At 42.6% G+C, this 72,089-nt stretch overlaps 3 protein-coding genes, 1 pseudogene and 2 gene segments (V, D, J or C); 5 read left to right on the plus strand and 1 right to left on the minus strand.

Moving 5' to 3' along the window:
- Positions 1–13,242: 13,242 nt before the first annotated feature.
- Positions 13,243–13,770, plus strand: LOC129838723 (Ig kappa chain V region K29-213-like). The segment is given in 2 exon segments: positions 13,243–13,327; positions 13,436–13,770. Coding segments are annotated over 2 exon segments (408 nt in total).
- Positions 13,771–15,783: 2,013 nt separating this feature from the next.
- LOC129838374 (Ig kappa-b4 chain C region-like) lies at positions 15,784–16,227 on the minus strand (the record flags this gene model as incomplete). The annotated part of the segment is given in 1 exon segment: positions 15,784–16,227. A coding segment is annotated over 1 exon segment (324 nt), but the record flags the coding sequence as incomplete, so codon positions are not given.
- Positions 16,228–19,058: 2,831 nt separating this feature from the next.
- LOC129838332 (zinc finger protein 485-like) lies at positions 19,059–28,593 on the plus strand. The gene is made up of 8 exons (XM_055905261.1): positions 19,059–19,164; positions 21,122–21,324; positions 22,136–22,237; positions 22,355–22,450; positions 22,988–23,098; positions 23,307–23,427; positions 23,619–23,888; positions 27,304–28,593. Exons 1-8 carry the CDS (start codon positions 19,152–19,154, stop codon positions 28,194–28,196), a joined length of 1,809 nt encoding a protein of 602 aa, XP_055761236.1. The 5' UTR covers positions 19,059–19,151; the 3' UTR covers positions 28,197–28,593.
- A 7,084-nt stretch (positions 28,594–35,677) lies between these two features.
- LOC129838333 (zinc finger protein ZFP2-like) lies at positions 35,678–41,029 on the plus strand. Its single transcript, XM_055905263.1, has 9 exons — positions 35,678–35,771; positions 35,972–36,041; positions 36,146–36,348; positions 36,443–36,547; positions 36,653–36,751; positions 36,934–37,044; positions 37,789–37,909; positions 38,023–38,298; positions 39,022–41,029. The coding sequence occupies exons 3-9, from the start codon at positions 36,199–36,201 to the stop codon at positions 39,954–39,956; spliced, it is 1,797 nt and encodes a 598-aa protein (XP_055761238.1). The 5' UTR covers positions 35,678–35,771; positions 35,972–36,041; positions 36,146–36,198; the 3' UTR covers positions 39,957–41,029.
- A 1,333-nt stretch (positions 41,030–42,362) lies between these two features.
- LOC129838375 (globoside alpha-1,3-N-acetylgalactosaminyltransferase 1-like) lies at positions 42,363–53,395 on the plus strand (annotated as a pseudogene).
- A 10,453-nt stretch (positions 53,396–63,848) lies between these two features.
- The window catches only part of LOC129838937 (zinc finger protein ZFMSA12A-like), a 10,235-nt gene continuing 1,994 nt past the window's right edge, over positions 63,849–72,089 (plus strand). The window contains exons 1-9 of one of the 2 annotated variants that reach the window (XM_055906208.1): positions 63,849–63,991; positions 64,644–64,846; positions 65,251–65,310; positions 65,422–65,517; positions 70,783–70,893; positions 71,001–71,124; positions 71,434–71,683; positions 71,804–71,853; positions 71,977–72,089. The exon at positions 71,977–72,089 is cut by the window's right edge and continues 1,994 nt beyond it. In XM_055906208.1, coding sequence (XP_055762183.1) covers positions 63,934–63,991; positions 64,644–64,846; positions 65,251–65,310; positions 65,422–65,517; positions 70,783–70,893; positions 71,001–71,124; positions 71,434–71,683; positions 71,804–71,853; positions 71,977–72,089 — 1,065 coding nt within the window. In that variant the 5' untranslated portion in view covers positions 63,849–63,933. The remainder of the gene's footprint in view (positions 63,992–64,643; positions 64,847–65,250; positions 65,311–65,421; positions 65,518–70,782; positions 70,894–71,000; positions 71,125–71,433; positions 71,684–71,803; positions 71,854–71,976) is intronic. The other variant, XM_055906209.1, reaches the window with a different exon arrangement.

The following is a 72,089-nucleotide window of genomic DNA, read 5'->3' on the forward strand; positions in this document are numbered from 1 at the left end:
GTGGGCCAAGGGCAGGTAGGAGACCTGCGCCCACTTCCCAGGCTTACCGTGGAGAGCGGGAGTACGGGCAGGCGCCGTGTTACGCAGTAGAGCGCACGGTGTCTCCTGTACGAGTGCATAGCCCAGTGCGGGTTATTCCACCTCCCCGCACTGGGAGGGCTAGATTGGGTATTGAGCCAGGTGTCATGAGGCCGGCTCAACGCGTCTGGTCTCCAGTGCGTCTCCTCGGGCCGGCATACATGGCACCTGCCTTACGCATGGTTTCCCCGGTTCGCCTACATAGGCCGGTGCGGGTTATTCCACCTCCCCGCACTGGTCGGGCAACCGGGAGCATTCAACCAGGTAAGGTTGGGCAGGCTCAATGCTCAAGAGTGCCAGTACGTCTCCACGGTCCGGTATTTCCGGCACCACCTCCCCGCCCCAGCCTAGTACCTACAGTGTATACACTACGCACTAGGCTACCAGTGCGTATCCTGAGCCCTGTTCCTCCTCCACGCACTCTCCCTGTAGTGCGTGTATCTAGCCCGGTGCCTCCAGTTCCGGGCCCACGCACTAAGCTACCAGTGCGTCTCCAGAGCCCTGTACAAACTGTATCTTCTCCCCCTACTAATCCTGATGTGCTTGTCCTCAGCCCGGCGTCACCAGTGCCGGTACCACGCATCAGTTATAGAGTGGGCTTTGAGAATACAGTGTGCCCTGTCCCTGCTCCCCGCACTAGTAGGAAGGTGCTTATCCTTAGCCCGGTGCCTCCAGTTCCGGCACCACGCACCAGGTCTACAGTGCACCGTATCCGGCCAGAGCCATCCGTCTCCCCAGCGCCATCTGAGCCATCCGTCTCCCCAGCGCCATCTGAGCCATCCGTCTCCCCAGCGCCATCTGAGCCATCCGTCTCCCCAGCGCCATCTGAGCCATCCGTCTCCCCAGCGCCATCTGAGCCATCCGTCTGCCAGGAGCCTGCAAAGCCGCCCGTCTGCCATGAGCCTGCAAAGCCGCCCGTCTGCCATGAGCCTACAGAGCCGTCAGCCAGACAGGAGCCGCTAGAGCCGTCAGCCAGACAGGAGCCGCTAGAGCCGTCAGCCAGACAGGATCTGCCAGAGCCGCCAACCAGACAGGATCTGCCAGAGCCGCCAACCAGACAGGATCTGCCAGAGCCGCCAACCAGACAGGATCTGCCAGAGCCGCCAACCAGACAGGATCTGCCAGAGCCGCCAACCAGACAGGATCTGCCAGAGCCGCCAGCGAGCCATGAGCAGCCAGAGCCGTCAGAGAGCCATGAGCAGCCAGAGCAGTCAGAGAGCCATGAGCAGCCAGAGCCGTCAGAGAGCCATGAGCAGCCAGAGCCGTCAGAGAGCCATGAGCAGCCAGAGCCGTCAGAGCGCCATGAGCAGCCAGAGCCGTCAGAGCGCCATGAGCGTCGAGAGCCGTCAGCCTGCCATGAGCGTCGAGAGCCGTCAGCCTGCCATGAGCGTCGAGAGCCGTCAGCCTGCCATGAGCGTCGAGAGCCGTCAGCCTGCCATGAGCGTCGAGAGCCGTCAGCCTGCCATGAGCGTCGAGAGCCGTCAGCCTGCCATGAGCGTCGAGAGCCGTCAGCCAGCCATGAGCGTCGAGATTCGTCAGTCAGCCATGAGCTGCCCTTCAGCCTGAAACGGCTAGATACCCAGAACTGCCCATCAGTCCAGAGCTGTCTCTCTGTCCGGAGCTGCCTTTCAGTCCGGAGTTGCCCCTCTATCCTGATCTCCCTCTCTATCTTGATCTACCTCTATATTCTTATCTATCCCTCTGTCTTGATTTATCTCTCTGTCCCGGTGATGTCCTTATTAGTGATGTTATTAAGGGGATTTTGTGGGAGTAAAAAGAGGGTGGACATTCTTGGAGGGAGGAGGCTAGGATGGATTATGGTGGGGTGGGGACCTCGCCCGGAGCCTGAGCCACCACCGTGGTTAGATGCCCACCCAGACCCTCCCCTAGACTTTGTGCTGGTGCGTCCGGAGTTCGCACCTTGTGGGGGGGGTAATGTCACGTTCCTGACCTATTTATGTTAGTTGTTATGTGTGTTAGTTGGTCAGGACGTGAGGTTGGGTGGGCATTCTATGTTTTCTGTTTCTGTGTTGGTTTTGGGTTACCTGGTATGGCTCTTAATTAGAGGCAGGTGTTTGGCGTTCCTCTAATTAAGAGTCATATTTAGGTAGGCGTTGTCTCAGTGTTCGTTGTGGGTGATTGTCTCCTGTGTCAGTATGTATGTTCGTGCCACACGGGACTGTAGCGTTTGTTTGTTTCGTTTCGTTTCGATGTCGTCTGTTTCCTGTACGTGAGTTTATGTTTAGTTATGCAAGTTTATGTTCAGGTTTCGTCAACGTCGTTTTCTTGTTTTGTAGTTTTGAAAGTGTTTTGTTTCGTTTCGTGTTGCCATCGTATTTATAATAAAGATGGCTTATTTCCCAAATGCTGCGTTTTGGTCTGAAGATCCTTCTCTCCTCACCTCGTCCGAGGATGAGGAGAGCGACAGCCTTAACACTACTGCAGGTGCTGAGGGGGAAGAGACAGTGGCATGGAACACTGGTCACTAGATGAAGTAAACTGTGCCATGTGACAATATAGTTAGAACGCAATCATTCAGATCATATAACATTCATCATCATCATGGTTGTGATCATAGAATGACGTATTATAACTATTTAATATAATAGGAATTTAGTAGGATCTGTGGTTGTGACTGGTTATATTTGTTATGACCTGGAAGTTCGTTAAAAAAAAATCAAGATTTAAAAACAATACCAGTCATAGCTCCACAATTACAATCCAGAAGAAGTACAAAAAGGGGGATATTAAATAAACATTTCTTAATTTTAGCCTTGTATAACAAGTTCCCATATTCACCTCACAACCAAATATTGATGTGACCTTCTAACTTTATATACACTATTTTTAATGAGCAGGTTAGTGACTGTTAGATCTGTGAATGAGACCTGATGCAGGACTCAAACATCAGACACATGTACACTACTGGTGGGAGGAGCTATATACAGTATCTACATAAAGTATAATAACCATTTTATCTGTCATTAATTGCATGATGGCATATATGTTATGTCTTCCTATCTGAATCCACCATGAAGATTCAAAATCAGTCCACTCACATCTGACCAGTACAGAGAATTTCAGGCAGTGAAACTGTTCAACTGCTAGACTGGTAGCTGTGGGAGTGAAACTGAAATTTACATAGACAGGGCTGGGTGGTTCTGCTTGTCCCAGAATAGAGCAGTACTGTCACCAGATGTTCTCTGTCCCCAGCAGGTTAGCGGTAGAGAAGACTCTATCTTGAATCTCTGATACTTGTAATATATGTGGACAACTTTTAAAACAAATGTAGCTTAAGGAAGGTGTGATCATCACATTGTTGAGAGTCCAAGATATCGATATCAAGTTTTTTAACAATGTCTAGTACAGACAAGGATGACAGAAAGGGTAGTGGTTGTTCTGGGACAGGTTCAAGGAGACATGCCACTCCACTGAACCTGTCCTGTAGACGGTTCCTCAGCCACTGAAGATCCTCCTCTGTGGGCTCTTAGGACAGAGGGTTGTAGTCTTCGGCCGGGTACAGGTCCTCCACTGAAAGCACCTGGTTGGGCACGGCTAGCTTCCTCCACTCACATTCCACATCCGTACGGCCGATATTGTGAACTGACAAAATAGGCTTCATGGCTACACCTTTGAGCTCCACGGAAGCATTTGCATGTGGTAGAGAGAATCCCCAAGTACAGGGGTTCTTCAACTTATCCGCCTCGTACTCAAATTAGAAAGTCTGTTTTCCTGGGACCCAAGCTTACGAAAAGATGCAACTATATGTAAATATCGGTACATTTCATTGCCCTTATACCTAAAACATATGCAATATAGAAAAAAACAAAAAACAATGAAATACTCATAATATCTTTTCATGTTTATCTTTCCCCATTAATAACTGTCTAGGTTGGAACTGTTGCTGTTAAAATACAATAACTTCATTCATTCTGAACTGGAATAAACTGACTGATCACATCACAGGTTTATAACAGAACCACAGGAGAATGCTGAGGAGGAAGGTTCAAAAAAATGTCTGGAACGGAGCAAATGGAATGGCATCAAACACCTGGAAACCATGTGAATGATGTATTTGATACAATTCCGCTCAGGCCATTACCATGAGCCTGTCCTCCCCAATTTAGGTGCCACCAACCTCCTGTTAACAGAACACACAGACTCAGTTTGATAGTGCAACCCTGAGTAACAGTACAGATAAAAAATGATCAGGCCTACTGTACATCTTACTGTAGAAAAAAGTATAGGTTGGAACTGTTGCTGTTAAAATACAATAAATAATTTAAATTCTGAACTGGAATAAACTGATTGATCACATCACAGATGTAGACCAGCACACACACTCCTAATGGAGAGTTTAACAAGCAGGTCTATTCTGGGCTCAGTTTTCAACAGTGCAACCCTGAGGTCATGTTCAGCATTGAGTCTGTTTCTGTACTTGCTTTTTAAGTATGCCAGAGTTGAGAACCCTGACTCGCAAAGGTATGTGGTGCCAAAATGGATCAGAACATCTACTGCTTTCTCAGCCAGGCAGGAAACCCCTTCTTGCTGTAGATGAACAACCCAGAACTGTGTGAGTGTGTTTGCCTCAAAAAGCATATTTGCTGCCATTGCGTGCTTGTAGTGTCACTAAGGCCTCCATCTCTGGCAGACTTAGTCCTAGGTCTGATGAGGACACTGCTTGAAAGGGATACCTCACCCATTGAAGTTTGAGATCTGTGGGTTAGGAAAGTACCGGTCAAAGTTCTGCTGCAGGCTGGCCATGTGCTCAGCCATGTCCTTCTTCACAGCTTCACATAGGGGGGAATCTATCACCTGTATGTGAGCTGACAGAACAGTGAACATGCCATATGCGCCAGCCTTCAGCTGTGACTGCCACAATCCCAGGCATGCAGTGAATCCTCTGATGCCATCTTCAAGCTCCAAAATGGTTGATTCCTTGCCCTGGAGGCTTGTGTTTAGCTCATTGAACCTTCTGAAAATGTCAACCAGGTTAACCAGCCTAGCCCACCACAGTTTGTCACAGGAGAGCAAGGTCGCTGTTCTCTTTCTCCAGATAGGCCAGAACCTCCTCTCAGTTCCCACAGCCTCTCCAGGACCCTCCCTTTGGACACAATGTAAGAGCAGGTGCTCATGGTCTGCTTCCATCTCCTTGCAAAGCTCTCTGAACAGCCTTGTTTGAAGAGGTCTCTTGATCAGATTCACCACCTTCACGACTGAGTCGAAAACAGACCCTAGGTTAGGTTGTAATGCTTTGCTTGCCAAGGACTCCCTGTGCAGAATACAATGTGTCAGTTTCACATTGGGCACCACTCTGCAGACATGAGCTATTAATCCGGAGTTGCAACCAGTCATGCATCTTGCACCATCAGTCCAAATCCCAACACAATTTGCCCAGTCAATTTGTAAGTCTTTCAAATGAGTGTCTACCACCCTAAAAATGTAATCTTCCCTTGTTTATAGAAAATAAATTCCACCTGGATATCATCAAATACGCATCCTGCATATACCATCAACTGCGGAATTTCAGCCACATCTACTGACTCATCTAATTGAAGAGACAATTTCTTGTGCCGTTTCCTCTTTTCTATCACAGATGCTTGTATGTCAACTGACATCTTACTCTTTTGCCCACTGTGTCATTGGAAAGTGGGACTGAGTCCACTTTTTTTGCTGCCACCTCACTCAGAGATACACAAACATCCCTCAGGCAGGGTTTGATGAGCTCCTCTGCTATACTGTGGGGCTTCTTTGCCATGGCTATATTTAGGTTCACCTGGTATGAAGCTTTGAGGATAGCTCTGCTCCCTTTGAATGCCTGTTAGAGGGGCAGAGAAAGACTTCAAAAACCACCAACAAACTATCGTTTACATTTTTTTTATGTAAATATGAACTACTCTTGATTTATCTTATCAGCTGTGTGATGTGTTAAATCATTTTATTTAGAATTAAAAAGATGACTTGTATTTTAACAGCAACAGTTCCAACCTAGACTTGTTTTCAACAAAAATTTCTACAGTAAGATGTACAGTAGGCCTGATAATGTTTCATCTTCATCTGTACTGTTACTTAGGGTTGCACTATCAGTATCTTGCTAGCTTGCTTTGGGTATTGTTAGCTATTAGCTGAGTACGAGGACATCGTTTGAAAGAGAAACTCACATCTACTTCTATGAGAGATGGTGCTCCCTTATTTCTGCTTATCACCACCTGTTATAAAATGACAACAATGCCTTGCTAGCTGACTTACTTTTCCGCTGTCAAAGCACTGTTTCCTGAAGCATTCTGCCCTGTTCTGAAAGAACTCCCTGGGTTTACCACCATGACGTGGATGTTTGGTCAAGATGTATCGTTTTGATTTGTTCATTTTGGGAGACTCATTACAAAGCAGATTTATGAACCATTTATGAACCATTTATAAAGTGTTTAAATAACTAGAGTTACTAGTCATATGGTGTCAGTTATACATGTCATACAGATATTGTTTAGGAATGGATCTGATCAGAATAGCCTACTTGTCACGATCGTCGTAATAACCTTCAGACCAAAGTGCAGCGTGATATGGGTTCCACATGTTTATTGAATGAAACGCACAAAAACAATAAAGAACGAACGAAACTTGAAGTAAATGAAGTGCTCACAGGCAACTACACATAAACAAGATCCCACAAAACACAGTGGGGAAATTGCTGCCTAAATATGATCCCAATCAAAGACAACGAAAAACAGCTGCCTCCGATTGGGAACCATACCAGGCCAACATAGAAATAAACAACCTAGACTACCCACCCTGGTCACACCCCGACCTAACCAAAATAGAGAATAAAAAGGCTCTCTATGGTCAGGGCGTGACACTACTCATATTTATTGTATTTGCAGCGTATGAACATAAATGACTTTTAATCACGTCAACCATGTTAGATCATGAGGCTGGTTACAAACATAAATTACTTGGTACATTCAACAGCTCACTAAAAAGTTTAAACTTAAGCTGGGCCTTTTCTTAAGGAATAAGTCTTGTTTTTGATTTCAAAACTAGAAAAGACCTTGTTGCAGCCACTTTCTAGCCTGTCACGGTCGTGTGGAGGATTGACGGACCAAAACGCAGCAGTAGGAAAATAAGCCATCTCTTTTATTGATGACGACGGCAAAACGAAAACAAAACACTTACAAAACTAAAAACAAACAAACGACCGTGAAGCTAATAACGTAGTGCACATACAGGCTACAAACGTATAACATAGACAATTACCCACATCACATGAAAGCCTATGGCTACCCTAAATATGGCTCCCAATCAGAGACAACAGAAATCAGCTGTCTCTAATTGGGAACTCATTCAGGCAACCATAGACTCTCCTAGACAACTAAACCAACATAGACAACGCTAAACACATGCACTCAACACAATCCCATACACTACACCCAACACCCCCTTTACCATATAATCACCCAAAACCAACAAAACACAAACATTCCCCATGTCACACCCTGACCTAACTAAAATAATAAAGAAAAACAAAGAATACTAAGGCCAGGGCGTGACATAACCCCCCCCCCTTAAGGTGCGAACTCCGGGCGCACCATTACACAGTCTAGGGGAGGGTCTGGGTGGGCTTCCTTCCACGGTGGCGGCTCCGGCACTGGTCGTGGTCCCCACCCCACCACAGTCACTAACCGCCTCCTTAGCTTCCTCCAAATGACCCCCCTCCACATTAACCCCACTGAATTAAGGGGCAGTTCCGGACTAAGGGGCAGCTCCGGACTAAGGGGCAGCTCCGGACTAAGGGGCAGTACCAGGGTAAGGGGCAGTACCAGGGTAAGGGGCAGTACCAGGGTAAGGGAGATCACCAGGATAAGGGGCAGCACCAGGATAAGGGGCAGCTCCGGACTGAGGAGCGGCAGCTCCGGACTGAAGGACTGCAGCTCCGGACTGAGGGATGGCCCATGGCTGGCTGACAGATCTGGCTGCTCATGGCTGGCTGACGGATCTGGCTGCTCATGGCTGGCTGACGGATCTGGCTGCTCATGGCTGGCTGACGGATCTGGCTGCTCATGGCTGGCTGACGGATCTGGCTGCTCATGGCTGGCTGACGGATCTGGCTGCTCATGGCTGGCTGACGGATCTGGCTGCTCATGGCTAACTGACGGATCTGGCTGCTCATGGCTAACTGACGGATCTGGCTGCTCATGGCTGGCTGACGGATCTGGCTGCTCATGGCTGGCTGACGGATCTGGCTGCTCATGGCTGGCTGACGGATCTGGCTGCTCATGGCTGGCTGACGGATCTGGCTGCTCATGGCTGGCTGACGGATCTGGCTGCTCATGGCTGGCTGACGGATCTGGCTGCTCATGGCTGGCTGACGGATCTGGCTGCTCATGGCTGGCTGACGGATCTGGCTGCTCATGGCTGGCTGACGGATCTGGCTGCTCATGGCTGGCTGACGGATCTGGCTGCTCATGGATGGCTGACGGATCTGGCTGCTCATGGATGGCTGACGGATCTGGCTGCTCATGGATGGCTGACGGATCTGGCTGCTCATGGCTGGCTGATGGCTCTGGCTGCTCATGGCTGGCTGGCGGCTCTGGCAGATCCTGTCTGGTTGGCGGCTCTGGCAGATCCTGTCTGGTTGGCGGCTCTGGCAGATCCTGTCTGGTTGGCGGCTCTGGCAGATCCTGTCTGGTTGGCGGCTCTGGCAGATCCTGTCTGGTTGGCGGCTCTGGCAGATCCTGTCTGGTTGGCGGCTCTGGCAGATCCTGTCTGGTTGGCGGCTCTGGCAGATCCTGTCTGACGAATGGCTCTAGCGGCTCCTGACTGACGAACGGCTCGGGACAGACGGGCGGCTCTAATGGCTCGGGGCAGACGGATGGCTCAGATGGCGCTGGGTAGACGGATGGCTCAGATGGCGCTGGGTAGACGGATGGCTCAGATGGCGCTGGGTAGACGGATGGCTCAGATGGCGCTGGGTAGACGGATGGCTCAGATGGCGCTGGGTAGACGGATGGCTCAGATGGCGCTGGGTAGACGGATGGCTCAGATGGCGCTTGGCAGACGGGCAGTTCAGGCATCGCTGTGCAGACGACAGACTCTTGCCAGCTGAGGCGCACTGTAGGCCTGGTGCGTGGTGCCGGAACTGGTGGTACCGGGCTGGGGACACGCATCTCAGGGCTAGTGCGGGGAGCAGGAACAGGGCATACTGGACCCTGGGAGCGCACATTAGGCCTAGTGCGTGGTGCCGGAACTGGTGGTACCGGACTGGGGACACGCATCTCAGGGCTAGTGCGGCGAGCAGCAACAGGACGCACAGGACTCTGGGGACACACAGGAGGCTTGGTGCGTGGTTTATGCACTGGTGGTAAAGGGCTGGAGACACGCACCATAGGGCTAGTGCGTGGAGGAGGCACTGGTGGTACTGGGTAGGGGCGGGGAGGTGGCGCCGGAAATACCGGACCGTGCATGCGTACTGGCTCCCTTGAGCGCCGAGCCTGCCCAACCTTACCTGGTTGTATGCTCCCCGTCGCCTGACCAGTGCGGGGAGGTGGAATAACCCGCACCGGCCTATGTAGGCGAACCGGGGACACCATGCGTAAGGCTGGTGCCATGTACGCCGGCCCGAGGAGACGCACTGGTGACCAGATGCGTTGGGCCGGCTTCATGACATACGGCTCAACGCTCAGTCTAGCCCGGCCGATACGTGGAGCTGAAATGTACAGAGCCGGGCTATGCACGCGTACAGGAGACACCGTGCGCTCTACTGCGTAACACGGTGTCTGCCCATACTCTCGCTCTCCACGGTAAGTACAGGGAGTAGGCGCAGGTTTCCTACCTGACTTCGCCACACTCCCTTTAAGGCCCCCCCCAATAATTTTTTGGGTTGTACTCACGGGCTTCCAGCCTTGTCTCCGTGCTGCCTCCTCATATCGCCTCCTCTCGGCTTTAGCTGCCTCCAGCTCTTCACGAGGAAGGCGATATTCTCCCGGTTGTGCCCACGGCCCCTTACCATCCAGTATCTCCTCCCACGTCCAAGAATCCTGTGTAGGTGGGTCCTGTTGCCGCTTTACATGCCGCTTGGTCCTGTATTGGTGGGTAATTCTGTCACGGTCGTGTGGAGGATTGACGGACCAAAACGCAGCAGTAGGAAAATAAGCCATCTCTTTTATTGATGACGACGGCAAAACGAAAACAAAACACTTACAAAACTAACAAAACAAACAAACGACCGTGAAGCTAATAACGTAGTGCACATACAGGCTACAAACGTATAACATAGACAATTACCCACATCACATGAAAGCCTATGGCTACCCTAAATATGGCTCCCAATCAGAGACAACAGAAATCAGCTGTCTCTAATTGGGAACTCATTCAGGCAACCATAGACTCTCCTAGACAACTAAACCAACATAGACAACGCTAAACACATGCACTCAACACAATCCCATACACTACACCCAACACCCCCTTTACCATATAATCACCCAAAACCAACAAAACACAAACATTCCCCATGTCACACCCTGACCTAACTAAAATAATAAAGAAAAACAAAGAATACTAAGGCCAGGGCGTGACATAGCCTTTGTTGGACTATGGTGATATTTTGGAATGTTCCAAGATCTTACCTGCACACACTAGACACTCTACAATACTGTTAGAGTAGTAACCAACACAAACCCTTGTCATGACGTTGGCCTGGGGGTAGGTTTATGACAGTCATAAATACCTCTCCCCCCCTTTTTCTTCTCTCTACCCTGTGTATATGTGTATATGTAATTCTGTGTGATTAGTCAGGTATTTAGTAAATAAATAATTTAACCCAATTTTGTATTGCTGATTCAACTTGTTAGCCAGGGTTCATGAAGATAACCAAGAAATTACAACTTTCAGATGAGACTGAAATAAGGTGATGATTAATATTGACTGCTATTTATGTAAAATATTACTAGGTCTTTAAGAGTTTATTCGGAAGATAACAGCTCTATAAATATTATTTTGTGGTGCCCCGACTTACTAGTTAATTACATTTACATGATTAGCTCAATCAGGCAATATTAATTACGGAGAAAGGATTTTATAGAATAGCATGTCATATCACTTAATCCTGCATAGCCAAAGACACGACACCCTCTAACACATCACTGTACCTTAAATCAGTTAGCAGGATGGCTATCCTATAAGGACCGACGCTGGAGATGAGAAGCCGGTACGGGGATTCAACATTTAATGAGGAACAGACAGGTAACAAGACAGGAACAGCGTCAGCACACGGGTAACAACGACATACGAACATTAATGCAACAGCGGGAAACAGAGATGGGGAACTGACAAATATAGGGGAGGTAATAAACAGGTGATTGAGTCCAGGTGAGTCCAATAATACACCGATGCACGTGACGGGGAAAGGCAGGTGTGTGTACTGATGGTGGCAGGAGTGCGTAATGCCAGGGAGCCTGGCGCCGCAGTCGTGACACATCCTTAACTGTGAGGTCAAAGACTCACTGGTACATTTTTCTATGAGAACATATGAGGGCCACTGCCATTATATTTAAGCACTTTATTCACCCAACAGAGTCATGGACATTACTGTCTGAGATCACAGAACTGTATTTTATATAATGTTCCCAACACAAGAACTGAGTTTGGTAAGAGTGCTTTTATACAATGTCCCCAACATAAGAACTGAGTTTGGTAAGAGTGCTTTAAGATTTTCTGCCCCATCATCATTTAAAATCCTAGATTGGAGGACTACTGACCAATGACTGCATATGTTTTTAAATCTGCTCTTTTAAACTCTCATGCATTTTGCACTGTTTTAACTTCCATTCTTTGTTATGTTTTATGTGGTGTTGTGTCTGCTCTCTTGACCAGGGCTCACTTGAAAAATATATAAACATCAATGTGATTTCTCTGGTTAAATAAAGGATAAATAAATACAATGAAATCTTAATATGTAGAGGAGATACTGGGTTTAATGTACTGAAATCGTAGTCTACAGAGTCCCAGTGTGTCTGATCAGAGACACAGGAGAGGAGGGAGGGAGCTGAACTCAGTCAGGAACAGAGTAGCAGTCATACACAGTGGAGCCCTTCTTCTCTCAGTGGCAGTCCAATAGTCCAGTAGTACCCCCCTGCATACCAGCAGCATACCCCCCTACATGCCACTGCTAGCTTGCTTCTGAAGCTAAGCAGGGTTGGTCCTGGTCAGTCCCTGGATGGGTGACCAGATGCTGCTGTAAGTGGTGTTGGAGGGCCAGTAGGAGGCAATCTTTCCTCTGGTCTTCCTCTGCCCCAGGGCAGTGATTGGGGATACTGTCCTGTATAGGGTGCTGTCTTTCTGATGGGATGTTAAATGGGTGTCCTGACTCTCTGAGGTCATTAAAGATCCCATGGCACTTATTGTAAGAGTAGGGGTGTTAACCCCAGTGTCATGGCTAAATTTCCAATCTGGCCCTCAAACCATCACGGTCACCTAATAATCCCCAGTTTGCAATTGGCTCATTCGTCCTTCTCCTCTCCCCTGTAACTATTCCCCAGGTCATTGCTGTAAATGTGAATGTGTTCTCAGTCAATTTACCTGGTAAAATAACAGATAAATAAAAAAACATTATTCAATCCACTCAGCTCATTGCACTAACACTACTCTGCCTGCAGGGGATGATACATTACCAATAACCACTGGGAGGTGGAAAATGAATGGTATTCCTCTTTTCCATAGATATGTTACCATGCCATATGACCATGAAACGAATCAACAGACAAAGTTATATATGTTCTATGATAACATGATGTACTGTGGGAATGTATGTTTTATTCTCTCCATTATTCATTATGGGTTTGTGTTGCCAAACAGTAATAGTGATCATATGTGATAGCCCTTAAACCAATAATATCTATTCTATTCATACACTTTTATTCACTTAACTTATTAACATATTAATATGGACTTCTATGATTATTTAGTGGCAATTGTTGGTGCAAGATCAGATTGTAATGGAATCTCAGTTGTAATCTGATGGATCCTTAGTGGTCTAAGTTTACTGAATAATGGTGGATGGGGAGAAGACCAGAAGATTATTTGCATAGTGATGATGCTCTGCATCGACAGCACGTGCTTCAGTGGTCTGGGAGTGTTTATATCCCTGTGAGTTGAACACTTCATGACTGAGAGCTGTCCTTCATGACAACAGAACCCACAACAACCATGACTTTTATCACCATCTTCATCTGGACACTTGCTTTCTGCTTCAAGGGTAAAGAAAATTAAGTTCCATGTTTGAATAATGAAAAGTCAATGAGTGAACTTAAAGGTTGTTAAGAATGTGTTATTAATACTTGGTGATATTTGTTCTCTGTTGCAGGATCTAGAGGACAGATCACTGTGACTCAGACACCTACAGTGAAAACAGTTCTCCCCGGACAGCCAGTCTCTATGAACTGTAAAGCCAGCAGTGATGTGTATCCTGACTGTAGTAGTTCAGGTAAACCATGTTTAGCCTGGTATCAACAGAAACCTGGAGAAACTCCTAAAGCATTGGTCTACTATGGAAGCACCCTCATCTCTGGGACTCCATCTAGATTCAGTGGCAGTGGATCTGGGAGTGACTTCACTCTGACCATCAGTGGAGTCCAGGCTGAAGATGCAGGAGATTACTACTGTCAGAGTGTACACACTGGTAATGTGTTCACACAGTGATACAGAGCCTTACAAAAACCTCCCCTAGTCAGACTGCACAGTGACTGTACTGCTACAGCTGGGACCTACTGCAGGTGCTGAGGGGGAAGAGACAGTGACTTGGAACACTGATCAGTAGATGAGGTCAACTGTGGCATGACAATATGGTTAGAAAGCAATCATTCTATCACGGCACAAGGCGAGACCCAGATGCAGACACAGGAGGCAGATGGTTGGAGTATTACAATGTTTATTAATCCAAAAAGGGGTAAGCAAGCGAATGGTCGTGTACAGGCAAAAGGTCAAAACCAGTTCAGAGTCCAATAGGTACTGAAGAGCAGACAGATTTAAGGTCAGGGAAGGCAGGATGATCAGGCAGGTGAGAAAGTAGTCCAGAGTCAGGCAGTGGTCAAAACCAGGAAGACTGGCAAAAGAGAATAGAAAAGGAATACGGGGGAAAAACACACTGGTTGACTTGACTAAACATACAAGACAAACTGGCACAGAGAGACAGGAAACACAGGGATAAATACACTGGGGGAAATAAGCAACACCTGGAGGGGGTGGAGACAATCACAGGGACAGGTGAAACAGATCAGGGCGTGACACATTCAGATCACATGACCCTCATTATCATCATCATGGTTATGACTTATAGTATTTGTCATCATGACCTATAAAAGTGATTTGATGTTTTGAAACACAATACCTGTCCATTTGCAAAGCAAGATCTCCAGAAGTAAAACAAAAGTTGTTATGGCCTCAACATTACTTCAAAGTTACATTCACTTCAGGCCCCAAAACAAGTCCTCATATGGACCTCACAACCAAATGTCTGATTGAAATGGATGTGATCTTCTAGCATTATATAAACTATTTTAATGAGCAGGTTACTGACTGTTAGATCTGTGAATGAGACATGATGCAGGGCTCAACCATCAGACACTTGTACACTACTGGTGGGAGGAGCTATATACAGTATCTACATAAAGTATAATAACCATTTTATCTGTCATTAATTGCATGGTGCCATATCTGTTATGTCTTCCTCCCTGAATCCACCATAAAGGTTAAAACCAGTCCACTCACTCATCTGTCCCAGTCCAGGGTATTGGCAGTGGTCAACTGTTAGACTGGTAGCTGTGGGAGTAAAACTGAGATTTACATAGACAGGGCTGGGTGGTTCTGCTTATCCCAGAATAGAGCAGCACTGTCACTAGATGTTCACCCTGTCCCCAGGGAGTTGGAGGTAGAGAAGACTCTATCTTAAAGATGTGATACTTGTAATATTATTTTGACAACTTTTTAGATAAATACAGGAGTGGTCACATTGGTGAGTCCAAGATATTGATCAAAAGTCTAATTTTTGAAATAGACAAGAAAAAGATTTGTTCCAAAAGGAAACCTTTATTTTCATCTATTCATCAAAGCATCAAAGCAAACATTCCTACAGTATCTAATAGTAATTAAACAGAACACATCACATCTAACACTGATACTGTCACATCCTGATCTGTTTCACCTGTCTTTGTGATTGTCTCCACCCCCCTCCAGGTGTCGCCCTTCTTCCCCATTATCCCCTGTGTATTTATACCTGTGTTCTCTGTTGGTCTGTTGCCAGTTTATCTTGTTTGTTTGAGTCAAATAGCGTTTTGTGTCTCAGCTCATGCTTTTTCTAGTCTCTCTTTTCTTGCCCTCCCGGTTTTGACCCTTGCCTTACCTGTCCTGACTCTGAGCCCGCCTGCCTGACCACTCTACCTGAGCCTGTCTGCTGACCAGTAGCTCTGCCCCCCCCTCCCCCCCTCTGGATTACCCAGACCCTGAGTCTGCCTGCTGTCCGGTACCGTTGCCCGACCTCTGGTTTTCTGACCCCTGCCCGCCTTGACCTGTCTACTGTCTGCCCCTGTTGGAACATTAAACTATTGTTTATTCAAAGTGGTCTGCATCTGGGTCTTCCCTTCATACCTGATAGATACAACCTCAGTCTACAGAGAGGATTGACACATGAACTCAAGCAAAGCCCCCTGTTAGTCTACATGTCAGTGACCAATAAGACAGAGAACATCTGAACTCAGAACAGAGTCCAAGCAAAGGAATCAGCAGGGGTGTTAAAGCAGAGGAACTCTCTCCACAGGGGTGTGTGACTGTGGAGTCCTACCCAGAACAGTCAGCCCTCCTCAGGGTCTTGGTGCCTGGGCTCTGGGATTTCTGCTGGGCTTCACAGGTCACCTCTCCTGCCTTGGTCCACTCCTGGGCAGTGAGAGTCAGGGTGCTGCTCCAGCTGTACAGGCCGTCCTTCTCCAGGACCCTAGAACTGGCCTCCTGCGTCTTGCTGGTCCCGTCCACTTTCCAGTTCATGGTCCAGTCTGAAAGGAAGCCCTTGTTGGCCAGACAAGTCAGTGTGGCTGTTGTTGTACTGGACAGCTCCTCACTAGAGGGGGGCAGGACGGTGAGGGTGGGGGCACTGTTACCTGGAACAAACAGAACACATCAACTAAGTAACTACATCAAATACAGCTACACTAAGAGATTATCTTCAGCAAAGTACACATCAAAATAAAGTCAACTGAAAATGCCCTCTAAATATGAATGTAGAAGTCAGATAGTTTAAAAGATGTAGAGAAAACACTAAAGTAACATGATACAGTAGATGTACGAACCAAACAAGTAGAAAGTGGTTAAATAACTAGAGTTACTAGTCATACGATGTCAGTTACAGTGGGGCAAAAAAGTATTTAGTCAGCCACCAATTGTGCAAGTTCTCCCACTTAAAAAGATGAGAGAGGCCTGTAATTTTCATCATAGGTACACTTCAACTATGACAGACAAAATGAGAAAAAAAAATCCAGAAAATCACATTGTAGGATTTTTAATAAATTTATTTGCAAATTATGGTGGAAAATAAGTATTTGGTCACCTACAAACAAGCAAGATTTCTGGCTTTCACAGACCTGTAACTTCTTCTTTAAGAGGCTCCTCTGTCCTCCACTCGTTACCTGTATTAATGGCACCTGTTTGAACTTGTTATCAGTATAAAAGACACCTGTCCACAACCTCAAACAGTCACACTCCAAACGCCACTATGGCCAAGACCAAAGAGCTGTCAAAGGACACCAGAAACAAAATTGTAGACCTGCACCAGGCTGGGAAAACTGAATCTGCAATAGGTAAGCAGCTTGGTTTGAAGAAATCAACTGTGGGAGCAATTATTAGGAAATGGAAGACATACAAGGCCACTGATAATCTCCCTCGATCTGGGGCTCCACGCAAGATCTCACCCCGTGGGGTCAAAATGATCACAAGAACAGTTAGCAAAAATCCCAGAACCACACGGGGGGACCTAGTGAATGACCTGCAGAGAGCTGGGACCAAAGTAACAAAGCCTACCATCAGTAACACACTACGCCGCCAGGGACTCAAATCCTGCAGTGCCAGACGTGTCCCCCTGCTTAAGCCAGTACATGTCCAGGCCCGTCTGAAGTTTGCTAGAGAGCATTTGGATGATCCAGAAGAAGATTGGGAGAATGTCATATGGTCAGATGAAACCAAAATATAACTTTTTGGTAAAAACTCAACTCGTTGTGTTTGGAGGACAAAGAATGCTGAGTTGCATCCAAAGAACACCATACCTACTGTGAAGCATGGGGGTGGAAACATCATGCTTTGGGGCTGTTTTTCTGCAAAGGGACCAGGACGACTGATCCGTGTAAAGGAAAGAATGAATGGGGCCATGTATCGTGAGATTTTGAGTGAAAACCTCCTTCCATCAGCAAGGGCATTGAAGATGAAACGTGGCTGGGTCTTTCAGCATGACAATGATCCCAAACACATCGCCCGGGCAACGAAGGAGTGGCTTCGTAAGAAGCATTTCAAGGTCCTGGAGTGGCCTAGCCAGTCTCCAGATCTCAACCCCATAGAAAATCTTTGGAGGGAGTTGAAAGTCCGTGTTGCCCAGCAACAGCCCCAAAACATCACTGCTCTAGAGGAGATCTGCATGGAGCAATGGGCCAAAATACCAGCAACAGTGTGTGAAAACCTTGTGAAGACTTACAGAAAACGTTTGACCTCTGTCATTGCCAACAAAGGGTATATAACAAAGTATTGAGAAACTTTTGTTATTGACCAAATACTTATTTTCCACCATAATTTGCAAATAAATTCATTAAAAATCCTACAATATGATTTTCTGGATTTTTTTCTTCTCATTTTGTCTGTCATAGTTGAAGTGTACCTATGATGAAAATTACAGGCCTCTCTCATCTTTTTAAGTGGGAGAACTTGCACAATTGGTGGCTGACTAAATACTTTTTTGCCTCACTGTATACATGTTATACAGATATTGTTTAGGAATGGATCTGATCAGAATAGCCTACTCATATTCATAGTATTTGCAAAATATGACCATAGATGAGTTTTAATCACATGTAGATCATAAGGTCTGTTACAAACATTACTGAGACCTGTCTCTGTCCAGACTTAGATCTTAACAACATTCTCCGTCAGGGGGCGCTAACGTTCCGTTTTTGTCAGAGGAGCGAACAGAAACGGAACTGAGAATTCGGCTACCTATTGACCAAATGTTGTATCTTTAGATGAAAAGACGAATTTGGTCATCTTCTCCTCCTCAAGCTTTTTTCACATTCACCTGAAACACTTTAATTGAAGGGAAAGTGCAAGTGGCCTTGGTATTCTTGAGTAGTCATGTTTGCGATTAGAGCTCTTGGTACGATTACACGTTACTTCCGTCTATAGCTGTTCTTGATCTAGCCACAGATAGAACAATGAGACAGATATTTCACCAGGTGGATAAATGTGAAGCATCCGCTTGGCATTTCCACTCACTACCAAATATGGTAGTTAGAAGAAGCCTAGTGACCGTCAGTGGGAGAAGATGGATTTTAGCCGAAATTCTGCACATTTTCTCATCGATGAAAACATTTGATCTCAATACAGTTTTCTGTTCCCAAAAATATAATCTGTTTCGAACAGAGTGGACGAAGGTTTGTAGACTTTACCCCATTTCTAAAACGTGCGTTGTTTAGAAGGAGTGACAATACCGAAATGAGTTATTACACAAGCACTTCACAGAGAAGGCGTTCCCTAACGGATATATGCAAATGTTACTAGAACGCGCCAATAGGATCTTGCTAGCTCGTGATTGGCTCTGCCTCATCTCCTTGCTTGTTCTGCCCACTATGACTAATTTGTTCCCATTGGAAACGACAGACTGTGGTCTGTCTTAGTTATTTCAAAAATCTTTGATCTTACCTACAACACGGGAGACTTTTATTTTGAAGACTCATGATTTGTGGTCACAATAAACATTTTAACAAGCCTCCAAGCTAGCTACCTAACGTTAACATACCGTCGTAGCAGCAGTAGCAGCTTGTTTTGCTGGCGATATGGATTCAAAAGGTTTGTCTCTGGCGTTTATAAGTAATGTTTTCCTAAAATGCTTCAGCCAAAATGTATTTATGTTCAACATTAGAGGAGGAAAATGTGGGCAGTATGTAAAACAATATTTGGTTAAATTCACATAGCTAGTGACTAGCAGCTAGGCGTGCACTATCTGGGTAAAACCCATAGTGGAGTCAACACCTGTATGAAAGTGTTGCGACATAAAAGGTCTGCGATTCCTTCAGAACATTTCCATCGAAATGGACCCATGAGCACCAACATGTTAAGTTAATAGGAACATATCAATTTGAGTGTCATGAAAGCTAAGAGTCTATATTTTGGGGAAATTAAGTCATGATAGATAAATTTTTCAACCATTTTCTATCTTCAAAATGAGTCATAAGTAAAGGCTTTGATTTCTGGATAAACTGATGGGGTCTTAGAAAAGGTGTCTTGGAAAATATCTAGCCTACCAGGAAAGTATTAGAAATACATCAAAACACAATCATGTTGACTTAAAGACCGCTGTCAGCTAATATCAACACTTATGTTTAGTTTTGAATAAATTATTTACCTTTTGTAGGTTTAAGAAATATTGCCTTGTAATTCTGTTACCAAAATCCCACATATATTTAAGATATTTTCTCATTTCTCTCCCTCGTGAAGATAATAATGAAAGTTCACTGAAGTAACAAGTAATGATACCAATTTACTGATATAAAATATTTAATTAATTATTAAGTGATTAAAACTTGTAATTCTATCACCAAATTGGTAATGAAATTACCCAAAAATCAGTAACAGAATTACTGCAACTCAATTGGCTACAATGGGAAATCATAATAGTCACAAAGCACAGTTGGTCACCTGCTACTGACCTCCCACTTGCGTACTGTTATGTTCAGATATCTGTTTTTTGGTTGTTTGTTTTGTCTTAGAACAGTCATGACTCTGGACAACACCTCTCCTTTTCTCACTCTCCAGTTAATGTGACCTCTCCCAGCTCTTACTGACACCTACCCATGAGCCCCCTCTTTTTCAATTTATTGTAACAAGCATCCTCAACCACTGAGCACCGACCAACACTGGACGTCCATGGACGTTGAAAAGTAGTTGATATTTGGTCAGTCCACCCTGGCCTTGACGTTAAAAGGCGGACTGGATTGGAACAAATGGATAGCACAGTACAGTGTAGAGCACAGTACAATACTGAGTACAGTAAGTAGAGTACAGTACTGCGAGTAAAGCAGTACAGTGAGTAGAGCACAGTACAATACTGAGTAGAGTACAGTACTGTGAGTAAAGCAGTACAGTGTGTAGAGCACAGTACAATACTGGGTACAGTAAGTAGAGTACAGTACAATACAGTACTGTGAGTAAAGCAGTACAGTGAGTAGAGCACAGTACAATACTGAGTATAATATTGTACAGTAAAGAAAAGTAGAGTACAGTATATTGTACTGTACTGAAATATACTCTACTATACTGCACTGTACTGAACTCTATTCTACTGTGCTGTATTGTACTGCGCTGTGATGTCTAAACTTGTAAAAGGAGAATGACATTAATATCCATAATTACACATTTCTGTGTAGTACAGTAATTCTGTTACCACGGAATCGCCCTTCATCCATTTTCAGTCATTTTAAAATAATTGTCTGTATGCCCATTTATTCTTGAACAATATAACTTATACATGCCCCATGAGCTTAGTTTAACTTACCTACAGATTGTTACACCAGATAATGTAATTTAACCAAAGATTTTTGGTATCTATTACTGGGAGTTACAGGATAGGTACTGTTATGGTGTAGCACAGAGAATTTCCGACCAACCTTAGCTTGGCTATACGGTCTTCGTCCTGGATTCGCGGAAACAAGAGTCTCATAAAATGTCTGTCTAGTTGCAGGGGTCCGTATTAATTTGATGGTTGTAAGTTATGTTAACAAATTCCTCACTTTCGTTTTCATGACAGGTCTCAATCTCCCTCTATCCTCCTTGTGTCTCCTGGTTCCACCAATACGCTTGATGTCAGCATCCATGTGGCAAGTGGCTGAGCAGCGTAATGTGATGCAGTATGGGAAGCTGGAGGAGTTTGTGACTTTGGTGACAGAGATGGTTCCAGAGCTGCTAAGCTCCAGGCAGAGGACCCAACTCATTCTAGGACTGAGAGCAAGGGTGAGAGAGGTGGAAATGTTGAGGGTAGGGAGGATGTAAAAGTGACCAATGTGGGGTGAGATTCAGAACTTAGTTCCTCATAAGCCCCTGGATCTTGAAGATCAGGGATTTAGACAGAAGATTGTTCTCTCACATTTTCATGATCAACTTCTGTTGTCATTGACTTCTTAGTTTGTGTCCCATTTGTTTTAAATGGTCAGCTACCTGCTTCTTGATATGCCACACATGTCAGGTAGATGGATTATATTGGCAAATGAGAAATGCTCTAACAGGATGTAAACAAATTTGTGCACCAAATTTGAGAGAAATAAGCTTTATGTGCATATGGAACATTTCTGGGTTATTTTATCTCAGCTCAGGGAATATGGGACCAACACTTTACATGTTGTGTTTTATATTTTTGTTCAGTGTACATTCATCACTGTTACAGTTGTTAATATGTATATTATTACTTTTTTAATTATAATTGTTATCGTTTTTATTTCACTCCCCACACCCGCTCAATGGTAATTTAGTCTGCCTGCTGCTCCCCTATGGTCATTCCCCCTTTCCCCTCTAGTCTTTACTCTGCCTCCACCCCAATGGACATGTATAAATTCATCTCTGCTACGGTTGTTATTATGTATATAGTTCTATTTCTATTGTTTTTTTATGACCATTTTCATTATTTAATGTCATTTAGTCCTGCATGTTGGAGCTCGAAGCCTAAGATTTTCACTGAACCCTGCAATCACACCAGCTACCCTGTACATTAAACACTGAATGTGTAATGTTTCCATTCCTGCATATTCAAGTGTGCCTGCTATTTCAGCTGGTTCTTGAGTTGTGCTGTGGTAAAGAGGACATGGTGGACCATCAAACCATCCAACGCCACTTGGATAGAATCCAGTCATGCACAGTAAAGCACAAAGCGGTAAGTTGTGTGCAATACACCACAGAGAATGTGGATTGTTAAATCTCTATCACAACATTTATCTTTTTGTAATTTTAGTTCTTAACTTACTTTTTGGGGGTGTAATTTCATGTTCAGAGCAAAAACAAGAGAGTGGAGGCATCAAAGTCTAACTTTGTGGAGCTGGTCCAAACCCTGCTGGAAGACCCAGCGAAGAGGGAACACTTTTTTCAGGTGAGATAATATCAAACATCTAACTTTTCACAATTGGGTAGTTCTGTGTCATAATCAAGCAAAAGTGTTGGATATGCCTGAAAAGCAAGCAGGCAGGCATGTGTAACAGTATAACTTTAGACCGTCCCCTCGTCCCGACACGGGCGCGAACCTCTGCACACATCAACTACAGTCACCCACGAAGCGTCGTTACCCATCGCTCCACAAAAGCCGCGGCCCTTGCAGAGCAAGGGGAACCACTACTTCTAGGTTTCAGAGCAAGTGACTTAACCGACTGAAAGGCTGCTAGCGCGCACCACCGCTAACTAGCTAGCCATTTCACATCCGTTACACATGCATCTGAAATGAAATGCAATGCTCCCAAGCATGTGATGTGTGTGCTATGTGTCAAGTTGGGTACTGTGACAAATATCAATAATAGTAGTGCAAATGGATAAAACAAGTATTTTATTAAACTAATACATATTGACGGTAACAGGTGTTTTAGGCAAGACCATTCACCTCACTGTGTAATGGCTCTCTACATTTTCATTAAAGGAGGTGTTCCCAGTGCAGTACGGTACTAAGTATGACACAGCACTGCAGATTCTGGTGTGGGAGTTCTTCTCCAGATTGGAGGAGCTGCTGCCGGTGCCCAGCTTTACACAGGTACTGATATGACTGCATCTTCATCCTGTCAATTCAAATGCGAAAAATGTTGCGTTTACAGTTATGAATGAATGAACCCCCTTTAATAGATTAATAAATGGACTGAACATCAACACGTTTCCAGGTGGGTAGCGGTGATTTGGTATTGGACTGCACTCTCCTTTTATATTTTCCATTTTAACTTTAAGTTTTCCTCTCTCACCCTCAGACAGCATCTTGTCTCAGCCTTGCCTTCTCTGACCTGGAGGAGTGTGTTCAGTCTGTCTCTGACCCTGAGCACCTGAAGACACTGCTACAGCATCAAAGACACCTGGGACACCTAAACAGAGGTAGGTAGCATCCAGGTTATCTATTTCGGCTGGGGTAAATTCTTTGAACTTCTTTAGATTTGATAGCATTTTCCACCAACGAAATGTGCCTTGTATTGTTAAATATGTCTTCACCTTTTATGTTGCACAAACTGTATTCACCTCCAAGGTATTACTAAATAAAATTGGTTTGGATTCTCCTTCTTTTCCAGATCATTTGTTCTACGACTCTGACACCATCCTGTCCGCTCTGTCCCTCACTTCCTTGGTAAACTCTAAACAAACTTCAGTGGAGGCTCGAGGTCATGACACTAGGAAGAAAGAACAGGAGGGTGGAGAAGAGTGGCGACCAGAAATCAGTTACAATGGAACCTATAAGGGAACTGATGAGGGCGTTGAACGACTTGAAGAGGCTGGTGAATCCAGTTCTGGACAGCAGAAACCAGGATCATCACTACACGCTCATCCAGTGGCCGTAGACGGTAAGGACATTCGGAGCAGAGTACATTACATACATCTGTGCACTGTTCATGGCGATTGCCAAACTGTGTTATTGATAACTGGTTGTTATTACTAGTTGGAACAATATTAAGTTAAGCGACAGTGCTTTTTCCATTAGACTAGTCAGGCTACTTTTAGCTGCTGTTTCCATTGTGGCTATAGCTACTCCACCAGCAGAGCTTTTTTTAGACCTGGATCCTGCCGGAACTGGAACCTGTTTTCCCGGATCCGGTACCTCTCGTGGCATGAAACATCATTTTCACTGTTTGCAATGTAGAAATTAAAATAAGAGTTAAAAAACGTTGACTATATTTTTTTGGGGGGGGGGGTATTGGTACCCTAAAGCCAAGGATTTAATGGTTGAATTAAGTAAGACATTAATTCATATGACATGGATTCATTTTTAGCTCTAATTCTAGGTAACCAATGGGAAACTAAGATTCCAGATTGTAGATTTTAACAAGTTTCACAGTTCAGTATTTCATAATATATTCCCTTCAGACCTGTGTTCAAATACTATTTGAAATCTTTGAAATCTGTTTAGCGTTTGCTTTAGCCTGCCTGGATTTGCTTTAGCCTGCCTGGAGTGCCAGATGGGCGGGGTTTGCACTATTGTGACTATATTGGTTCCATTGTGAAATTATTTCAAATAGTAGGCTATTTGAAGTTGAAACCAGGTCTGCTTCTATAGCTGGTGGGGTAGTGGTTACTGTGGCTACCACAATTCCTAGAAGCCTACATGTTTCAAAATGTTACTACCACATTGTTGGGAAGTTGATGTGATGTAACAGTGTGTTGACCTCCTAGAAAAACGCATCTGCTTGAGCTGCTCTTTGTTGAGTTCTTCTATGGGGGTGTATTTATTATGGATGAGTTGACTGTGGTCTGGCCACTGCATGCTGAAAATACCTATTATAATTGTGTCCGTCACGAGATGAAATAGAGAACCATCTGAGAAGATGCTGTGTAATCAGTCATCGCAGTAGTTTTGGAGTACATTTACAATAATCATTTGCTAGCTAGCCAGGGTTATGACAGTTGTTTGACAATATACTGTAACAGTTGACTGTGGTCCAGGGCCGGCTTGCCCTATATGCAGACCATGCACTACGCATAGCTGACTTTAAAAAATAAGGAAAACACTGTTGAGAGTTTGAATAGTAGAATTCCTGCATATTTCTTCCATGCCTTCTTCACCCTCTATGGGACAGAAGGCCACAATCCAACATGGATGACCAATATTCAGTATATCTTATATTGCTTGTTCAGCTGAAGCACTATACTGTACATGTAGCAGACATGAGTCAGGCTCATGGTCTCGTGATGAGGTAGCCCTGCCTCACCCTTGGCCTTAGAGAAAGTATCCTCTTGGTCTCACTGTCAAGGTGTTTGTTTCTCCTGTGGGAGACCCGGGTTCAGATCCCGCCCGTGACAGTAGCCGTACTCATTTTACCTTGCTGTAAAATCAACATGCCCTTCCTGGTGTTCTCCTGCCCCCACCAACGAGTTCAAACAGGAGAAGGGTATTATGTTTGCTCACCTTGTGGCAGGGGGTTTAGAACATCACAGATATTAAAATCACATTTACACATTCATATTGAGTGCTTGGCACAATCCTACTTGGAGTGTGTCTTCAAGGAAACGCATAGTAAACATACAACTTAACAAAAAGAAAGCTAAACAGCACATAGGACTTTTGAAAACAATAGTGATTTCTTTGGGATTTTGATTGCTGGAAATATACTAAAGCATTCTGAATACATTGGTGAATAGTTCAATGTGTGAATTAGGGTTTATTATTCTAGAAGTTATTAAGGTAGTGGTTAGAGGAGGGATGTCTGTCAAACCCATTTTGCCTTGGGAATGTCTTCATAGAGACTCCAAATGCGTTAATGGGATAATTTTACCAAAATGTAACACAATCTTAATGATTTTTGTTTAGTTTTTTACTTTGAAAGAAGTTGTCTGTCTTACAATTTTAGTACAAACATGACAGTGAGGCCTGTGAAGTAAATGTGTAAACATTTTCTAAAATCTCACACACTGCAATCCAACTTCTCTTGCGACAATATCACTTGAGATAAGATCTGTGTTTGACTTAAAACATTTAGGAACGTATTGCATGCATTATTTACTTAACAGGGCTTTTCATAGAGCTTGTATTAAAACTCTACTCGACCACAACTACATTTCAAATTTGGCCACGCTTTCATTTGAGGGGGCAGGTAGCCTAGTGGTTAGAGCATTGGGCCAGTAACCGAAAGGTTGCTAGATCAAATCCCCAAGCTGACAAGTTATAAATCTGTCGTTCTGCCCCTGAACAAGGCAGTTCCTAGTCCGTCATTGTAAATAAGAATTTGTTGTTATTTAGTTAAATAAAATTGTAATGAGATCTTTGACAAGGATTACCTTTTTTTTGGAGGTCATTGCCTTGTCAAATACTATATACATATCGACAACAATCTGGGGGGGGGGGGGGAATTAAAATAGCAGGACTGATTATATACTGAACAAAAATATAAAGGCAACATGCAATAATTTCATTGATTGTACTGAGTTACAGGAAATCAGTCAATTGAAATAAATTCATTGGGCCCTAATCTATGGATTTCACATGACTAGGAATACAGAAATGCATCTGTTTGTCACAGATACCTTTAAAATAAATGGGCCTCACAATTGGCCTCAGGAAATTCATTAGGCCCTTATCTATGGATTTCACATTACTGCGAATACAGATATGCATCTGTTGGTCACAGATATAAAAATTGCAATTGATAAAATGCAATTGTGTTCATTGTCCATAGCATATGCCTGCCCATACCATAACTCCACCTCTGTGGTGGAGGACCTCTGTTCACAACGTTGACATCAGAAAACCGCTCGCCCACACGATGCCATACACGTGGTTGGTAGTTGTGAGACCAGTTGGACGTACTGCCAAATTCTCTAAAATGACATTGGAGGTGGCTAATGGCAGCGAAATGAACATTCAATTCTCTGGCCACAGCTCTGGTGGACATTCCTGCAGTCAGCATGCCAATCACTCCCTCAACTTGAGACGTCTGAGGCATTGTGTTGTGTGACAAACTGCACATTTTAGAGTGGTCTATTCTTGTCCCCAGCACAAGGTGCACCTGTGTAATGGTCATGCTATTTAATCAGCTTCTTGATATGCCACCCCTGTCAGGTGGATGGATTATCTTGGCAAAGGATAATTGCTCACTAACAGGGATGTAAACAAATTTGTGCACAACATTTGAGAGAAATAAGCGTTTTGTGCGTACGGAAAATGTCTGGGATCTTTTATTTCAGCTCATGAAAGATGGTAACAACACTTTACATGTTGCGTTTATATTTTTGTTCAGTGTACTTCCATGTGCTTTTTACCTGCAGAACCGGATAGTGACATGCCCTCCCAGGTCTTCTCCTGCCCCCAGTGCCCATTCTCCCACAGGAGAGAGGTGAACCTTCAGCAGCACATCAGGAAGGAACATCTAACAGAGGAGGACAGCAGGAGCCTGGACTCTGGAGGAGCTGAGAACTCACTGCCATCCAATCAAACAATACAGAGACCCTCAATCAAGACAACCAAGAAGTACATCTGCTTTAAATGTGGAAAGGGTTTCAGAAGCCCATCGGACCTGAAACGACATAAGGGTGTTCACACAGACATGCAGCCGTTCCATTGCAACCAGTGTGATAAAAGATTCAAAGCGAAGGGTAGTCTAAAACAGCACCAACGAGTTCACTCAGGAGAAAGGCCTTATGATTGCTCACATTGTGGCAGGGGGTTTAGGACATCCGATATCTTAAAATCTCATTTACGCATTCATACTGGGGAGCGACCTTATGGGTGTACAATATGTGGGAAGAGATTTATTCAACGGCAAGTACTAACAAGACACATCAGGATGCACAGTGGAGAGAAACCATACTTGTGTAGCATTTGTGGAAAGACCTTCGCTTGCTCAGGGGAACTGATGGTACACTCAAGGATCCACACAGGGGAACGACCGTATCATTGTGAACAATGTGGGAATACTTTTAGTCTAGCAAGTAAACTGAAAGTGCATCAGCGAAGTCATACAGGCGAACGCCCATACCCCTGTACACAGTGCCCCAAAGGCTTCTCCACCTCCAACAGACTAGTGAAACACATGCGAATTCATACTGGAGAGAAACCTTACCCATGTGTAAAGTGTGGCAAAAGATTCTCTGAAAGGGGAAACATGAGAATACATCAACGAATGCATGAAAAAGAGAGAAAAGGTCGACAAATGTATTGATAAACCAACACTAAGCTGTTGAAATGTTATTTGGAGATTCTGCTCTATATAGTTCTCTGCTACATTTTCAGGTGATTATGACATGTTTGTAGATCTTCTAATTTGTCATAATACCAGGCAGTGTAACTTTACTTCAGAGGTGATTGGCAAAATATGTGTTCTAAATATTCTAACCATTATCTAAATATTGTAACCATTCTGTAAAATGTTAAAGTTATGTCTGGTTATATGCGAACAGATTTGATTTTACCCTGAAATAATTCCCTGAGTTCAATGCTTCCCAGTAGGAAAACTAACAATGGGCAAAAACACTATTGTAAACCACATTTCTAATATAGCAGGACATCTTAAACAATACCCTCAAATAAAAAGTGTTTACACACTTGGCACCACCTAGTATCTGTTGTGTTGTTTCCTATCGACCCAAAAATATATTTAGATTATTTCAAAGTAATTGAACAATTGCTCAATTCTATTTAGCCTTTTTCCATTGTTGCTCACTCCACTCGTTAACTTCACTATATACATTGCCTTTGGAAAGTATTCAGACCCCTTGACTTTTTCCACATTTTGTTAGGTTACAGCCTTATTCTAAATTGGATTAAATTGTTATCTTTCCTTATCGGTTTTCGCTTTGTCATTATGGGGTATTGTGTGTAGATTGTTGAGTTTAAAAAAATGTGTATCCATTTTAGAATAAGGCTGTAATGTAACAAAATGTGTAAAAAATAGAGGGGTCTGAATACTTTCTGAATGCACTGTAGGTGATTTGGTGGTAAACACAGATTCAAAAAAAGCACCATTATTGTACTAACAAAGCTGGCTAGTGGTGTGTAAGGTCCAGTGATTTGTGGACATCTATCAGTTTTGCCTTTCTCCCAGTGGCATTTAATTCCTCCATGGAATTTACGGTGAGTTCCAAAAGTATTGGGACAGTGACACATGTTGTGTTGTTTTAGCTACGTACTCCAGCACTTTCGATTTGAAATGATACAATGACTATGAGGTTAAAGTGCAGACTGTCAGCTTTAATTTGAGGGTATTTACAGTTGAAGTCGGAAGTTTACATGAACTGAGTTTAATGTATTTGGATAAGGTGTTTCACAATTCCTGACATTTAATCCTAGTAAAAATTCCCTGTCTTAGGTCAGTTAGGATCACCACTTTATTTTAAGAATGTGAAATGTCCGAATAATAGTGGAGAGAATGATTTATTTCAGCTTTTATTTCTTTCATCACATTCCCAGGGGGTCAGAAGTTTACATACACTCAATTAGTATTTGGTAGCATTGCCTTTAAATTATTTAACTTGGGTCAAACGCTTCAGTTAGCCTTCCACGAGCTTCCCACAATAAATTGGGTGAATTTTGGCCCATTCTTCCTGACAAAGCTGGTTTAACTGAGTCAAGTGTGTAGGCCTCCTTGCTCGCACACGCTTTCTCAGTTCTGCCCACACATATTCTATTGGATTTCCTGACTGATGTCTGGAGATGTTGCTTCAATATATCCACATAATTTTCCTGCCTCATGATGCCATCTATTTTGTGAAGTCCCTCGTGCAGTGAAGCACCCTCACAACATTATACTGTCACCCTCGTACTTCACGGTTGGGATGGTTTTCTTCGGCTTGCAAGCCTCCCCATTTTTCCTCAACATAATAATGGTCATTTTAGCCAAACAGTTCTATTTTTGTTTCATCAGACCAGAGGACATTTCTCCAAAACGTATGATCTTTGTCCCCATGTGCAGTTGCAAACCGTAGTCTGGCTTTTTTTATGGCGGTTTTTGAGCAGTGGCTTCTTCCTTGCTGAGCGGCCTTTCAGGTTATGTCGATATAGGACTCGTTTTATTGTGGAAATAGATACTTTTGTACCTGTATCCTTCAGCATCTTCACAGGGTCCTTTGCTGCTGTTCTGTGATTGATTTGCACTTTTCGCACCAAAGTACGTTCATCTCTGGGAGACAGAACGCGTCTCCTTCCTGAGCGGTATGACGGCTGCATGGTCCCATGGTGTTTATACTTGCGTACTATTGTTTGTACAGATGAATGTGGTACCTTCAGGCATTTGGAAATTCCTCCCAAGGATGAACCAGACTTGTGGAGGTCTCAAAAAGAAATTCTGAGGTCTTGGCTGATTTTCTTTTGATTTTCCCATGATGTCAAGCAAAGAGGCACTGAGTTTGAAGGAAGGCCTTGAAATGCATCCACAGGTACACCTCCAATTGACTCAAATGATGTCAATTAGCCTATCAGAAGCTTCTAAAGCCATGACATAATTTTCTGGAATTTTCCAAGCTGTTTAAAAGCATAGTCAACTTAGTGTATGTAAACTTCTGACCCACTGGAATTGTGATACAGTGAGTTATAAGTGAAATAATCTGTCTGTAAACAATTGTTGGAAAAATTACTTGTGTCATGAGCAAAGTAGATATCCTAACCGACTTGCCAAAACTATAGTTTGTTAACAAGAAATTTGTGGAGTGGTTGAAAAACGAGTTTTAATGACTCCAACGTAAGTGTATGTAAACTTCCGACTTCAACTGTACATCCATATCGAGTGAACCTTTTAGACATTACAGCACGTTTTGTACATAGTACCCCCATTTAGGGGACCAAAAGTATTAGGACAAATTCACTTACACTGAGTGTATAAAACATGAAAGACCCATTCCTAATATTGAGTTGCTCTGAACTCTGGAGGAGCTGAGAACTAACTGCCATCCAATGAAACAGTAAAGAACTCCTCAGCCAAGACAACAGAGAAGTACATCTGCAAACAGTGTTCCACCAAAGTGCACATGAAAGAATGTAAACGTGTTCACACAGAGGAAAAGCTGTTTCATTGCAACCAGTGTGAGAAGAAATTCAAAAATCAAAGGGCAACTTTAATACTGCACCAACGTGTCCACACAGGAGAAAGACCATATCTTTGCGCACATTTTGGCAGGGGGTTTATGACATCTGGGACCTTTAACTTCCGTTATACTTACTCATACTGGGGAGAGACCATTCACCTGTTCTATATGTGGGAGGAGATTTATCCAACAGCAATTACTAACACACCACCTCAGGATGCATACAGGAGAGAAATCATACTTACTGTATGTAGCGTTTGTAGAAATACATTTTATTCCTCAGGGGCCTTGTTGGTACACTCATGAACACACACGGGTAAATGCCCCCACAGATGTCAACTTTGTGGGAAGATGTTTAGAATGTATTGGATACTCATGTTGCAGCGAAGGACTCACACAGGCGAGCTCCCATTCCCCTGCTCTCATTGTGAAAAACGCTTAATCTCAAAAGTGCCCTTAGATGACATGCTTATTCATACTGGAGAAAAACCTCACCCGTGTCTGTGGGAAGCGGTCTAATTTGAGAATCCATAAATAAAACTCATAGGCCATAGTTCAGGTAGTTGTCTTGTTTCAAACACAACATTTCTTCATAGATGTTCATTTTCATACTCTGTTTGACTCTCTCAAAGCCTTTTTTAAGTTCTTGGTTGTTTTTCATTTAAATATGGACTCAACCACAATCTTGTTTTTTTGTAACTTTGATGTGTCCATTGTTGAAAACCCTGGCCTGGAGAAATGGTCCATACAATCCAGGATCCTTGGGACGTCCCAACTCTGACGTTACCCCATTTGAAGTTTCAATTTAAATTGATACGGGTTAAGGTTGGGGTTATGTAGGGGTTAAAGTTTGGGTTAGGGTTTAGGGTAGCGATGTCCCAAGTATCCCAGATACACATGTTTCCAGGGTAAGTGCTATGTGAAGGCAGATATTTGTATGAAGGAGTCTTTATTTTAACTTTCATTGATTGGCATATGAACATTCTAGATAGCTTAGTGCCACTGGATAGTTGTATCAATATGCTTGTGTCAACTTCAAGGGATACTCACACGCTCTTCCTAAAGGTGTGCATACACATGTGAAATAGGGGCCTCCCTCTCTTTCTATTCTGGTTAGAGACAGTTTGCGCTGTTCTGTGAAGGGAGTAGTACACAGCGTTGTTTAAGATCTTCAGTTTCTTGGCAATTTCTTGCATGGAATAGCCTTCATTTCTCAGAACAAGAATAGACTGACAATTTTCAGAAAAAAGTTATTTGTTTCTGGCCATTTTGAGCCTGTAATCGAATAAACAAATGCTGATACTCCAGATACTCAACTAGTCTAAAGAAGACCTGTTTTATTGCTTCTTTAATAAGAACAACAGTTTTCAGCTGTGCTAACATAATTGCAAAAGGGTTTTCTAATGATCAATTAGCCTTTTAAAATTATAAACTTGGATTAGCTAACACAACGTGCCATTGGAACACAGTTTGCCTATGTAGATATTCCATAAAAAATCTGCTGTTTCCAGCTACAATAGTCATTTACAATGTCAACACTGTATTTCTGATCCATTTTTTGTTCTTTTAATGGACAAAAAATTGCTTTTCTTTCAAAAGCAAGGATATTTCTAAGTGACCCCAAACTTTTGAACGGTAGTATGTGTGTTTATATACACTGCTCAAAAAAATAAAGGGAACACTTAAACAACACAATGTAACTCCAAGTCAATCACACTTCTGTGAAATCAAACTGTCCACTTAGGAAGCAACACTGATTGACAATAAATTTCACATGCTGTTGTGCAAATGGAATAGACAAAAGGTGGAAATTATAGGCAATTAGCAAGACACCCCCAATAAAGCAGTGGTTCTGCAGGTGGTGACCACAGACCACTTCTCAGTTCCTATGCTTCCTGGCTGATGTTTTGGTCACTTTTGAATGCTGGCGGTGCTTTCACTCTAGTGGTAGCATGAGATGGAGTCTACAACCCACACAAGTGGCTCAGGTAGTGCAGCTCATCCAGGATGGCACATCAATGCGAGCTGTGGCAAGAAGGTTTGCTGTGTCTGTCAGCGTAGTGTCCAGAGCATGGAGGCGCTACTAGGAGACAGGTCAGTACATCAGGAGACGTGGAGGAGGCCGTAGGAAGGCAACAACCCAGCAGCAGGACCGCTAGCTCTGCCTTTGTGCAAGGAGGAGCACTGCCAGAGCCCTGCAAAATGACCTCCAGCAGGCCACAGAGTTACATTGTGTTGTTTAAGTGTTCCCTTTATTTCTTTGAGCAGTGTATATATATATATATACAGTACCAGTCAAAAGTTTGGACACACCTGCTCATTCGAGAGTTTTTCTTTATTTTTAAAATGTTCTACATTGTACAATAATAGTAAAGACATCAAAACAATGAAGTATCAGATATGGAATCATGTAGTAACCAAAAAGGTGTTAAACAAATGAAAATATGTTATTTGAGATTATTCAATGTAACCAACTTTGCCTTGATGACAGCTTTGCACACTCTTGGCATTCTCTCAACCAGCTTCATGATGTAGTCACTTGGAATGCATTTCAATTAACAGGTGTGCCTTGTTAAGTTCATTTGTGGAATTTCTTTCTGTCTTAATGCGTTTGAGCCAGTCAGTTGTTTTGACAAGGTAGTGCTGGTATACAGAAGATAGACCTATTTGGTAAAAGACCAAGTCCATATTATGGCAAGAACAGCTCAAATAAGCAAAGAGAAATGACAGTCCATCTTTACTTTAAGACATGAAGGTCAGTCAATCTGTAAAATTTCAAGAACTTTGAAAGTTTCTTCAAGTGCAGTCGCAAAAACCATCAAGCGCTATGATGAAACTGGCTCTCATGAGGACCGCCACAGGAAAGGAAGACCCAGAGTTACCCCTGCTGCAGAGGATAGGTTCATTAGAGTTCACTGCACCTCAGATTGCAACCCAAATAAATGTTTCACAGAGCTCGAGCAACAGACACATCTCAACACCCAACTGTTCAGAGGAGACTGCGTGAATCAGGTCTTCATGGTCAATTTGCTGCAAAGAAACCACTACTAAAGGACACCAATAATAAGAAGAGACTTGCTTCGGCCAAGAAACACGAGCAATGGACATTAGACTGGTGGAAATCTGTCTTTTGGTCTGATGAGTGCAAATTTGAGATTTTTGCTTCCAACCGCCATGTTTTTGTGAGACGCAGAGTAGGTGAACGGATGATCTCGGCATGTGTGCTTCCCATCGTGAAACATGGAGGAGGACGTGTGATGGTGCGGTGGTGCTTTGCTGGTGACACAGTCTGTGATTTATTTAGAATTAAAGGCGTACTTAACCAGCATGGCTGCCACAACATTCTGCAGTGATACGCCATCCCATCTGGTTTGCGCTTAGTGGGACTATCATTTGTTTTTCAACAGGACAATGACCCAAACACACCTCCAGGCTGTGTAAAGGCCATTAGAACAAGAAGGAGAGTGATGGAATGTTGCATCAGATGACCTGGCCTCCACAATCACCCGACCTCAACCCAATTGAGATGGTTTGGGATGAGTTGGACCGCAGAGTGAAGGAAAAGCAGCCAACGAGTGCTTAGCATATGTGGAAACTCCTTCAAGACTGTTGGAAAAGCATTTCAGGTGAAGCTGGTTGAGCGAATGCCAAGAATGTGCAAAGCTGTCATCAAGGCAAAGGGCGGCTACTTTGAAGAATCAAAAATATAAAATGTATTTTTATATATTTGTTTAACACTTTTTTGGTTACAACATGATTCCATATGTGTTATTTCATAGTTTTGATGTCTTCACTATTATTCTACAATGTAGAAAATAGTCAAAATTACGAAAAACCCTTGAATGAGTAGGTGTGTTCAAACTTTTGACTGGGACTGTATATATATATATATATATATATATATTTATATATATTCAATTTTGTAGTAAAGTATAATTAATTAATATTATAGTCCAGTTCTGGCCGTTAATGGAACATATTGCATGCCAACCGCTGTTAAACTCAGAAGAAGAAGAAGATGTTGATACCGGAAGGGAACGTTTTTGGCCTAAAACGTCATATGTAAACGACGACCGTGAATGTTCAGTTATTTTGCTTCTTATCTAGCTAGCTAGATAGCTAACCAGCTTGTGAATTTTGGGGAAATGGCTGAATCGTTTGAAGAACGTCTCGTAAAAGCTGTCAAAGAGCATACACACTTGTATGATACCTCAATGCGTTTACATTTCGACAAAGAGGCTCTCGAACACAGTTGGCGCGAAATTGCTACATATTTAAACTCTGATCCAGATACTTGCAGGAAGAAATGGAGACTTGCGAGGGACCGTCATGTGAGAGCACTGAAAAAGTCTAAGGATATGCCAGAGGGTGTACCGAGGCCTGGAAGCCTGAGTTGGCTCACCATTTTTATAAAACATCGGCAAACCAACCCAAACTTTCCCGAGGTAGCTAGTTAGCGAAGATACAGAAAATGTGTGGTTACTGTAACTTACCTAGTTGCCAGACCTGTGTTATTCACAGCTAGCTACTGCTAGCATGACTAGTTATGTGTGTAATACCATAGACTTATAGACCGGTAATTATCGGTATTATCAAATAAGATTGTCTAATAGTTCGACTGAAGAAACCACTATTTCTGGCACTGGGTTCGCAGTTCAAATGAGTGCAATATCAACACCAGCAGCAGAGGACGCACATACGAGATTGCGGAGATTAATGTAACATTTTCTTTTTGAAAAATTATAACAATGAGTCAACTGTATGGCATTCCAGTTTTAATCAGAACATATGACAGTGATAATGATTAATTTAGTCATAAAATGAGAACGTACTGTTTTATTGTTTGCAACAGGCTAGCCTTACTGTTAATATTTTAAAGATGTGCAATTACTGCCTCTTGTGTTGTTGGTTTCCATAGATCTCAGCAGACAGAGTTGAGAGTCCTAATGACAACCTGGATCAGACTCCCTTGTTTTCAGACCAGGCAGGTAAGCCCATATTAGTGGTGTGTAGTTGGCTACAGGTATTGTGTAGTTGGCTACAGACCCAATCCTTATGTTTCCATACTGGCTCCTTTTTTATTTTACTGTAGGTCCACTGTTCCCTTTATCATCTTTCCGTCTCCTGGTTCCACCTCTACGACTGATGTCAGCTTTCATGTGGCAAGTGGCTCAAGAGCGTAATGTGATGCACTATGGGAAGCTGGAGGAGTTCGTGACTTTGGTGACAGAGATGGTTCCAGAGCTGCTGAGCTCCAGGCAGAGGACCCAACTCATCCTGGGACTGAGAGCAAGGGTGAGAAGTGGGAGGGTGGAGAAGGAGTGGAGGCATGGATGTTCAGAAAGGATCTTAGTCCAATGACTATTATTGTCATAAAATCTACTTTCAGATGGTTCTAGAGTTGTTTCGTAATGAAAACCCACCGGACCCCCAGACCATCCAACTTCATTTGGACAGAATCAAAACTTCTTCAGTACATGCTGTGCACGAGGATGTATGTAACTTTCAGTGTTTAAAGTAGTCTGGATGCTATTGAATAGAGGGAGCTTATATTGTCTTTCTTTTGAAGCTGATTGTATCATTCATTTTACATGCCCAGTCACAGAGTAGAAATGAGTTGGAGGCTTCAGAGTCTAACTTCGTGGAGCTGGTCAAAACCCTGCTCGAAGACCCGTCTGAGAAGAAGCACTTCTTCCAGGTGGGAAATATCCTAATGAATCATAGTTGTCGCTTTGAGTCAATAGTACAGCATGTTCCAGCAATGTAAAACTCAGTAGTGAAATGTTGCTTGTTTTACTGTAACTGATGAAAGGCCATACAAAATGAAAAATCCAGGAAGGTGTTGGTTTCAACAACGCTTGTTTTATTTTCCTCTCTCAGGTGGTGTTCCCAATACGTTACGGCCCTCGGTATGACACAGCACTGCAGATACTGGTGTGGGAGTTTCTCTCCCGACTGGAGGAGCTGCTGCCTGTACCAGACCTTACAGAGGTACAGGCTCTATCTTAATAGCATGAAATCTTTAGAGATGGTCAGGCTTGTCATGTTATGTCTTCAGTATCACACGCTTAGGGGTGTCACTGTTTTAGTAATGGCACTGTATAAGATCCAGTCTTTGGGAACAGAGTTTCTTGTTCATGACTGTCCTTTTTGTCAACTAAAGTTGAATCCTATATGATTAATGTAGAGACACAGGAGAGGAGTGCTTCTTTGATTGAAGACCATGGTTCTTGCCTACGAAGCGGCAAAGGGAACTGCACCTTCTTACCTTCAGGCTATGCTCAAACCCTACACCCCAACCCAAGCACTCTGTTCTGCCACCTCTGGTCTCTTGTCCCTCGCACCCCTATGGGAGGGCAGCTCCCGCTCAGCCCAGGCAAAGCTCTTCTCTGTCCTGGCATCCCACTACACCCGCCCCACTCTAACTGTATGTCACTCTGGATAAGAGCGTCTGCTAAATGACTAAAATATACAATCCATGAGGTGCTCTATGATTATGTAATGAAATATTATAGAACAAAAATAAGTTGATGCTGGATAGTAAACAATGCTGTTAAAGCTTTGTGAAAACAGACTTCCAGAAGTAATCAAGGCACTCTCATGTAGTGGAAACATGTAAAAGCCTTTGTTTTACGGCTTATGCATGGCAAGAACAACAACAAAAAACCACCTAATATGAATGTTCTGTGAGAGAGAGCTGCAGAAACCTTTTTAATGTTCCTTTTATCCTCTCAGACAGCATCTTGTCTCAGCCTTGCCCCCTCTGACCTGGAGGAGTTCTGGCATTCTGTCTCTGACCCCGAGCACCTGAAGACACTGCTGCAGCATCATAGACATCTGGGTCACTTGAGCAAAAGTGAGTCTTAATAAGAGGAAATCAACCATGTTAGCTATGTGCTCTTCTGTAAATTAGTTGGAGTTGCATTTTTCCGTTTCCTTTCCTGAGATGAAAATTCTCTCTCCCTTCAGATGAATTCTCCAACCAGGTCGCAGACAACATCTTGTCCACGTTGTCAATTCCTCAAATTCATGGCCTAAAGTCAAGTCTTGATGGACATGAAGGCATGAAAGGGAGCACAGAGGGGTGGAAGATCAACAGTGAGGAAGAGGAAGGAGGAGAGTTGCATTTTGAAAAGACCTTGGAGGATGATGGAAGTGAGAGAAATGAAGACACTGAGAGAGGATTGAAGGATGAGGATGACGCAAAGTGGACCTCCCCTCTGAGTGAACCAGAGGACTCGGATGGTAAGGAGATTCAGAATCATAGTCCATTTCCACCATTTATTTTTAAGTGATTTGTAAAAGCCTGACTTGTTACATTACCTAGAGATATTATTTGCAACAACAAAAAATTACGCTCCTTGACCTTCAGGTGAAAAATCAGGAATTGCTTCACACCACTGTCAAATGTTATACTTATGATAATGAATTACAGAGGTTGATATCAGTTCCTACTTATAAAACCGTCAAATATAGAGGGGCTGTGTATATTGTTTTGGAGAAGGATGTTTTCGTGCTTTTGAGAGCACTGCACTGAAGGCTGTTTCCAACAATGGCTGCCACTGCTAGCGGAACCATTAATTTCAATGGGATGTTGGTTGGCGAGCGATGTTAACTGGAAGATGCTGAAACTTGCTAAATAATAAGCTAATGTACTTAAAAAATGTCTGGCTGAATCAACAATATAGCTGTCCCTGAATCAGGCACATTCAGGATGATGGCAGCGTGCTAGCTCATTTACAACTGGCAGAAATGTGATTCGCATTTGCTGCATCACAATACATGCTGTTCTGGTCCTAGATCTTGGACCCGCCACTCGGGTAGGTCCAGGATTAATTTGGGTCAGGCTTTGTTTGCCCTTCGCATTATGTTTTGTAACGCGGATCATGGTACCAAGCACTCCAGGATCTGGGTCATAGAAGGTAATGTAAAAGCGTCTGAATTGTTCTGTCTGCTTTCTGCCTACAGAACCAGCTAGTGACATGTCCTCCCAGGTCTTCTCCTGCCCCCAGTGCCCATTCTCCCACAGGGAAATGGTGGATCTTCACCAGCACATCAGGAAGGAACATCTAACAGAGGAGGACAGCAGGAGCCTGGACTCTGGAGGAGCTGAGAACTCACTGCCGTCCAGTCAAACAGCCAAGAGCTCCTCAGCCAAGAGCTCCTCAGCCAAGAGCTCCTCAGCCAAGAGCTCCTCAGCCAAGACCACCTCAGCCAAGAGAATCAATAAGAACACCTGCAAACAGTGTGGGAAGGGTTTCAGATGCACAACTGACCTGAAACGACACCAAAGTGTTCACACCAGTGTGCAGCCGTTCCGTTGCAACCAGTGTGAGAAGAGATTCAAATCGGAGAGATATTTACAACTGCACAAGAAAAGTCACGACGTAGAACCGATGCACAGGCCTATTTGCCAACACTGTGGCAAGAGTTACACTAGTGCAGCGGTCCTCAAAATACACATACGCACCCACACCGGAGAGCGGCCTTACTCCTGCTCAGTCTGTGGAAAGAAGTTCAATCAAAAGCACACATTAGTTAGACACCTCCGGATGCACAAAGGAGAGAGACCATACCTGTGTAGCGTATGCGGGAAGGCTTTCTTTGTTTCCGGGGAACTCTTAGTGCACATGCGTTTTCACACAGGGGAACGACCTTACCGCTGTAAACCGTGTGGAAAGGCTTTCAGCACGTCATGCGCTCTCACGTCGCATAAGCGATGGCACTCAAACGAGCGCCCATTCACCTGCTCCCTGTGTTCAAAGGGCTTTGCGGAAACTGGTGGCCTTAAAAGACACATGTTTATTCATACCGAGGAGAAGCCCCATTACTGCCACACGTGTGGGAAAGGATTTAGTCAGTTGAGCAACATGAGAATACATTTGAAAACTCATAAAAAATAATGTCATTGGCTCTCTTAAAAAGGAATTTTTAACTGGTGTAATGATTATTTCTCCTTAAGCCAAAAGTAAGAAAAAAATGAAATTGTATTATAGGTAATATACATTGTCCTGACAAAGTTTTCACCATATATTGACTAAGTAGCCATTCTGTTACTTTCCCTTTGGTAATGTGATCGGTTGTTAAGGAACTTTGGGCACAGACTTCACAATGACACTGAGGTTTTACTTAGTGCACTGCCAACCGTACTGTACTCTGTGAGCACAGTAGGGTTAACATGATGTAAGCATGACACGTAGTTCGTTCTGTACCTGAAGTAATGAAAAAAAGTTTTGACCGCAACTATCAAGTTGTCCTTTAATAATCATTCATGTGTTTTGGGGCAAGCTGATGTATGTTGGAACAGAGTCCTCCCTTTTCTCCTGCGTAGTCATCTTCCTGCGTAGTCACCTGTTCACATGTCCTTGTCTGAGGAAATGCTATTTTCAGTACTTCAGTCAGGCACCTGATTCCCTTCTGGTTCATGCTGGGCTGAAGTGCAATTAGGTACACTTTGTTTCCATTGTAATCAGACCTGGGTTCAAATACTATTTCAAATATCTCAACTTTCACCTACATTGTCCAAGTATTTTAATGTATTTGAAAATACTCAAATACACTCCCATGCATTTAAACCAGGTTTTTGAAAATAGTATTTAAAATAAGTGTTTGAAAATACTCATACTACTTGGTTTTTACAAATAGCCATTCAAATAGAAGTATGTGTTTTGGGCTTTGTATTTGAAAATTCTCAAATACATTTTTCAATGTATTTTAAATAGCAGATATCAAAATACATATTTGAACCCAGGTCTGATTGTAATAAATGATCACTCAGTAATTGTCTGTGATGACTCAATTTACAAATGATTAACTAATACTACAGCATGTGTATGATATATGTATATTATTATGTACGTGATGCTACATTTATTATCCGTCAAACACTTTTTTTAAGTGTGGGAAAGGATTTACTCGGATGAGCAACATGAGACTACGTTTGAAAACTTGTCAGAAATAAACTCATTGGATCTTTGTCAGACTAAAGTGATTTTTACATTCGTGTTAGGTGTTTCTCCTTGAGCTCATTGTATTATAGGACAATGAACAAAAATATAAACGCAACAAGTGTTGGTTTCATGAGCTGAAATAAAAGATCCCAGAGATCTTCCATATGCACAAAAGCTTATTTCTCTGAAATTTGGTGCACACATTTGTTTACATCCCTGTAAGTGAGCATTTCTCCTTTGCCAAGATAATCCATCCACCTTATATGTGTAGCTGATTAAACAGCACGATCATTATACATGTGCACCTTGTGCTGGGGACATTAAATGGTCACTCTAAAATGTTTTGTCACAACACAATGCCACATATGTCTCAAGTTTTGAGGGATCATGCCATTGGCATGCAGGAATGTCCACCAGAGCTGTTGCCAGATAATTGAATGTTCATTTCTCTACCATAAGCTGTCTCCAATGCCTGTTGGAGATTTTGGCAGTAAGTACTGTCGTGGCAGAATCAGATTTAGCTAGGTAACATAGATAAGATGTTATTTTCATCATATGCTTGTGAGATACTTGTCATTAGAATGGTGCCATTTGGACTATAGGGTTGGCAGTGCATTTTCCCTTTCTGAGCTAGAGCTTAGTCAATTGGGGCCCAGAGAGGGGAGAGGTCAGGCTTGTCTTCATATGTCAATGTATCTGTAAAACCATGTCGTGCTATGTAGAATATCAGAAGGGGAGGAGGAAAGAATGGAACATTGTTTTCTTATTATGAATGTGTCTGTAACTATTCCTAAACCATGTGAAGGGATGGCGTTATTAATGGGGAATCAGTTAGTTATCTCATACAATGTCTGTACGCCAGTCACTCCCTACTTTTCTCATGGGGGGAAGGAGTAAGGCAGTGTTTGCAACCATTGTATGTCCCCTCTGAGGTTGCCCTTATCTTGATCTGGTATATGACCTAAGAGGCTCACAGTCTTTTCTGAGCTTATCCAAGAGGGGGTGTATTTGAGATGGGAGTATCTCAAATGACAATTGATATATGCCATTGGATGAGGTAATGTTTTGGTACCAAGAATGAGATTGAAGCCTTGTCTTGGGAGACCAAACTGAACGATGATTTATAGCTGATGCTGTCTAGCTATGGGATACTCCTCTTTCGGGTAAAGGATTCTTTGTAAGTTGAGAGGGGTGTATCTTGGCTATAAATGAAACTAAGAATTGTTTTTCAAGGACTCTCAGATAATTCATTTATAGACACTGAATTGATCTGAGAGTCAAAAAAGGGCTTTGGTGAAGCTCATATATTATTATATTATTATTAAAGACGAGTGGTTTGCTGATGTCAACGTTGTGAACATGGTGACGGTCGGGTTATGGTATGGGCAGGCAGGCATAAGCTACGAACAACGAACACAATTGCATTTTATCGATGGCAATTTGAATGCACCGAAATACTGTGACAAAATCCGGAAGCCCATTGTCATGCTATTCTTCCTCCACCATCACCTCATGTTTCAGCATGATAATGTACTGCCCCATGTTATAAGGATCTGTACACAATTCCTGGAAGCTGAAAATGTCCCAGTTCTTCCATTTCCTGCATACTAAACAGACATGTCACCCATTGAGCATGTTTGGGATGCTCTGGATCAACGTTTATGACAGGGTGTTCCAGTTCCCGACAATATCCAGCAATTTCACACAACCATTGATGAGGAGTGGGACAACATTCCAAGGGCCACAATCAACAGCCTGCTCAACTCTATGCAAAGAAGATGTGTCACGCTGCCTGAGGGAAATGATGGTCACGCCAGATACTGACTGGCTTTCTGATCCACGCCCCTACTTTTTTTATAAGGTATCTGTGAACAACAAGATGCATATCTGTATTCCCAGTCATGTGATATTACTACATTAGTTTCTATTTAATTTTTTTAAATTGACTGATTTCTTGCAAGCTACGTTTATATTTTTGTTCAGTATAATTAACAATGAAAAGCTGAAATGTCTTGAGTCAATAAGTATTCAACCCCTTTGTTATGGCAAGCCTAAATAAGTTCAAGAGTAAAAATGTGCTTAACAAGTCATATAAGTTGCATGGACTCACTCTGTGTTTAATAATAGTGTTTAACATGATTTTTGAAAGACTACCTCATCTCTGTACCACACACATACAATTATCTGTAAGGTCCCTCAGTCGAGCAGTGAATTTCAACAACAGATTCAACCACAAAGACCAGGGAGGTTTTCCAGTGCCTCGCAAAGAAGGGCACCTATTGGTAGATGGGTAAAAATGTAATAAAAAACAGACAGTGAATAGCCCATTGAGCATGATGAAGTTATTAATTACACTTTGGATGGTGTATCAATACACCCAGCCATTACAAAGATACAGGTGTCCGACTCACTTGCCGGAGTGGAAGTTAACCGCTCAGGGATTTCACCATGAGGTCAAATATAGGTGGTATTACCCTCCGGTTCATTCCTTTAAGTCAAAGTTGTTTAAAGACTTCCTCCAGCGACATCATCGGCCTCAAACCTTGCTTGAGGAACAATATAGAAGCAATAGAGAACAAAATATGTTTTTTTTAAAGTAAATCGGGTGACAGATCTGGTGAAAAGGAGACTGGAGTGCCACTTTAACAAGAAAAAGTGGAACAGTTTATGGTATTCCTGCCATTCAATGCCCTCCAACATAAAAACAACATGCTTAACCTGTTCAATAGTGTGTTTGTTGTTCTATAGATATATGGTGCTTTTCTTACCTTACACATGAGCATCGGTCACACCCATATATACATGGTCCACTGGCACTGGGTAGGCCTACATCCTTGCTGGTGAAACAGTAAAAGGCACAGATTATACCGACTTTGTGATACAGTCCTGCATTACTTCAAACACTCAAAGTTTGATTGAATAGAATTACAAACTTTGTGAGGAACAATGCGTTTTTGCACAAATATCTGTCCTTCCATCACTTTTGGTGTATGTTGCTTTTTCCGTATTTTATTAAGTCAAACTAGTGATATCTGATCTTTGGAGAAACTTAATCATAATCTTAGAACAACATCAGAATACAATGTACAGTATGAGTGTTGTCATACTGATGGTTTCCACGATTATGATATCATTCATTATGTCAATCTATGAATATTGTGATGTCCACTTTTGATATTCATGATATTTAATTATAATATACTTCTATTATTAGCTCTGCTCACATTGTTGAATTACGTCCACTTGTTGTGCATGTACTCTGATTACGCACCATTGTTCTTCTGTATGTGTGTCAACACTTGTGTTTGCACTATACGTTTTTGGGCATTGTCGATATCATAGCTGATGTACATGGTGTTAATCAATCGTCTATCTCCTATTTAGAGTCCTGGTTTTAACATATTGTTACTCATCATTTGGGTAAAATCGGGAACTTGTTTAGTGTTCATTTGTTTGTAACTTTGTCAATGATATAATCCAATCTTGATAGAAATCCCATCCCGTATATAATCCCATCAGAAAGACACGATGCCATCATTTATTTTATAGGTGATTGCTGAAATGTAGCCTTCTAAAAAAGCCCCGTGGGCCCATGACAATGAGAGTCAGGACCACAGATTAAGATCTAATTTGACATAACATTTTCTGATTACATTACCATTGTAAATATGTAAATAATTACATTTTGCACTTCTTTTCTGTTTGATTTGACATACTAGTTAATTCACCTAAAATGTTCCTTTTTATCTTCAACAGTAAGATGAAAATAAGGACGTCAGAATTCTAGAAGTTTGGGGGTAAGACAATTTGTGTTACTGACATAATAAACAAACAACTTATTTTTGTATACTTTTTTTGTGAACCCCTAACCCTCCACAACCTCTCCTGATACTATCATTCAGTATTAACTTGAACCCCCTCTGAAGGTTGTGTCAGCAGGACCCTGTCAATTTCAGGCGGGAAAACTGTAGTTGTAGGACCCGGGACATGCTGTCCCCACAGGGGTGAGACTCTTCTTTGGTCTACTCTAATATAATCATCTCACCCGATACCACCTCTTTGCAAAACTCACCAACTGCAGCCATTTTGAAAGCAGTACGCTATTTTACAATGTCATTTTTTGCATGGTCTTTTCAGACTCCTGTATAAGCAGCCCAGTGTGTTAAAGGGATAAGTTATTATGAATGTATTATTGTTAGTAGTAGACATAGTATAAGTAGGAGAAGGTGCATTTGGAAGTACAGGAAATGTAGTCACTATGAAAGAGTTGCTTATGATGCATTGAATATCTCTGAGCGTTCACAAACTTTTAACATATCTTGTTTTTTCAGGCGCACCAATGTGGTAACTGTTACCACTTGGTTGGCACCAATTGTCTGAGAAGGCACCTTTAATCCCTTGGTTGTGACAGCATTTACAAGCCTATGCACCTCAGCATTGCCACAACCATTTTTGCTGTTGGCAAGTAAGTAGTCTCACACACGTCAGCCGTCCCTACCAGGATGTCTGCTAGCACTGAGCCTCAAATGTAGAATAACATTCGTAGTCGATCATCTAACATTTCTGTAAAAAAAAAAACAATGATAAAGCCTTGCAATCCTATTTTTTTTTCGTTGTGTTCACATTTTGAACCATTTCATGTGTCTGAAGGTAGAACTCTGCATATCCGGCAGGCCCATAGAGCAAATCAAGTGCACGTATAGGTCAACCGCTGGCCAATCAGATACCTCAGATCATCGTGTCGGCATGGTTTCCTCGAGCCTTAGGCCATGTAAAGAAGCCTCAAGCACACAGCAAAGTTGATACTGTGAAATTTCGAAAACTGTAAAGCCATAACTAGAGAGAGACTCAAGGGCACATCAACATATTTTCCACCCAAGGTGCTCAGGGATTCGAGCAAGCAACCTTTCAACTACTTAACCACTAGGCTACCATGAGTAACAACATGAATTGGTGCATGAGGCAGAAATAATGCAGTGCAACTTGAGTTTCGCCATCAGCTGGAAGAATGCCCCCTTTTAGTCAGCGGAGAGAGGGAGAGCAGAGGGACGGTGAGTCAGATGAGAGTAAATACAACAAATTATCTATTGCCAGTGTGATCATGTACCTACAATTTTGAAATATAATTTCAAAATGGTCTGAGAAAAACAACATTGGCATGGTAATTCAAGCATAGCCAATATGCAGTGATGATATGCAGGTGCTTCTACACCTGCATTGCTTGCTGTTTGGGGTTTTAGGCTGGGTTTCTGTACAGCACTTTGACATATCAGCTAATGTAAGAAGGGCTATATAAATACATTTGATTTGATGATAATGTATTGGGCCTATAGCCTATTGCACAAACCACATTGCTACAGAACTGTTTTTATATGTTAATGTTGATTAGGCATAGCCACGGGCAGTAGGGGTGCTGCGACACCCCCTGATAAATTGAAAAACATCTTCCTGCGGCCATATTTTCTAAGTCATGATAAAAAAAATCTGAGTGGTATCTTGATGCAGTCAGGAAAGGTACTACGTAATCATATTGGATGATAAATAACCTAGCTATGGCAGCTATTTTTTTTTCTTCCCCAAGATGACGCAGCAGTAAGACGTATTTGATTTTGTCCCATGTAAATATTCAGTCTTTTCCTGGGTTTTTTGTGTATATTTCAATATTTTTTTCCCATTTTCGAATTAAATATAACTTCCTGCAACCATCCTCAACCAATGTGGTACGGATCTGCTATTTTTTAGGCCTTATAGCTGGAACCTCCATCAGAAGCTAGCCATCAAAAGCTACCCAGCTAATTAGCTACTAGCTATTTAGTCATTGTTAGCCACTGCTAGCGGTCTTTAACTTTAGCATGGACACCAGCCGCTTTAGCCCAGATAGCCCGGATAATACCTGACAGTCTATACAGCGCGATATCAGCCCTGAGCATGTCAGACTGCTTCTTTTTTCCACTACATCACCAGATTCCTGCCCGCAAGATCTGGACCATTACACCGGATCTTCGCAGCTAGTTAGCTGCTACCGAGTGGCTATTGTGGCTAACGCCCTTGTCCAGAAGCATGCACCAGTTAGCTTCGAGCTAGGCCCATCTCTCGGCTAGCAAACAAAGTACACCAACTACAATACCTCTCTTGCCAATTTGGCCTGGATCTCAACCGGCCTCTGTGTTGTGGATGTGGTGAAGATCCATCTGCTAGCCCCGGGCCGCTAGCTTCCTGAACACTGTCTCCCTCTCACCTAGCATAGTAATCGACTACCGAACGACTCCCTGTTTCATCTATTGCTGCTCATTGGACCCTATGATCACTCGGCTACACAGCTGATGCCTGCTGGACTGTTCATTAACACGGTACTTCATTTTGTTTGTCTGTCAGCCCCAGCCTCAAACTTAGGCCCTGTGTGTAGGTAACTGACCCTCTCTGCCCATTTATTGTCATTTACCCGTTGTTGTTGTCTTAGCTGTTTACTCGTTGTTGTTTCATCAGTTATTGTCTTACCTCTCCTAATCAACACCTGTGATTTCTTTATGCCTCTCTCTAATGTCAACATGCCTTGTATACTGTTGTTAGGGCAGCTCTCATTGTTTTATTTTACTGCGGAGCCCCTAGTCCTGCTCAACATGCCTCAGATAGCCCCCTTGTCCCACCCCCCACACATGCGGAGACCGCACCTAGCTTAACTAGTGCCTCCAGAGATGCAACCTCTCTCATCGTCACTCAATGCCTAGGTTTACCCCAACTGTACCCTACCATACCCTTGTCTGTACACTATGCCCTGAATCCATCCTACCACACCCAGAAATCTGCTACTTTTATTCTCTGTTCCCAAAGCACTAGACGACCAGTTCTTATAGCCTTTAGCCGTACCCTCATCCTACTCCTCCTCTGTTCCTCAGGTGATGTAGAGGTTAACCCAGGTCCTGTGTGTCCCCAGGCGCTCTCATTTGCTGACTTCTGCAACCGTAAAAGCCTTGGGTTTATGCATGTTAACATCAGAAGCCTCCTCCCTAAGTTTGCTTTATTCACTGCTTTAGCACACCCCGCCAACCCTGATGTCCTAGCCGTGTCTGAATCCTGGCTTAGGAAGGCAACCAGAAATTCTGACATTTCCATCCCCAATTACAACAGTTCGAGCTTCTACTTTTTAAGATCTATCTCTACAGAAATAAGTCCGTCACTGTTGCCGCTTGTTTTAGACCCCCCTCAGCTCCCAGCTGTGTCCTGGACACCATATGTGAATTGATTGCCCCCCATCTATTGTCCGAGTTTGTACTCGGACGATAGAGGTGAACTAAATTGGGATATGCTTAACACCCCGGTCGTCCTACAATCTAAGCTAGATGCCCTCAATCTCACACAAATTATCAAAGAACCTACCAGGTACAATCCCAAATCCGTAAACATGGGCACCCTCATAGATATCATCCTGACCAACTTGCCCTCTAAATACACCTCTGCTGTTTTCAACCAAGATCTCAGCGATCACTGCCTCATTGCCTGCGTCTGTTATGGGTCCGCGGTCAAACGACCACCCCTCATCACTGTCAAAAGCTCCCTAAAACACTTCTGCGAGCAGGCCTTTCTAATCGACCTGGCCCATGTATCCTGGAAGGATATTGACCTCATCCTGTCAGTAGAGGATGCCTGGTTGTTCTTTAAAAGTGCTTTCCTCACCATCTTACATAAGCATGCCCCATTCAAAAAATTTAGAACTAAGAACAGATATTGGTTCACTCCAGACTTGACTGCCCTTGACTAGCACAAAAACACCCTGTGGCTGTCATGGAAAATTACAAGATTATGTTATAGTGCTTGAAAGATTATATTATAATCATTGTATTGCATTAGAATGGTTGTTTTATTCGACAGAATCGAATCTGTCGACTATTGTGTGTGTGTGTGTGTTCTACTGAGGATGGGCCTCTATGAGATAGCACTGACAGAGGAGATTTACGATGTCTGTGGGTAATAAAGCCTAAAGAGCATTCCAGATAGTAAAGGTAGTGTTTTTGTGCTATGCCGTACCAGGGTGAGACGGGTTCCAGTTTGGAGTAGGAGGGGGCCAGACACTGGTCTTTACAATGAGAACTGTTGAGACAGCAGTAACTGTCTGCTATGTTTTATAGATATCTTTCATACAAATCTTAACCTTTGTGAACTGTTCCTAAGATCTGTGGTTCGTCATGTAAGTTGAGAGGGGTGTATCTTTTGGAAATAAAAGATCTTTGTATTCTTCTGTAGGGACTCTCAGAAATCATTATAGAAACTGAATTGATCTGAGAGTCAAAGGGCTATTGTAAAGCTCATATAATTTAGGGTGAAGTTTAAGTATAACTCTGACTGGGTGTGGTTTGTAACTCTCCTCATTTGGTAATACAGGAAAATGCCATCACATGGCGTACTGCACTAGCATTGAATAGTCCCCGCGATATGCAACTTTTCAGGGAAGTCAGGAACCAATAACACAGTCAGTTAGGAAAGCAAAGGCTAGCTTTTTCAAACAGAAATGTGCATCCTGCCGCACTAATTCCAAAAAGTTGTGGGACACTGTAAAGTACATGGAGAACCTCCTCCCAGCTGTCCACTGCACTGAGACTAGGAAACACTGTCACCACTGTTAAATCCACGATAATCGAGAATTTCAATAAGCATTTCTCTACGACTGGCCATACTTTCCACCTGGCTACCTCAACCCCGGCCAACAGCTCTGCACCCCCCGCAGCAACTGGCCCAAGCCCCCCCCCCCCCCCACTTCTCCTTCACCCAAATCCAGACAGCTGATGTTGTGAAAGAGCTGCAAAAGCTGGATCCCTGCAAATCAGCTGGGCTAGACAATCTGGAACCTCTCTTCCTAAAATTATCCGCCGCCATTGTTGCAACCCCTATTACTAGTCTGTTCAACCTCTCTTTCGTATCGTCTGCGATTCCTAAAGATTGGAAAGCGGCCGCGGTCATCCCCCTCTTCAAAGGGGGAGACACTCTAGACCCAAACTGTTACAGACCTATATCCATCCTGCCCTGCCTTTCTAAAGTCTTCGAAAGCCAAGTGAACAAACTGATCTCCGATCATTTCGAATCCCACCGTACCTTCTCCGCTATGCAATATGGTTTCCGAGCTGGTCACGGGTGCACCTCAGCCACGCTCAAGGTCCTAAACGATATGATATCCGCCATCGATAAAAGACAGCACTGTGCAGCCGTCTTCATCGACCTGGCCAAGGCTTTCGACTCTGTCAATCACCATATTCTTATCGGCAGACTCAACCGCATTGGTTTCTCTAATGACTGCCTAGTTCACTAACTACTTCTCAGATAGAGTTCAGTCTGTCAAATCGGAGGGCCTGTTGTCCGGACCTCTGGCAGTCTCTATGGGGGTGCCACAGGGTTCAACTCTCGGGCCGACTCTTTTCTCTGTATATATCAATGATGTCGCTCTTGCTGTGGGTGATTCTTTGATCCACTTCTACGCAGATAACACCATTCTGTATACATCTGGCCCTTCTTTGGACACTGTGTTAACAAACCTCCAAACGTGCTTCAATGCCATACAACACTCCTTCCATGGCCTCCAACTGCTCTTAAATGCTAGTAAAAGAAATGCATGCTCTTCAACCGATCACTGCCCGCACCCGCCCGCCCGACCAGCATCACTACTCTGGACGGTTCTGACTTAGAATATATAAATAACTAGGTGTCTGGCTAGAGTGTAAACTCTCCTTCCAGACTCACATTAAGCATCTCCAATCCCAAGTTAAATCTATAATCGGCTTCCTATTTTGCAACAAAGCCTCCTTCACTCATGCTGCCAAACATACCCTCGTAAAACTGACTATCTACCGGTCCTTGACTTAGGCAATGTAATTTACAAATTAACCTCCAACACTCTCCTCAGCAAAATGTATGCAGTCTATCGCAGTGCCATCCGTTTTGTCACCAAAGCCCCATATACTACCCACCACTGCAACCTGTATGCTCTCTTTGGCTGGTTCTCGCTACATATTTGTCGCCAAACCCACTGGCTCCAGGTCACCCATAAGTCTTTGCTAGGTATAGCTCCGCCTTATCTCAGCTCACTGGTCACCATAGCAATACCCACCCATAGCACGCGCTCCAGCAGGTATATTTCACTGGTCATCCCCAAAGCCAACACCTCCTTTAGCCGCCTTTCCTTCCAGTTCTCTGCTGCCAATGACTGGAACAAATTGCAAAAATCACTGAAGTTCACTGAAGAGACTTATATCTCTTTCACTAACTTTAAGCGTCAGCTGTCAGAGCAGCTTACCGATCGCTGCAACTGTACACATCCCATCTGTAAATAGTCCATCCAACCATTTACCTACCTCATCCCCATATTGGTTTTTGTTTTTCTGCTCTTTTGCAAACCAGTATTTCTACTTGCACATCCTCATCTGCACTTATATCACTCCAGTGTAAATTGCTAAAGTGTAATTACTTCGCCACTATTGGCCTATTTATTGCCTAACCTTACTTAATTTGCACACACTGTATACAGATTTTTCTATTGTGTCATTGACTGTACGTTTGTTTATCCCATGTGTAACTCTGTGTTGTTGTTTTTATCACACTGCTTTGCTTTATCTTGGCCAGGTCGCAGTTGTAAATGAGAACTTGTTTTCAACTGGCCTACCTGTTTAAATAAAGGTGAAATAAAAAAGAACTAAAAAAATGTGTCTACTATAGCGTCTGTCGGCTTGATTGGTTGCTGTCTCTCGTCTCTCCCTCCCTCCTCCCTGTTCCCCGTGTCACTCACTCACACTCACAGTAGCCTATACATAGAGCATGGCCCCTGCTAGACCATCACTTCTCTTGACCTTTCTCTACCTCCTGGGTACATAAAAACACATGTCACATGGACATGTACAAGAGTGACCAGTAAAAATAGGTTCAAACTTAGTTCGCACTTGCTCTGGTTACCTGAGAATAAATGTTTAAAAAATGTACAACCCACACATTTTGTTGTTAAATGTTCCTCGCTGAAAGTTCCACGCTTTTCACTGCCAACCTTTGAGTGCCTTAGTCTCCACTACACCCTTCTTCCCAAGCTTGTCACGATCGTGTGGCGGATTAACGGACCAAAATGCAGCAGTTGGAAAATATGCCATCTTCTTTTATTTTAACACGAAGATGAACACGACACAAAAACACTTTAACAAAACAACAAAATAACAAAACGACCGTGAAGCTACAAACGTTGTGCACAAACATACAGGCTACTAACGTTCTTACATAGACAATTACCCACAACCAATGAGAGCCTATGGCTACCCTAAATAAGGCTCCCAATCAGAGACAACCGAAATCAGCTGTCTCTAATTGGGAACTCATTCAGGTAACCATAGACTCTCCTAGATAACTAACCAACATAGACAACGCTAGACATATACACTCAACACAAAACCATCTACTACACCCCATAACCCCTTTACCAAATAAACACCCAAAACCAACAAAACATAAACATTACCCATGTCACACCCTGACCTAACTAAAATAATAAAGAAAACAAAGAATAATAAGGCCAGGGCGTGACAAAGCTAGTGAGTCTCAGTCTCAGCAGGCCTACCTCAAAGTTGGAAAATATCTTGATTTAGATTATACATTATGTCATAATTACAGAAAATTTAGTTATCCTCTTGCCATATGAGACGGGCAACTGAAACCCACTTGGTTCTCGTTGTATTTTAGGTATGTGCGCTTCCTGCGTGACTTCCTAGAGACTGCCGAGAAGCATTTCATGGTGGATTTCTAAGTGCGCTACTACATCTTCACTGACTGAGGGAAGACGTGCCAGCGGTGGTCCTCACTCCCGGTAGAAAGTCCCAGTCCCTGGCTGCAACCGCTGGTAGGAGATCTCCTCCCGGAGGATGGAGATGATCCGGACCACCATCGAGAACCAGATAGGCAAGGAGGCGGACTACATCTTCTGCTTGGATGTGGACACGAAGGTCCACGGCCGGTGGGGGGCAGAAACATTGAGCAGGCTGGTGGCCGCTGTTCACCCGGGTTACTATGAGCAGACCCACGAGCATTACCCTTACGAACGCCGTCCTGCCTCGCGGGCCTACATTCCCGCGGGGGAAGAAGACTACTACTATGGAGGCGCCACCATCGCTGGCTATGTGGGGGACGTGCACAAGCTGGCAAAGTACTGCCGCGAGCAGCTGGAGGCTGATGCCGCCAACTCCATCGAGGCAGCATGGCAGGAGGAAAGCCACCTGAACAGATATCTCCTTTACAACAAGCCCACTACGATTCTGTCTCCAGAATACCTGTGGCAGGACTTCAAGACCAACGAGGTGCAAGTAATCAGATTCTCTCAGATCAACAAGAACTATGCAGAGGTTCGGCCCAACGTGAAGAAAAGAAAGTAATGCTGTGGCCATTGTTGTACCAAGATTCAGGATCTAGGCCAGGGAGGAGGATGCTGCTGTTTGTACACATTGAAGGTGGCTGGATCAGTAAACAAGCTTATGTTGTTCCGTTTTTCTCTCAATTAGTTTATATCCTTTACTGCTAAAGATGTATTATAGACATGAAGGGCTGTTTCCATGTAGAAATGTTTGTCATAGGAGCAGAAGTGTGGATAAAGGGTGAGTTCGTGAAATTAATGTGCAATTAATACGGATAATACATGATATTTGTGTCATTCTTTGTTTTATATATATATATATATATATATTATTAAAGGGGGAATATGTGATTGGTACATACATTTTTTGACTTTTTAATTAATGATATATAGCCATTGCTTCTTGCAGAATATAACTTACAGTATAAATACCTCATGACCTTAGTTCAGGGGTCTCCCACCCTGTTCCTGGAGAGCTATTGTCCTGTAGGTGTTCACTCCAACACTAATCTAGCACACCTGATTCTAATAATTAGCTGGTTGATAAGCTGAATCAGGTTAGTTACAACTGGGGTTGGAGCAAAAACCTACAAGAGGGTAGCTTTCTGGAAATAGGGCTGGAGACCCCTGCCTTAGTTCAACGGCTACCAACACTGTATAGCCTCAAAACATGGTTAAAACTATCATTTTGATCTCATCGATGGTCAAGGTATGAATTTGAGAGCTGGTATTGATTTATATTATCCTTTTCCCTCTGTATTACTTGTGACTCGCACAATACTTGCTGTGGCAACGCCCTTGGGTCCATTCACCCTTCCGCTTCTTCTCACAGCCGTAACAATGGAGATTGGCAGGAGCTTATGGTCATTGACACATTTATCTGGACCAGTGTAACTGGTTGAAACTAAAGTAGACAATGATGAATAGTTTCTTCTCATAGCAGCTGTGTCTCCACCACTGTGAAAAGTGACTAATGGTGACTGAATGTTCATTTCAACCAGCTTATGGTGAGTTGCCATAAACTCCTGCCAGTCTCCATTGTCTCACATTGAGACAGAACATGTTGTCCATCTGGGAGTGGTGACATGCATGTATGCTCTGTTTTCTGTGTTATTGGCTGCTCATAAGACAGTGGTTTATGAAAACATTCACCTTCTTCCAGTTCCATAGAATTGTGGTTAAAAATCTGAATTTACTTACAGTGAATGAAAAGGGTAATTCATTCATTTAAATTAGTGTGACTGCAGTGCTCTATTTTACCATTAATTTCTATTGGGCACAAAATTAGCGCAAACACAACCAAAACAAGGAGGAAATGTATCCAACAGAGTCACAAGTTTGATAGTCATTGCGTGCTATGAATATGGGAACAAATACTTAACATTTAAACACTTTAATACACATGTAAGTGAATTTGTCCCAATACATTTGCCCCAATACTCCCCTAAAATTAGGGGGACTATGTAGAAAAAATGCTGTAATTTCTAAACGATTCACCCGATATGAATGAAAATACCCAAATTAAAGCTGACAGTCTGCACAGTAATTTTCTTCTTTCAAATCCAACCTTTTGGAGTATAGACAGCACTGTGCATAGGGTTTACATAGCACATGTCATGGCCTCATGTCCATCATTGTTTATAGACCTGGTGTGCTATGGTGTCATCTAGTGGCACCATACAGCAACTAATCATTCTCAAATTCATTAGAGGCTAATTCATAGTGTATATACCAAATCTGGAGTCAATCTGATTTATGGTTCATGAGAAGAATATTTTTAGCATTAGCCTATGTGCTAAGTACAGTGTGGCCATATTTGAAATGAGCAACAACACTTTTTTTATTGAAACCATAAAAAACGGATGTAATGAGTCTAAATACAAAATCTGGACTGAATCTGTTAAGCCGGACATATTTTCCATAATCAAAAATATTGTATTTTTCAGCTGTTTGAAGCAAAAACTCAATTTAAGAACGGGAAGCAATAATTTCTAATCCCCCATATTTTTTGTAAATATATATATATATTTTTTTAAATATGTTTTCCTTCATTATTTTCCCCTAACCCTACCACCCCTCTCCATATTGGAGTAAACTAATGGACAACAACACTAGGGCTTCTACTTCCAGCTTATACATACTATATACATTTTACGGACACAATGTATTTTACATTAGTTATGTTGTTTTTAATCCCACCCTTCAGCTCCACTCAACCCCTCCCATCTATCTCATAACACCATCCATTTTTTATTAAACTGTGCTGTGATGTTTCACAAATGTTCTGAACATTTCTATTCTCATAGTTTCTACAGATTGTAAATTAAAGATAAACATTTCTGCTAAAAAATATTATTATATTATTGATCGATTGACCATTACTTTTCAAATCACCCAGTAGTGCTATCTGCAGAGTTAGCTCCAGGTAAATGTTGCACTTCTCCCAACCATTCCTAGACCTGTGACAAACAAGCTACATTTGGACTGTACCAAAACAAATGATCTAATGAATCTCTTCACAGCAAAATCTGCAGAGCTGGGATGGTTGTATATATATAACATTCTATTGGTTGTAAGAATTTTGTATAATAATTCAAATAGAAAAATTCAAAGATTTGATTCTGACATTGTTTTACCATGGAATCGGTACATCAAATCTCTTCCCAACTATTTTGCAATCTTTATAGCACAGCTGTACATATTTTGGTCCTTAAATGAAACTTGTATACTTTTTTATTTATCACAATTTTCTTTAACCAATTTTGGTCTTTAATGCATGGCAAGCAGACAAATTCCTTACTTTTTCCCCCTTCCACTTGCCTCTTCCATTTTTGTGGTAATGCTGCAATTAGTTGGTTGTAATTTTGGGTAGAGCAGACATTTCCATATATTTTTGTTAGCTGTATGTGTGACAACTCCACCGGTCCTATTTATGATACATTTTACAAAGATTATAACTTTTTTTAAATGTTTTTTATCAATCAATATATGAGTTTAACCACAATTTGTTTATTATTTGTTCCGTTTTTTTCTGGTGGATTAAACTGAAATTGCAACCAACTTTCTATGGCTTGTTTTGAAAATAGCAATATTTTGGAAAATATTTCCATTTCAAATAACAGAAAGTGAGATGTTGTAATCTGAATAAAGGGAAAAAGGCCATTATTGAACATGGGGTGATACATTCTTATCAATCTGCTAGGGAACCATTTTGGATTTAAATATAACTTTTGTATGACTGACGCCTTTAGTGAGGTCCAATGCTTTAATATTTAATAATATATTTTGCTCATATAATTTAATAAACAGGTCGGTAGGTGTAGGCAAGACCATAAGCAAATAGGTACATTTGGATATGACTAAAGAGTTAATCAGGGTGATTTTTCCACAAATAGACAGGTATTTTAATTTCCATGGTAGAAAGATCTTCTCTATTTTTGCTAACTTTCTATAAAAATGTATTGGAGTGAGTTAATTTATTTCTTTCGGGATATTTATTCCGAGTATGCCCGCACCGCCATCAGATCATTTTATTGGTAAACTACACGGTAATGTAAAACTTTTTTGTGATCCAACACGAAATATAGTACACTATCATAATTTGGTTGTAGTCTAGGGAGGTTAGAAAAAGTTTCTAGATCCTCTATGAGGCTGTGGAGGGATCCAAATTGTGGATTAAAAAGAAAACATGAATCATCAGAGTACAATGACACCTATATTTTTAAGCCCTGGATTTGAAACACCTTGATATTATTGTTGGATCTGATTTTAACAGCTAACATTTCGATGGCAATAATAAATGCAGTTGAAGTTGGAAGTTTACATAGTTAGGTTGGAGTCGTTACAACTAGTTTTCAACCACTCCACAAATTTCTTGTTAACAAATTATAGTTTTGGCAAGTCGGTTAGGACATCTACTTTGTGCATGTCGCAAGTAATTTTTCCAACAATTGTTTACAGACAGATTATTTCACTTATAATTCAGTATGGTGCTTTTCTGCAGGAGGACACATACATAAAGACATATACACATATGAAGACAATGTTCCCTCCTGTCCTCTTCCCTTTCTGATAGGATTGAGGTCAGGGCTTTGTTATGGCCACTCCAATACATTGACTTTGTTGTCCTTAAGCCATTTTGTCACAACATCACAACATTGGAAGTATGCTTGGGGTCATTGTCCATTTGGAAGACCATTTGTGACCAAGCTTTAACTTCCTGACTGATGTCTTGAGATGTTGCTTCAATATATCCACATAATTTTCCTACCTCATGATGCCATCTATTTTGAGAAGTGCACCAGTCCCTCATGCAGCATATTACCCACACAACATGATGCTGCCACCCCCGTGCTTCACGGTTGGGATGGGGTTCTTCGGCTTGCAAGCGCCCCCTTTTTACTTCGAAACATAATAATGATCATTATGGCCAAACAGTTCTATTTTTGTTTCATCAAACCAGAGACATTTCTTCAAAAAGTACAATCTTTGTCCCCATGTGCAGTTGCCAACCATAGTCTGGCTTTTTTATTGCGGTTTTGGAGCAGTGGCTTCTTCCTTGCTGAGCGGCCTTTCAGCTTATGTCGATATAGGACTCGTTTTACTGTGGATATAGATATCTGCTTCCTCCAGCATCTTCACAAGGTCCTTTGCTGTTGTTCTGGGATGATTTGCACTTTTCGCACCTAAGTACGTTATTCTCCTCCTTCCTGAGCGGTATGGCGGCTGCGTGGTCCCGTGATGTTTATATTTGCGTACTATTGTTTGTACAGATGAACGTGGTAACTTCAGGCATTTGGAAATTGCTCCCAAGGATGAACCAGACCTGTGGAGGTCTACAATCTTTTTCCTGAGGTCTTGGCTGATTTCTTTTGATTTTCCCATGATGTCAACTAAAGAGGCACTGAGTTTGAAGGTAGGCCTTGAAATGCAACCACAGGTACACCTCCAATTGACTCAAATGATGTCAATTAGCCTATCAGAAGCTTCTAAAGCCATGACATAATTTTCTGGAATTTTCCAAGCTGTTTAAAGGCACAGCCAACTTAGTGTATGTAAACTTCTGACCCACTGGAATTGTGATACAGTGAATTAATCTGTCTGTACACAATTTTTGGAAAAATTACTTGCGACATGCACAAAGTAGATGTCCTAACTGACTTGCCAAAACTATCATTTGTGGGCCTCCCGGGTGGCGCAGTGGTCTAGGGCACTGCATCGCAGTGCTAACTGCGCCACCAGAGTCTCTGGGTTCGCGCCCAGGCTCTGTCGCAGCCGGCCGCAACCGGGAGGTCCGTGGGGCGACGCACAATTGGGCTAGCGTCGTCCGGGTTAGGGTGGGTTTGGCCGGTAGGGATATCCTTGTCTCATCGCGCTCCAGCGACTCCTGTGGCGGGCCGGGCGCAGTGCGCGCTAACCAAGGGGGACAGGTACACGGTGTTTCCTCCGACACATTGGTGCGGCTGGCTTCCGGGTTGGAGGCGCGCTGTGTTAAAGAAGCAGTGCGGCTAGGTTGGGTTGTGCTTCGGAGGACGCATGGCTTTCGACCTTCGTCTCTCCCGAGCCCGTACGGGAGTTGTAGCGATGAGACAAGATAGTAATTACTAGCGATTGGATACCATGAAAATTGGGGAGAAAAGGGTATAATTTTTTTTTTTTTTAAACAAAAAAAAAACTATCATTTGTTAACAAGGAATTTGTGGAGTGGTTGAAAAACGAGTTTTAATGACTCCAACGTAAGTGTATGTAACTTCCGACTTCAACTGTAAGTATTTAGACCCTTTGCTATGAGACTCGAAATTGAGCTCAGGTGCATCCTCTTTCCATTGATCATCCTTGAGGTGTTTCTACATCTTGATTGGAGTACACCTGTGGTAAATTCAATTGATTGGAAATTTTTTGGAAAGGCACACACCTGTCTATATAAGATCCCACAGTTGACAGTACATGTCAGAGCAAAAACTAAGCCATGAGGTCGAGGGAATTGTCCGTAGCGATCCGAGACAGGATTGTGTTGAGGCATAGATCTGGGGATGGGTACCAAAACAGTTCCGCAGCATTGAAGGTCCCAAAGAACAGTGGCCTCCATCATTCTTTAATGGAAGAAGTTTGGAACCACAAACTCTTCCTAGAGCTGACCTCCCTGCCAAACTGAGCAATCGGTAGGAAAAATGGCCTTGGTCAGAGGGGTGACCAAGAACCCAACAGTCACTTTGACAGAACTCCAGAGTTCCTCTGTGGAGATGGGAGAACCTTCCAGAAGGACGACCATCTCTGCAGCACTCCACCAATAAGACCTTTATGGTAGAGTGGCCAGACGCAAGCCACTCCCCAATAAAAAGCACATGACAGCCCGCTTGGAGTTTGTCAAAAGGCACCAATTGGACTCTCAGACCATGAGAAACAAGATTCTCTGGTCTGATGAAGCCAAGATTGAACTCTTTGGCCTGAATGCCAAGCGTCACGTCTGGAGGAAATCTGGCACCATCCCTACGGTGAAGAATGGTGGTGGTAGCATCATGCTGTGGGGATGTTTTTAGTGGCAGGGACTGGGAGACTAGTGTGGATTGAGGGAAAGATTAACGGCGCAAAGTACAGAGAGATCCTTGATTTAAAACCTGCTCCGGAGTGCTCAGGACCTCAGACTGGGGCGGTGATTCACCTTCCAACAGGACAACAACCTTAAGCACACAGCCAAGACAAAGCAGGATTGGCTTCGGACAAGTCTCTGAATGTCCTTGAGTGGCCCAGGCAGTGCCCGGACTTGAACCTGATCGAACATCTCTGGAGAGACCTGAAAATAGCTCCCCATCAAACCTGACAGAGCTTGAGAGGATCTGCAGAGAAGAATGGGAGAAACTCACCAAATACAGGTGTGCCAAGCATGTAGCTTCATACCCAAGAAGACTCAAGGCTGTAATCGCTGCCAAAGGTGCTTCAACAAAGTACTGAGTAAAGGGTCTGAATACTTATGTAAATGTGATATTTCAGCTTTTTAACATTTCTAAAAACCTGTTTTTGTCATTATGGGCTATTGTGTGTAGATTGATGTCTGAATACTTTGCAATTGACTGTCTGAATGAATTCTGTCCCCTATCAACACTCTTTTAACTTTTGGTGCCAGTGAGAATGACATAAGAAAGTAGTCAAGACTACTAGCTTGACTGAGCCTCCGCCATGTATTCCTCACTAGGTCAGGATATTTAAGCCTCCATATATCCACTAGTTCTAATATATCCATGACATTCGTGATTTCCTTAAGTGCATGAGGGTGATAGTTTGTAGTGTGATTTCCTTTACGGTCCATAGAGGTATATAAAACCGTAATATAAACACCCACCATAATAATAGTCTTGTATTGCTTGTAGTGTTGATAAATTCTTATATATATTTTCAAAGAAGCTTGGATCATCATTATTTGAACCCTATAGGTTAATGAGCCATATCTGTTTATGGTCCAATAACATATTTAAAATCAACCATCTACCTTGAGGATCTGTTTGGACAATTTGCACATTCGGATCAACATTTCTGTTAATTAATATCATCACACCTTTTGAATTTCTTTGCCCATGGGAGATATATATTTCGTCCCCCAGTCCTTTTTTCTCACAACTTCATCTAAAATTGTTGAATGAGTTTCCTGTAAACAATAGATATTATATTCCTTCTCTTTTTGCCAGGTAAATACTGATCGTCTTTTCTTATTATCTGCTAAGCCATTACAATTATAACTGGCTATACTTACTTCACCATTTACCATAATGAGATCCAAATTTCAAATCTATTTATCATAATATACGTTTGTAAACTCACCATTAAAAAGTACCATGGTGATTGAGTGTCCATACCATGATATTTGCATTGTTACTAAGTAAACCTCATTGTTCCCCACTATTCCGCCCGCTAGAACCCCTCCCCATCCCAAGTTGGGTTGGAGAGGGGTTCACAACTGTCTTGTTGTGTTTGGACCGGCAGACCACCCCCGTTCCCCCAGAGGCCCCGAGAGACCGGGACCCATCCTTCGAAAATAACACACCGTGCCACCCACAGATTTGAAGCAAATCAACCCCCAAAAGCATTTCCATCGTCCTCACCTCGATTTGCATTATATATATAGCTATTAAAACAATATATATATAAAAAATACTGCGTCTTAATTTCCATAATTAACTAGTAATATTGTAGGCAGTTCATGCAAAGGATTATTACCTATAACCAGGATTGCCAATACAAAAATTACATTTTTGGCAAGCAATTATTTTATCAAACCATTATTGTGATTCATCCCATATTGTTCCTAACTTCATTACACCCTAGCAACAGATGTGGGATACACACACACACACACACACACACACACACACACACACACACACACACACACTCATAGACACTCAACCCCTTTCCCCGACAAACAACCATATGCTCAACATTTGTTCCATCCCTGAGCCCAACTCAAGAAATGACTTGATTTATAAATGCATATACAGTTGCAGCTGTTTGAGAAGGCATGCAAAAATGGGGAGATTTGATTAAACGTCAAGTCCTTGGTGAATGAGATCAGATACACCCCTTCCCCTGAAAGATACGCTGGTCCCCCATTGTGACCATTTTCCCAAGCATCTCTGTGCAGTCAGACCTTTGATTATATTAACATTAACATCGACAGGGCTGAAGTGGAGCAGGTCGAGAGTTTCAAGTTCCTTGGTGTCCACATCACCAACAAACTATCATGGTCCTAACACACCAAGACAGTTGTGAAGAGGGAACGACATCGCCTTTCCCCCTCAGGAGACTGAAAAGATTTGGCATGGGTCCCCAGATCCTCAAAAGGTTCTACAGCTGCACCATCGAGAGCATCCTGATCGGTTGCATCACCGCCTGATATGGCAACTGCTCGGCATCTGACCATAAGGCGTTACAGAGGGTAGTGCGTACGGCCCAGTACATCACTGGGGCCAAGCTTCCTGACATCCAGGACCTATATACTGGGCGTTGTCAGAGGGAGGCACATAGAATTGTCAAAGACTCCAGTCACCCAAGTCATAGACTGTTCTCTCTGCTACCGCACAACAAGCGGTACCGGAGCGCCACGTCTAGGACCAAAGGGCTCCTTAACAGCTTCTACCTTCAAGCCATAAGACTTCTGAACAATTAATCAAATGGCCCCCCGGCTGCTACTCACTGTTTATTATCTATGCATAGTCACTTTACAAATTGCCTCGATTAACCTGTACCCCCACATTGACTCGGCACAAGTACCCCCTGTATATAGCCTCATTATTGTTATGTAATTTTCTTGTTACTTTTAGATTTTTTCTATATTTTGCTATATTGTAATTACTTCGCCATCATGGCCTATTTATTGCCTTAACTCCCTTATCTTACCTCATTTGCACAAACTGTATATAGACTTTTTGTTTTCTTTGTTCTACTGTATTATTGACTGTATGTTTTGTTTTCCATGTGTAACTCTGTATGTGTCGAATTGCTATGCTTTATCTTGGCCAGGTCGCAGTTGCAAATGAGAACTTGTTCTCAACTAGCCTACCTGGTTAAATAAAGGTGAAATAAAAATGTATATATTTTAAATTACTACTTTTTTTAACTTAAGTTTATTTTGTAAATATTTTCTGAACTCTATTTCTTGAACTGCATTGTTGGTTAAGGGCTTGTAAGTAAGCATTTCACGGCGTATTCGGCGCATGTGACAATTTTATTCTATTTTGTGCCACCAGGGCCACAATAATATCCCCCCTCTCTGATTATCCAAGTGTGATCCCCTCCCCATGGGTTACTGCAGCTAGTGCTGCTAGTGTCACTCACTTAACTCCATACTTTTCCAAACACAAAAACACACACCCCACCTTCCATCACAATACATCCGTACATACCCACATACTGCTTCTTAGACTTTCAATGAGAATGACAGATCTATAACTCACATTTCTATGTAAATTTGGTCGCCTAAAAATATGACATTTTGCAGCTTTAAATCCACTTCAGTCAGTGTAGATGAATGGGAGGAGACAGGTTAAATAAGGATTTTTAAGAGTTGAGATAATTGAGACTGGATTGTGTATGTGTGCCATTCAGAGGGTAAATGGGCAAGACACAACATTTACGTGCCTTTGAACGGGGTATGTATGGTAGTATGTGCCAGGCGCACCGTTTTGTGTTATGAACTGCAACTGCTGGGTTTCTCACGCTCAACAGTTTCCCGTGTGTATAAAGAATGGTCCACCACCCAAAGGACAGCCAGCCAACTTGACAGAACCGTGGGAAGAATTGGAATCAACTTGGGCCAGATTTGTGGAGTCCGTGCCCCGACGAATTGAGGCTGTTCTGAGGACATTGGGTGCAACTCAATATTAGGAAGGTGCTCTTAATGTTTTGTACACTCAGTGTACAGTTCATCATTGCTGTGAACCCCTAATTAGGACTTTTATTTTGAAGACAATTTTTGAAGAGTAATAGGCCTACTGGTGGCAAAGGTTTCACGTCCTCTTTGTTCGTCGGCAGTAACGTTGGCTAGCTAGGTTTACATTCTACCGTCTCATGCGGCGCTCACTAGCAAAGGTAGCTAAGATACTGATTGGCACATGGGCCATAATGGGTATGTATTCGTGGTAACTTATATTATATAAAACAATATTTTGTTTTTGTTTGCTATAAATCTGTCTAGGTTGGGTTTTCTAGCTAGGTGGCCAACTAGCCATGATCAGGCAGGGTCGTCCTCATTAGTGTACACTTTACTGAACGTTTTGCAACGCAAAATGAAAATGAGCGTTTCTTATTGGATAAGTTCAGGTTGTCCCGGTCCGTTTTTTTCTCCTCCGGTGTATAATGAACACGACCCTGATTTCAAGGAAGTAGCTGGGTAGCTAGCTAGGCCTACTTTGCCGTTTTTAGCAAAACCCCTTGATCTATCTAGCAGTGCCGCTACGGCGATCTGTCATGTTATTGACTAACTAACGTTCAGTTTTTAATGATGTTATTGTGTCCACTTGGGCACATTCTGTGCAAGCTAGCCTTATAGCTAATACTTAAGTGCAAGCTAAACTATAACGTTAAGTTGGCTAACGTTAGCTATCTGCTGGCAATGTTATATGAACCGTAACATTTCTTATCACTCAATGAATAACTATCTGTAGTTAAGATATGCAAAACTAGCAAATTTAGTTAGTTCTGCTATGTTAATCTTCGTACAAAATGGAATTGATTCAGCTAGCCATCTAACACACTTCACTGTACTTTTCACATTATAGATTCCCCCATTCCGCTCTCCTCCCTGCGCCTTTTGGTTCCACCTTTACGTCTGATGTCTGCATTTATGTGGCAGGTAGCACAACAGAGGGCCATCAAGCACTATGGAAAATTAGAGGAGTTTGTGACCGTGGTAACACAAACTGTGCCAGAACTTATGACTGACAGACAGAGGACCCTCCTTATTTTGGGTCTGAGAGCAAGGGTAAGAAATGCCACATATTATGCCATACAGAATCACTTCAATATGCTGGGATAGTCCCACCTACTTCCTGCATCCAGTCACATACTGTTTTTGAATGGGCTTTTTAAAAAATCGTGGGAACATGGGCATTTAAGATATTACATTGTATTTGGATTAATTTACTTCTACCCGAGGCCTTTTATGAAGGTTTTCAATTGTGTTTTTGTAATCGAAAACCATAAGGCATCAGGAAGAATTTCACATATCTCAAATTACTGTGTTTTCACGAATTTGATGATATATTGAAGCCCATTAAAAAACAGTATGAAACTTTATCCAGGAAGTAGGGGGACATTCTTAGTGTATAGGTAAAATGTAGAAAATAGTTTTATGCAAAGTATCTGACTGGACCACTTTTCTTGCAGGTAAACCCTGTCAGCCTCCAGACCCTCCTTTATAGAATAAAGTCTTCTCAACATGCACAGGTTGGTGAATCAAAGTATAGATATTGTGCCAAGATTGGAGCTATTGTTCTGCTGGACACTTTTATGAGATAATTAACACCCCTTTTTTAAATGTTTTACTTTGTTTTACAGTCCAATGATGCAGGCATAGAATCACCTGAAGCCAACTTTTCCAAGCTCACCCAAAACTTGATTATAGACCCGGTTGAGCGTGAACACTTCGTCCAAGTAAGTAGCTGTTAATGCCAAGCTTGTCTTGAACCTACAAGGCCTTCCCACACTACGTCAGATTCAGTCTTTTACGATTATTACATGTCACACTGTGCAACGTGACCAAATTAAAATCTTGACATCAACCTGGCTGGGTTGTAAGGTTTGCCTCAGTTCTGTTGTCACATTCTGCGATTGGCTTGCGAGGCTACGTCAGTCGACTTAGGCTACGTCAGCTGGGCGTATCACGCATTGGCGTCAAAAGAACAACAAGCTGTTGCTATGTCGATTGACAGACACTGCTCCTCCTACCTCTGTGACTGAGCGGTCCTTGTAATAAAAAGCTTAACTTTCTAATTGAAGAGGCACATCACAACATGGAAAAGCTAATGCCGAATATAAGCCCCCTAGCATGATTATTGGCATTTCTCAATAAAAGCACATCAATTTTTTTATAATTTATTTTTTATGAATGGCGTCATTGCTGGTCGTGTTTTTATTGATACTGCCATAACTTTTTCGAAGCTTAGGGAAAGTAGAGGTACTTAAAGGAAAATTCCACCCAAAAACTATCTTTTGGTATTTGTTTATTAGTCCATTGTAGGGCTGGGCGATTATATCAAATTGATTTTGAATTGATATTTTGTGCGATATTCCAAGTAACTATCGCAAGAATCACATGTTTTTGTTTTTATGAGCGTTTATGATCACTTGTTCTCATGTTGTCTTTTTGGTTTCGTCTCCTGTGCGCCTTCCCATTTACACCAGAGATCTGTATATAATGATGAGATGCACGTCTCCACCCTAACAAAGGGGGTTGTTGTCCCAAAGGCGGGAAGGCAAGCGACAAGCTTAGGTCCAAAATAAGCCCATTAAAACGCACTGGGCTTATTTTGGACAGATTTTAGCGCGCATGAAACCGCTCGCTTCACCTCTTCCTCTGGTTTACACACACACCAAGCCCCTCTTCCTGTCACTCACAACAACAAAGATGAGAGCTCACTTCTTCCTCCTTGACAAGTGGTTTCAACTCGCTATTTGCATTTGAGAGAGGAAACAAATACATTTTAAAGAGAAATTGCAGAAAGGAGTAGTGGAGAAAGTAAAAGTTACAAGTCCATTATGATATTCTGAGAGAGCATCTTGGCATGTATAACAAAGCAATTAGAAATGCCAGGCGGGCTCATTTTTGTAACTTGATCACTATTAATCAGAATAATTCCACAGTGCTCTTCTCGACCATTGATGGCCTGATAAATCCTACCCTCGCAAACCTATGTGAACTTTCCTCTACATCTAAATGTGATGAGTTTGCGGCATATTTCAGAGATACCCAGCCTAATGTTTATCAGTCAAGCAAGACCTGATGAAGTTTGATATGTGCCCTAGACTACCACGCAAAGACACTATGGATTTATTTTCCCTGGTTGACACAGACATGCTCAGGAAAGTGATATCACAACTTAAGCCTTCTACCTGCCTTCTCAATCCTATCCCCACCTTCTTCAAAACAGTTTTTAATTGCATATCTGAAGAATTGAAAGCTATTGTTAATCACTCCCTGTTCACAGGCACTTTCCCCACTGCAATAAACTGCTATGGTGAAACCCCTTCAGAAGAAAAGTAATCTAGATTCTTCAGCTTTTAGCAATTTTCGGCTATGTTCCAAACTTCCATTCTTAACCAATTTCTCCAGATTTTTGCTTTTCAAACGGCTTCTTTTTTTTCAATCTGGTTTTCAGGACTAGCACAAAGACAGCCTTTGTTAAAATTGTAAATTATTTTTGAGGCAACACAGATGCCAAACAGCTCTCTGTCCTTTGTACTCTTGGATTTAAGTGCTTCATTCAACACTGTTGACCATGATGTCCTTCTGGACAGGTGGGTTGGCCTCCCCAGTCCAGTTCTAAAATGGGTTAGTACCTATTTAACCAGTGAGTTAATTTAACCAGTGGTTAATTTAACCTATTTAACCAGTGGGTTCTGTTCAGTTTATATATGTTACCCCTTGGCAGTGTTATCAGAAAGCACAGCATTGATTATCACTGCTATGCAGACAATACACAACTTTTTACATTAGTGTCACCAGAGGATTTTAGATCCACAGATAAATTATTAGACTGAATTAGTGATTTAAATACTTGGATGGCTCACAACTTCCTCCAACTAAATCAAGTCAAGACCGAGGTGGTACTTGTTGGAGCCAAAGAACAGAGAGAATCTGTCCGCACCTATTCATTCACGGAAAAGACAGATAAAACACCAGGTAAAAAACGAGGTGTTATTTTAGATTCTGAACTCCATTTCGACTCACGCATTAGGAATGTGACATCTTTTTACCACCAGAGGAACATTGCCAAGGTGTGGCCAATTCTCTCTTGGGCTGATACAGAGAGACTCTTCCATGCTTGTGTTACAACCAGGCTTGTCTACTGTAATGCTCTTCTGTCTGGTCTACCCAAGAAAGTCATTGGTTAACTGCAAAAACATACAGAATGCTGCAGCACTGGTACTGACCAAGACCAGACGGACAGCACACATTACACCGGTTTTAAGGTCTCGGTACTGGCTGCCTGTACATTTTTAGAATTAATTTCTATTGGTTTTTAAATCAATCCACGATTGTTCACCCCAATACATGTCAGACATGCATTTAAGTTATGTACCTAGTAGGTCTCTCAGGTCCTCTGGCGCACTGGCCTTTTAACTATCCCAAAGCCTGGGACCAGGAGTCATGGAGAGGCAGCCTTTAGTTACTATGCCTCTGGAATAGTCTTTAAATGCCTTTTAAACGTGCTTTCATCACCATCTTAAATAATCATGCCCCGTTCAAAAAGGTAGAACTAAGAACAGATTATAGCCCTTGGTTCACCCCAGACTTGACTGCCCTTGACCAGTACAAAAACATCCTGTGGCGTTCTGCATTTGCATCGAATAGCCCCCGCGATATGCAACTTTTCATGGAAGTCAGGAACCAATATACACAGGCAGTTAGGAAAGCTAAGGCTAGCTTTTTCAAGCAGAAATTTGCATCCTGTAGCACTAATTCCAAAAAGTTTCAAACGTAATGATGATAATTGTGGCCAAACAGTTCTATTTTTGTTTCATCAGACCAGAGGACATTTCTCCAAAACGTATGATCTTTGTCCCCATGTGCAGTTTCAAACCGTAGTCTGGCTTTTTTATTGCGGTTTTGGAGCAGTGGCTTCTTCCTTGCTGAGCGGCCTTTCAGCTTATGTCGATATAGGACTCATTTTACTGTGGATATAGATACTTTTGTACCTGTTTCCTCCAGCATCTTCACAAGGTCCTTTGCTGTTGTTCTGGGATTGATTTGCACTTTTCGCACCTAAGTACGGTCATCTCTAGGAGACAGAACACGTCTCCTTCCTGAGCGGTATGACGGCTGCGTGGTCCCATGGTGTTTATATTTGCGTACTATTGTTTGTACAGACGAACGTGGTACCTTCAGGCGTTTGGAAATTGCTCCCAAGGATGAACCAGACTTGTGGAGGTCTACAATTTGTTTTGTTTTTCTGAGGTCTTGGCTGATTTCTTTTGATTTTCCTATGATGTCAACTAAAGAGCCACTGAGTTTGAAGGTAGGCCTTGAAAGACATCCACAGGTACACCTCCAATTGACTCAAATTATGTCAATTAGCCTATCAGAAGGCTCTAAAGCCATGATATTCATTTTCTGGAATTTCCCAAGCTGTTTAAAGGCACAGTCAACTTAATGTATGTAAACTTCTGACCCAATGTAATTGTGATGCAGTGAAATAATCTGACTGTAAACAATTGTTGGAAAAAATGACTTGTCATGCAGAAAGTAAATGTCCTAACCGATTTGCCAAAACTATAGTTTCTTAACAAGAAGTTTGTGGAGTGGTTGAAACATGAGTTTTAATGACTCCAACCTAAGTGTATGTAAACTTCCAACTTCAACTGAACATCTGGCCCTTCTTTGGACACTGTTAACAAACCTCCAAATGAGCTTCAATGCCATACAACACTCCTTCCGTGGCCGCCAACTGCTCTTAAATGCTAGTAAAACTAAATGCATGCTCTTCAACCGATTGCTACCCGCCCGGCTAGCATCTCTACTCTCGACGGTTCTGACCTAGAATATGTGGACAACTACAAATACCTAGGTGTCTGGCTAGACTGTAAACTCTCCTTCCAGACTTGCATTAAGCATCTCCAATCCAAAATTAAATCTAGAATCGGCATCCTATTTCGCAATAACCTACAGCAGGCCACAAATGTCCAGAGGTAGCCTGACTGCCATTAGGTACCGAGATGAGATCCTCAGACCCCTTGTGAGACCATATGCTGACACATGCACATTTGTGGCCTGCTGGAGGTCATTTTGCAGGGCTCTGGCAGTGCTCCTCCTTGCACAAAGGCGGAGGTAGCTTAGTGGTGAGCTTGGAGGGCACATGTCAGCAATCAAGTTTTCAAGATATATAACTTCTGAAATACACAAATACCAGCAGCATCATATTATGATCCAAAACGCAGCTGTATTTTGAAAGTTATACATCTTAACTCGATTGCTGACATACAAAACATTTTGGGACTATATCAACTATGGACTAATGAAACAAATAGCAAAAGAGTGGAGTTTTCCTTTAATCGGCAGACGCTGTCACACTGAACAAGCCAAGACGTCCGACAATTGTTTACGACCTAAGAATTTGCCCACCACGTGAACATTTTGTCTGGGATGGCAAAATCGTGGCATAAGGCAGCTAAAATCATGCAGTCTGTGCGGGCCTTTACTTGAACATTTTCTCTGGCCTGAATCAAGTTAGTTATGATGTTCGTGGAAAATATAGTTGTTGAGATTCAGTAAGATTGTTAGTCAAGATAGCATTTGAAGTGAATAGGCCTACGCTATTATAAATCATAACTAGTCATTCACTAACTAATTTGTCTAAACTGCGTTTACACAGACAGCCCAATTCAGATTTTTTTTCGGTCATTGGTATTTTGACCAATCAGATCTGATGTGAAAAAATCTGGTGTGATTGGTCAAAAGTGTAAGCAAATGTCAGAATTGGGATGCCTGTCTATGCCACAACACGTAGCCTTACATGCCACAACACTGATTCTTATTCTGTGGGTACTGTGCTAGCCTTGTGCTAGCCTGGGTGCCAAGACAGCAGAAACAGGCTTGGCACCCAGCCTAGGATCATTCGGGGTCTATAAATATAAAACAATTATTAATTGGTCTAGTTATTTTCCCTTTTGCATTATCTCACTGACTCTCCATCTTTTCAGGTGGTGTTTCCTGAAGAATTCAGACCTGATTTTGACCAAGTGCTTCAGGAACTGGTCTGTGACTTCCTCACTCGGCTGGAAGAGCTGCTTACACTACCAGACTTTAAGCAGGTGCAGAAATCACTTTCGTAAGACAGTCTTGAGACAACAGCATTCAAATTAATAACTGTAGTTGGCCTGGAATCTATTTTGGCATTTTGTGTCCCTCTTTTCCCTAGACTGCATTGTTGCTGAGTGCTGGCTCCTCTGGCCTAGATGAATGCCTGCAGTCTTTCTCTCACTCAGAAGATCTTCAGTTTCTACTCCAGAATTACAAACAATGCAGAACTTTGTACACAAACAGTAAGTTCATAGAAAAGTATAAATTTTTGTATGTATAATTTTAGCACCACATGGTCAGATAAGGTTTATTGATGTAACAACTGCATCTGAGGATCATAATCTGATTTATGTGCAGGAACTTACTCTCACCATGTTCCTTACCTTCCTTGTTCATTTGAAAGGGATTTAAAGTTGGAAGGATTAGCCAAATAAAGTGATGGATTGAAATGTAAATTATGGATTTGAGAAGTTTTGCCTCTAGGTGTTCAGAACACTCACCTAGATATTACTCAAAGTGTGTTTTTAATGTATTTGTTTTTGTCTGTGCAGTTTCCTCCTCTGACATTCCTCAGGAATCAGATATTGAATCTGATGCCTTCCCTGACCAGTTAAACCGTACCAATCTGGACACTGGTGTGGGGATGAGGACTGGGATACAAAGCAGAGACTGCCAAAGGATGGAGTTGGCATCACATTTAGTGGAAATGGGAAGCACAAGAGATATTATAGGCTGCGATGAAACCTGTGATGAAGGGAATGAAGATGATATTGATGTAGAGGATGACCCAACACAGAAAAGGTATGAGAATAAATGTATTTTTGTTGTTTCAAACGGTACAGTTGGTAAATAACCATTTGGATTTGGACAGTCTATCAAACAAACTTACCACTTAACCCAGTGTTTTTTTGCCTTTCACAGGGCTGGTTCTGGTCTTTCTCCTACCAGTGTCATGCAAGGTGGTGATACAGGTGAGACCTCACAAACTTTTAGTCAAGTACATTTACCCTTTGGATAGCCTCAGCTGACCGTTGTGGGGCAATGGTAGGGGAAACTTCCTCATGAGTTCAATATTTGTATTCATTTTTCCGCAGACACCGTTGCAGGGGTATCGTTTCAGGTGTTGACTCCCCTTTCTTCAGCTTCAAATGAGTGTGCCCCATCTACTTCCAGTTCATCACACATGAACATTTTCCACCAGTGTCCT

This window comes from Salvelinus fontinalis, chromosome 39 (genome assembly GCF_029448725.1).
Source record: "Salvelinus fontinalis isolate EN_2023a chromosome 39, ASM2944872v1, whole genome shotgun sequence".
Lineage (NCBI taxonomy): Eukaryota > Metazoa > Chordata > Actinopteri > Salmoniformes > Salmonidae > Salvelinus > Salvelinus fontinalis.

Bases quoted from the DNA above. Each gene is read 5' to 3' on its own strand.
- LOC129838333 (XM_055905263.1), top strand. From the start codon at position 36,199: ATGTCAGCTTTCATGTGGCAAGTGGCTCAAGAGCGTAATGTGATGCAC. The intron at 37,045-37,788 runs GTACAGGCTCTA...TTATCCTCTCAG, and splicing joins CTGTACCAGACCTTACAGAG to ACAGCATCTTGTCTCAGCCT. The intron at 38,299-39,021 runs GTAAGGAGATTC...TTCTGCCTACAG, and splicing joins TGAACCAGAGGACTCGGATG to AACCAGCTAGTGACATGTCC.
- LOC129838332 (XM_055905261.1), top strand. The intron at 21,325-22,135 runs GTGAGAGAGGTG...CTGCTATTTCAG, and splicing joins TTCTAGGACTGAGAGCAAGG to CTGGTTCTTGAGTTGTGCTG. The intron at 22,238-22,354 runs GTAAGTTGTGTG...TTTCATGTTCAG, and splicing joins GCACAGTAAAGCACAAAGCG to AGCAAAAACAAGAGAGTGGA.